This window comes from Bos indicus, chromosome 12 (genome assembly GCF_029378745.1).
Source record: "Bos indicus isolate NIAB-ARS_2022 breed Sahiwal x Tharparkar chromosome 12, NIAB-ARS_B.indTharparkar_mat_pri_1.0, whole genome shotgun sequence".
Classification (NCBI taxonomy): domain Eukaryota; kingdom Metazoa; phylum Chordata; class Mammalia; order Artiodactyla; family Bovidae; genus Bos; species Bos indicus.
In genome coordinates, this window is record NC_091771.1 from 29,675,216 (window position 1) to 29,747,304 (window position 72,089).

Sequence of the window (72,089 nt, forward strand, 5' to 3'; positions counted from 1 at the left end):
GGGAAGCCTGGCAGTCCATGGGGTAGCAAAGAGTTGGACACTACTGAACTGAACTGAACAGTGGCTCAAATGGTAAAAAATCTGTCTGTGATGCGGGAGACCCAAGTTTGATCCCTAGGCTGGGAGATCTGGAAAAGGAAATGGTGACCCACTCCAGTGTTCTTGCCTGGAGCATTCCATGCACAGAGGAGCCTAACTGACTACAGTCCATGGGGTTGCAAAGAGTTGGACACGACTCAGTGACTAACGTACACACACACTGGATGGTAAAGTAAGTGTTTGTGTGGCTTTTTCATCAAGCACTCGTTGCTTTATGTTCTGGCTCCACTTTTTACACTCAGCACGGCCTTGGCGTTGGTTTTCCCAGGGCAGTTTCCTCTGTGAGATGGGTTTGTCTCTCTGTGAAGTGGTTGTGAGGATTAAAGGAGAAAAGTGTTTGGTGATGTTCAGTTCAGTTCAATTGCTCAGTCGTGTCTGACTCTTTGTGACCCCATGGATTGCAGCATGCCAGGCTTCCCTGTCCATCACTAACTCCTGGAGCCTGCTCAAACTCATGCCCATTGAGTCAATGATGCCATCCAACCATCTCATCCTCTGTTGTCCTCTTCTCCTCCTGCCTTCAATCTTTCCCAGCATCAGGGTCTTTTCCAATGAGTCAGCTCTTTGCATCAGGTGGCGAAAGTCTTGGAGTTTCAGCTTCAGCATCAGTCCTTCCAATGAATATTCAGGACTGATTTCCTTTAGGATTGACTGGTTTGATCTCCTTCCTCTCCAAGGGACTCTCAAGAGTCTTCTCCAACACCACAGTTCAAAAGCATCAATTCTTCTGCTCTCAGCTTTCTTTATGATCCAACTCTCACATCCATACATGACTACTGGAGAAACCATAGCTTTGACTAGACGGACCGTTGTAGGTCAAGTAATGTCTCTGCTTTTTAATATGCTGTCTAGGTTGGTCATAACTTTTCTTCCAAGGAGCCAGCGTCTTTTAATTGGTGATGTTGACGCAGGGCAGACACCCGGTGAAGGTTACCATAGCCATGACCGGAGGGCTCTGTCTTCTGTCTGGCCCTTGCTAGTTTTCTTTTCCACTGTCAGTGTATATCCTGTTTACTCCTCACCTCCCACCACTGCACACACACACAAACACACCAGTTTTTAAAAAAATTCTTCCCTTTAATGTTTTCTGTGGAAAGTGTGGCTTTTTAAATGACACAGGCAGTCAGCTCATGCCTTTCTTCCTGCTCGGTGAACCAACCAGCCACTCACTATGGATTTAGTGGAAACGCAGCATCTGCTTTCACTGCCCAGGGCTACCTCTCTGCTAACCACTTCCAGGCCAAGGAATGTTCGGAAAGCCAGATGGGGGGTCACAGATGTCTCTGGGGAATCTCGCCGACTTGACAGTCCATAAACAGGGGACAATATCTTCCCAGTTCCAAAGATGTGGTGATTGTCAGAATTGGTGGATTGTCTATTAACATAAAAACCTTCTCTGCAAGAGTCGCTTTGATAATCTTCTTTTCCTTTCAAATGATAACAGTCCCAGAGTAGCATTCTTTTTTTTTTTTAATGCTCCACCTTTTAATTTAGAGAAGTTGAAAGCTTAGTGCACTGAACCCAGGACCAGTCACTGCAAGACTCACCCAACATCTTCACCACAAAGCTTCTTAGCATAGGGACCTCGTCTTCCCAGCAAGTCTGGTTTCAAGTCTGAGGACCCTCTTGTGGGCATGATAGTATTATCAGGTTCAATGTCCCCCAAATGTCCTCTACAACTATTTTTTTGGATTCCAGATACAATCAAGGATTATATGCTTCATTTGGTTGTCATAATCTGCTCAACACTTTTTAAAAATGAAACCAGTCTTGTTTCAGAATTTGGGGCATTTTATAGCAATACTATAGGTGACTCAGTGGTAAAGAATCTGCCTGCTGAGCAGAAGATGCAGGTTTGGAGGAAATGGCAACCCGCACTAGTATTCATGCCTGGGAAATCCAGTGGACAGAGGAGCCTTGCAGGGTACAGGCCAAGGGGTTGCAAAGAGTTGGACACGACTTAGCAACTAAACAACAGCAAAAATAGCAGTACTAGATGTAAACGTTTTGCCTAAAGGATAGCTTTATTAGAAGAACTAGCAGATGGTCTTTATCAAATAATTTTTGTTAGTACTTGTATCCACTTAAATAGACAAAAGCAGCATTACATGTGGCTCATCAACCAAAAGGTTCATATAAAATCTGTAGAATGTACTTGTTAAATTACATCTTTATAAAAGCCACTGGGTTGATCCAGTGATAAGGTCATAAACTTTCTTCCACTAGGACGCAATATATGACCAGGCATAAACAGTCCCAATGCTTAACAGCCACAAAAATAAGATCTAGGCCAACAAGGACTTATCGTATAGCACAGGGAACTCTGCTCAGTGTTCTATAATAACCTATATGGGAAAAGAATTTGAAAAAGGATAGATACTTGTATATGCATAACTGAATCCCTCTGCTGTACGCCTGAAACAGACACAACATTGCTAACCAACTATACTCCATATAACATAACAATTTTAATTATTTAAAAACTAGAATAGAAGATCTCTGCTTGACAATTGCTACTGTTTTAATGGAACATAGGTGTGTGTCCTGCACATAACTGGTCTGCACACTTCCCACGAACAGCTAATGTGTTCTGGTCACGCTCACCAGGAGTGCTTGTCTTCCTGGAATTTCTCTCTGCCCGGCAGCCCTGGGCCCTCTGGAGGGGCCGTTGCCTTCACGACACTAAGCAGGCCTCCAGGTTTATGGTGCATCATTAAAGAGCTTGCGAAACACAGAACACAAAGCCCCTGCCCTTCCCCACTGTGCTTGCTGAAGTCTTGCTTCCTCGGTGGGACGGGAAGCCCCCAGCAGACACACCTCCCTGTCTCAAAGAGTCCAGAGAACATTTGTGATGGGGACCCTCCTGGGGACCAAATATGCTCAGGGGTGGGCTCTATAAGAGCTCGGCCACTGCCCTGCAAGCGGTGGGTGGGGTGGAGGGGAGGTCACTTCTCAGAACAGGGGGCTGCAGCTCCCAGAAGAGGAAACACACACACACACACCCCACTGGCCCCACCTCCCACAGCCAGACCCCTTTACTCCCTCCCTAGACCTCTCTCTCCCCAGGAATCCTGGCCAAACCTCCTGCCAACATCCCTTAACTCTCCCTGGGGAACTCCCTTTGTGTCTGCTCCTGACTCAATGGGCATGAATCTGAGCAAACTCCAGGAGATAGTGAAGGACAAAGGAGTCTAGCTGGTGTGCTCAGTCCATGGGGCTACAAAGAGTCAGGAATGACTGAGCAACTAAACAATAGCAACAACAGTGATCCCTTTACATTTCTCTCTCCCAGTGCACTATGGACTCCTAAGACAGGAAGAGAGTTTCTTATACTATCCATGTCCTCCAGAGCTTAGGGTACAGCCTGATGCATAGGTGAAATGTTAACTAAAGGAATAAATGAAATAACAGGTGCTGGCCAGATACCACATTCTTTGCCTTCTTTTTTATTAAAAAATATATATTTATTTGGCTGTGCCAGGTCTTAGTTGCAGCACACAGGATTTTTTGTTTGTTTGTTTTTTAGTTACGGCATGTGGGATCTAGTTCCCCAACCAGGATTGAACCCCAGCTCCCTGCATCGGGAGCATGGAGTTTTAGCCACTGGACCGCCAGGGCTTCTCACATTCTTGAGAAGGAAAACCATGTTCCATTCTAGAAACCTTGGAGTCTGTATTCATTTCTGAGGCTGGCGTAACCAGTAAACACAAACTGTGTGGCTTAGAACAATAGAGATTTATTCTCCTACAGATCTGGAAGCCTGAAGTCTCAAATCAAGTTGTTGGTAGGCCCCGGTTCCCTCCAAGGGCAGAATTTCCCTTTCCTCCTCCAGCCTCTGGTGGCTCCAGGCATTCCCTGGCTTGTGTTCCCTCTCTTCCTCTGTTTCTCCCTCACCTTTTCCCTTTTGTGTCCCTGCCATCTCCCTTTGCCTCTCATAAGGACCCTGGCAATGGCCTTGGGGACCCACCTGGAAAATCCTTAGTAAAATCATCCCATGAGCCTGAATTAAACACACGTGCACAGACTTATTTCCCAATAGGGTCACATTCACAGCTTCCAGGAATTGGAACTTGTTATCTGTGGCTGGCCATGATTCAGTTCATACAGTGCTCCACCGTGAAAGAAAAAAATATTGCCTGTATCTTTCTTGCAATGTTTTCCTGCCTGTGCTTCACCAGAGAGACATCTCCCAGATGCAGTGTGCTTGCTTTGGTTTTGTCTAGGAAAATTAAGCTAGTAACATCTCTGATTGTCATAAAGATGCACACAGATGGCATCATTCTTCGTGAGAGTCCACAAATAGGAGGTAGAAGGAAGAAGGGAGGCTGATGGGTGAGTTTTAGGATGGGAGGTCCAGGAAGGTGTGATAAGCTACAAAATATTCTCTTGGGGTTCTTGAAACCGAGGGGAGGGTGGGCCCAGGTTTCACCTGAGCTCAGCAAGGGCGGGGGTGGGGGTAATGTGTGAGGGATGGAGGGAAGATGATGATGGTCCCTGGAAGGGGCCCCCAAGCAGTCAGGTTTCAGGAAACACAGAGTGGCCTCCAGGATCTAGAAGAATGATCCTGGCCCCATCCTGAATCTCAGAGGGACCGGACCACGCTTTCAGGAACTGTAGCCAGGCTCCCCTTGAGCATCTGGAGTGGAAAAAAGACCACAGTCCCTCCTTGATGGGCCCCTGTTTTCATTCTTTTTGGCCGCACCATGCAGCGGTGCAGGACTTTAGTCTCCCAACCAGGGATCAAACCCGCGCCCCCTGCAGTGGAAGCTCCAAGTGCTAATCACTTGACCTCCCGCAAGTCCTGATGGGGCCCTATTTTCTACCAAGTAGGGGTGGAAAAAACAAACAGCTTGTGTCCTGAGGCTTAGCCAAGAAGTGCTCCTTTGGGTTGTCCAGACAGGAGGAGAGAAGACAGTCTAATCCTATGGTACCACTGATTAGCGACCAGGATCCTGCCTAGCCTTCATCACTGATGGCAGGTCACTCACACCAGGACTGTCAGGCTCACAAACTTGGGGTCAGATCTGGGGAGGAGGAGGCAATTCCCCACTCAGGAACCAGGACAGACAAAGGTCAGATGTTCACTCCTTTGTTTCATGACTTTGCCCTGTTTTCTTCCAACAAGGCCAGACCAATTGGAAGCGGCATCTGGAATCCTGTTCGGCTTGATTTATAAGATAGGTTTCGCTCTGAACACCGCTGACTTTGTATAATGGTGTTATTTCCTCATGGGATTAGTTAACAGAGGCAACACAGCCCTCAGCGAAACAACGCTGAGCTCTCAGTTGAAAACAGTACCAGGCAGGCAGGCTAGGACCCTGAGGATTAAACTCTAAATGCTCTGGTTCAAAAATCAAGGATTAAAAATGAATATTTCATTAAAATAGAAATCCAGTTTAAAGGTTTATGAAAAGTAGGGTGGAAAAAGAGGTCTGGACAAGTTAGTCTGATTGCTCAAAGATCTAGAAACAGAGTAGGGAAACCTGTCTGCTCCCCCACTGCCTTTTTAACAGCTGAAGAAATTAAGGCAGAAGGATGAAGTCATAATTTGCTCTGGCCCATTAGCAAGTTGATGCCAGAGCTGGGACTGGGTCCCCTCTGTGCCTCTGGAGCCTGGATTCAGTGTGAAGGAGAAAACTCAGAATTCAAACCCAGGTTAGGAAGGAAGGAAGGAAAAGCAGACCGAGGGGGATGGGGAGGGAAGGGGTAGGCAGACAGAAACAGTCTCATAGTCCGAGACAATGCAACTTGATCATAGACATTAAGGGACATGCAGAGGACTGTCTGTGCACCCAATGTCCTCTTCTTTTCTTTCTGGGTAACAGTGACCGCAGGGCCTTTTCATCCCCATGGCTCTATTTTTTTTTTTTTTTTAATTTTAATTTTTTGGCCCAGTGGCATGTGGGATCTTAATTCCCTGATCAGGGATCAAACCCTTGTCTCCTGCATTGGAAGCTCAAAGTCTTAATTGCTGAACCATCGGGGCAGCCCCAGAAGAGCCATTCTAAAGGAACCAGCCCCAGACTTCAGTTGGCTAGGCTGAAGTAAGTGCAGACCTGGGGATCTGCCAGCGAGTGCCTTTGCTAGGAACCTGGGACTTGGAACCTGAGAGAACTCGAAGTCCGTCTCTCTATGAAGCTAAGGCTGCAGATTAAACCTGGAGATTGTTGCGGCCCTGTTTCCTGCAACGTGGAGGGAACTGGTGTGCAGAGAGAAGACAGGCAGCACGGCAGGGGCGAGAGCTGAAAGGACAGTCCTGATGGGGTTTTTAAATTCCTAGTCATAGTTTTTCCCGAAGTTCTAGGAGTCTATATATATATATATATTTTGGCCTAAGTTTGTTTAGCTTGGATTTCCTTGTGGGTAAGTCCTCACTGATGTGAAGGTTCTCCATAAGCACGAGCTGCAGGGGCCCAGGTCTGGATTCCTGGCTGATTGGGTCAGAAAGATCCTGGGGGAAATCAGACAATTTAACTTGGTAGCAGAGCAGCTGGCAATTCAGACACATGTGAACTGTCAGTCATGGTGGGGGTGGAGGCAGGGCTGGGATTCCTAAAAAGTGCCCAGTGAGGATCCAGTAGTCTTGGCAAGGATGGTCTGTCAAGGGGGATTGAAGTCCCCAAGTTTTTGAGGTGTGGGGTTAGAGGAGTCCGATAAATGAACAGGAAGTCAGGGCAATCTCGCCCCTAGTATTTGGGGGATCCAGGACAAGAGTACAGATGGAGACCTAGTTTTTAAACATTAAGTGTCAAGTTAACAAACTGTTAAATAAAATATTTAACACATGGTGAGTGTTCGGTCTTTCTACCTTGGCCATTCTGTGATGCCCCAGAAGGCCAGTTTGGACGTAGAATTCTTGGGGTCCTCATAGTTCCATGGCGGATATGGCAACGCACGGACAGTCGGCCCCTGGGTCCCAGCCCTTGGCTGGCCCTCCTTATCCCTGCACTGTGAGGACCTCAGCATGAATATGCAGGCACTCCCCAGCCAGAATGTCCAATATCTGTCTGCACCCAGCAAACACCGTCCCTCAGCCACCTTGAGAGCCTGGGACCGAGTAGTACTCTGTGGATGGACAGGTCCTGGGGAAGCTGCTCAGGCTCCGAACGTGGACTTGGGGTCACCTGGGCATGAGATCTCAAATTCCCGAGATCTGCAGCATGGTCTAAAAGTAGGTATAAGCTCTGGGGGGACGCTTCTCCTTGGTCCTGTAGAGCCCATGTCTAGTGAAATGGGCCTGGCTAGGACAGCACCGTCCTGCCCCTCTGAGAAGGGTAAGGTCATGGGCTGACCCAAGGCAGGTGAGTTGGTCCTAGAACATGCTGGACTTGGGGAGGCGGGCAGGAGGCTACCCAGCTGTGCTGTTGTGGGCTCTCTTTGCTACAAGGTCTTTGTAAAATGATGGCTCTGAGTCAGAGTAGAGATTAATAATCCACTGCTTGGGGCCAAACTTAGGTTTGAATTTTGAGGGCTTTTATCCCTTTGCTGTGTGATTTTGGGCAAAGTGTTTAATTTCTCTGAGGACTGATTTTCTCATCTGTAAAGTGCAGACATACCCTCTCCAGGCGGCTTTGAGGATTAAATGATGTCCATGAAGAGATCAGCGCTCTGTAACCGACAGCAGCGGTGTTGTTATTCTTTTCCTACTATTGTTGAGATGGCTCACAGCTCTGAAGTGACTGCTCTAAGGCCATGCTTGGAAAGGAGAGACCCACTGGCCCTCCGATGTTATTCCCTCTTCTCCGAGAGTCACTGCTGTTGATAGTCAGGGGCCTGGGCTCTGATTTCCTTGTATCATTTACTTGACTGTGAACCACTGGCAAATCACTTTGCTTCCTGGAGTCTCAGTGTCCCTGTTGGAATAATGGGACAATAACAGCATCCGTTCCTGACGGTGCTATTAGGAGTGAGCGAGATGATCCATCTAAGATCTTAACCAAGGTTTGCCTGGCACAAAGCAGGCTTTCAAAGCTGTTATTTACTTTTCAACACCTCCCTTCTCTCTCCTGCTGTCCTCGGCCCAGCCGTGGGCAGCTGCTGTTGTGATATTCAGGGTTCTAGGGGAGCTGTTTCAGGACCCATTTGTCCTGGACAATCTTCACTCCATGGAATAATGGCTTCTGAGGAAGGAAGACCTTGAATCTGATTTGTTTGCTCAAGTCCAAGCTCTAATTGCTTTGGGAAAAGGCCCGTGTTGGCTGAAATCATTTCTTGTTTTGTTCTTTTTAGGCCCCTGTCGGGCAAAGCTTAATCTCAGTCAGACTTCTTGATTAACCGGGGAAGAAGAATTTGCCAAGGAAAGAAAACAGCAGGCTGGTTTCTTCAGAACTCAAATGAGGAAACTGCTATGTGATCAGTACGCTTTCTGGGCAGCTTCACTTCCTTCTTTTTCTTGTGTAAGAAAATCTAAGTTAAACGTATCTGCGCCAAGGATGGACAAATCCAGCTTCTCTGGGAGCACTGATAGGCAGGGGACCTGGTGGCACCGGAGGCTCTGGTAGATGCTGGGGGTCCCCGGCGCAGGTGTGCCCCGGGGAGGCTTGCTCTGCTCCAAGGGTGGCCTGGAGGAAAGGAAGCAGGTGAGTGCAGATTCCTCAGGCACCTGGGGGCTCACTGCTGCCCCCTGCTTCCACGTAAGCCCTGGGTCGAGCACTGTGGGCCCCATCATCAAAGCATGTTGTCCACTTGCAAAGACATGTAAACACTGATTCTTTCTACTTGACCGCCCATCACCAGGTCTTTCCTCCTGTTGATCTCTGAACACATTGAAAAGCCATCTACTTCCACTTCTCAAACACCTTCCTTTCATGTCCAGGTCTCTACCACCGTCACCTTTGCCCAGTTCTGTGCCAACCCAGCTCAGAGCTCCCAGAAGCTCCCCTTTCTGCCTTGCCTGGGGCCATGCTCTGCCTTTATTTCTCTCTCTCTCTTTAATTTTTAATTGGGGTAAAATATGCTTCCCTGGTGGTTCAGATAGTAAAAAATTCTACCTCCAATGCAGGAGACCTGGATCCAATCCCTAGGGTGGGAAGATACCCTGAAGAAGGGAATGGCAACCCACTCCAGTATTCTTGCCTGGAGAATCCATGGACAGAGAAGCCTGGTGGGCCACAGTCCATGGGGTTGCAGAGTTGGACATGACTGAGCGACTAACACAACGCAGAACATAAAATTTACCATCTTGGCCGCCTTAAGTGCACAGCTCTGTGGCGTTAAGTGCTTTCACATGGTCGTGCAACCATCACCACTGTCCATCTCTGAAACACTTGTCATCTTGCAAAACTGAAACTCTGTACTCAGTAAAAAAGAATTTGCCCTTCTCCTCCCCACTAGCCCCTGGCAATCACCATTCCACTTTTTAACTTTCTGTGAGTTTGACCACTCTAGAAACCTTGTGTAAGTGGAATCACACAGCATTTGTCCTTCTATAACTGGCTTATCTCCCTGAACACAATGTCCTCATGGCCCACCTGTGTTGTAGCAGCTCTTCCTTCTCTTAGGGTTTCCTTTGGAATGGCTGCATCCTACCCGTCTTCAGGGTCTGAGTGTGAACTCCTTTCTTCCAGGAGGCCTCCTCGACCCCTGCCACTGGTGCTCCCACAATGCTCTGCACACGCCTTCAGGGAGATCCAGGCAGAGTAGGGGCGGAGCCCAGAGACCCCTCTGCCTTCCCGAGCACAGATCCTCAGAGCACAGGCTCCTCTGCTTTCCTGGCTATATCCCAGGGTCCCATCACAGGCCCATGCCCGGCAGAGCAGAGTGGAGCACAGCAAACAGTGCAGAGTGAATGCTGAACACACTTTTCCTAAAATATTCACTGACAGTTTCTAGTGACAATTTCTCACAAACCTTGAGACCAAATTAGCACATACTTGGCCCATCGGGGCCCGGGGAATCTTAACCAGCACAGGGTTTGTCTCTAAGGCACAACTCTCCATCCGATCACTGATTCTCTGGCCTTTCCCTCCACCCTGCTCTGTTAGCACCCACAGCTTCTTGGGGAGCCCAGCGGTGTCTCCAGCCCTGAGTTCCAGGCGCAGTCCTCGTCACCCACTCGCCTCCTGGTGTGTGTTTTGGAGGTGGTCTCCCCGTCTGTCTCTCCTGGCCTCACTTCACCCTGCACAGCCTGGAAAGTGCCTACTCCTGGCCACCTCTCTACCCCTGTTCACTCCAGGAACCCTGGCCCTGGTGTGTCTCAGCAAGTAACACTGACGCCATCACGCAGGCCTGCCCTCTGGGGAGGAGTCCTCATTCCACAGTAATCTGCCCACTGCCAACAGCTTCTACTTCCTTCTTTCCTATGCTCATACAGAAGCCCTTCTCCAAGGCCTGATCCTTTCACTGTGGGGGAGTGGACAGACGGTGGGGCCATGTTCCTGCCTTCCCATTGACCAGTGGTTTAACTTTAGGCAAATCACAATTCATCCCTAAGGCTTGGTTTCCTCATCGTAGGTGAAGATAACAAGGAGTATGTACCACACAGACTTCGAGAATGATCTTACGATTACTGAGGGGAAGGATGGGAGGAAGGGATAGTTAGGTAGTTTGGGATGGACATGTACACACTGCTGTATTTAAAATGGATAACCAGGGGCTTCCTTGGTGGTTCAGTGTAAAGCATCTGTCTGCCAATGCAGGAGACATGGGTTCAATCCCTGATCCAGGAAGATGTCACATGTCATGGAGCAGTTAATTCTATGAGCCACAACTATTGAGCCGGTGCTCTAGAGCCTGGGAGCCGCAACTCCTGAGCCCACATGTCACAGTTACTGAAGCCTGTACACCCTAGAGCCCGTGCTCTGCAATAAAAGAAGCCACCACAGTGAGAAGCCCACGCACCATTAGGGAGTAGCCCTGACTCGCCACAACTAGAAAAAAGCCCATGCGTAACAACAAAGACCCAGCACAGCCAAAAATAAATAAAAATTAAAAACTAAAATGAAGTGAAATAAAATGGGTAATCAATAAGGATCGACTGTATACACAAGGAACTCTGCTCAATGTTATGTGGCATTCCGGATGGGAGGGGAGTTTAGGGGAGAATGGATACCTGTATGACCCAGTCCCTTTGCTGTTTGCTTGAAACTATCACAACACTGTTTGTTAATTGGCTAAACTCCAATACAAAATAAAATTAAAGATAAAAAGGAGTGCGTCCCCAGAAGCCTGTGAGGATGAAGCCAAGTCATGGAGCAGTTCCCCACCTTGCTGTCAGGTATGGGCCTGGTGGAAGACTCTGGACAGGGGTTGACCCTGGAGGAGGCCGGTGCTGTTGGAGGAGGTCGGGCTGCATGGAGGTGGAGCTGGGCAGGTGAGGTAACGCTAACCTGGGAGACTAAGCATGAAGACACCACCTGCCTCCTCCCACGTTTTCCCTCCCTGGCCTCCGTGCTGTGGCCAAGCTCTCCACGGAAAGCATCCATCTGATTTCTAGGGACTCCTTGCTGCTCAGGGGATCACGTGTGGTGGACACTCTGCTGACTGAACTGATGGCCTGACTGACTCTGTAAACACCCTGCGAAATGCCCACAGAATGCTCTAGACACTCACGTCTGCTAGATGGTACTTCTGCTCCCAAAGGCTGGGGGTTGAGTCATGTACTTAACAAGAATCAGCTGTGTTTGCTCCCAAACTTGTGAATGCCAGTTGTACATTTTATTGTGATCATAAACGTATTTAAACAAAATGAAAATTGATGAGATTAGTGTGAAAGAACTTTGTGAAAACTAAGATGAATACTTGGAAAAGACTAGATGAAGGGTCATGTTGAATTGAGGATAGATGAGACAACTGTTAAAGCTTGAGGGAAATTATAAAGATAAAAAACTAGAAGTCTAGTGCTCTCTCATTGCTTTGCAAATATCTTTAAGTTCTAGCTCTACTTTAAAAAAAGCAGAAACTGAAAACGATAAATAATGCATTTATGGCAGACTGTGCTGAACTTGCCTCTTACGCGAAGAAAAAGCCTTGGCCCTACATCAAAAGATTGGGGATGACTGTACGTTCTACTCTTGCAAATCGAAGTAAAATGTTTACAGGATGTACATATCATGTTTTAATGGCCCCTTGCTTTAAAATCTGTATTTTTAAATTAACCCGACAAGCACTGGTATTGATCCAGCTGGGTGAGAGGGTTTCTGCCGTTCAGCCTCCTGTTTGGGGCCCTCCAAGCAGCCCCATTCTGGCCTCACTCACTGCATACATCTCCCACTTTCCCTTCCACTCATTTAGCCCCTCACTGAAGATTGACTGAGAATCAGAACCAGCTCTGAGTTCAGAGCCGACTTCTCTTGCTGTCTCTACCTGGAAAGGGTGGAAGCAAGAGAGTGTAAGAGTGTGCCTGGCCCCTCCTGCTGCGTGGGAGCTGCTTGTCTATGGTGTTGTGGAGTCTTTCCCCACCTGACAGCCCACCGCACTTTCAGTGCTTTGGATAGAATTGGGTCCCAGCCCGAATTCACATGTTAAAGCCCTATCCCCCAATGAGATGGTATTTGGAGGTGCGGGGCCTTTGGGAGGTAATTAGAGTTGATGGGGTCATGAGGCTGGGGCCCTTCTGATAGAATTAGTGGCTTCACAGGAGGAGGAGGGGATAGAGGTTGCTCTGTCTCCACCCTGTGAGGACACAGAGAAAGTGCCAGCCTGCCAGCTAGGAAGAAGGCCCTCCTGCGCCTTGAACGGAATTGGTGGTGACCATGAACTTGGCCTTCCAGCTTCCAGGACTGTGAGAAGTAAATGTCTGTTTCTTGAGCCGCCTAGTCTCTGGTATCTTGTCACAGCAGCCAGGGCAGGCTAACACTCTGAGGCCCCTAAGACCACAGCAGGTCCTGGGGAGGTATATAGAGGATGTCTATGATCCTGCTGCCACCATCAAGGAAGATGCTGTCGGTGATGCCACACCCTCAAACCCCTGAGGGTCCCCCTTCCGTCCCAGTCTCAGACTCCAATACACCGGCAACACTCACCATCTCATGAGACCACAGACCCACTGGGAGATCTGCAGATGTACATTCAGGGAGTTGATTGTACAATCAGGGAGTCTCACCTGAGGTCACACTGTTTTCAAAGACACACCTGTGACTGTAACCAAAGCCCATGACACATTCTGATAGGTCAAGTGGTTTCCCAAATAAAACTTTAAATTCACGACTCTGTTGTGAAATGCATGATGAATCATGTTTCTATGTATGATACCCTCTGACTCTGATGGCATCCAGAGCATTTAACTATTTGACCTCCCAGAACAGAGATTTCTAGTTATCTACCCTAATCCTCTCCTGCCTTCCTCCTTAGTTACAGAACTCCCAGCCTCTCCTGCAGGGAGATGTGGCCATGTGACTAAGTTCTGGCCACCAAGACATGAGCAGAAGTGTTCAGGACATCCTGGAAAAGTCAGTAAAGGGGGTTGATCCGACTGGAACATGCACCCTCTCTGTCGTGGACCCCTGATTTGCATGCCATTTCTTCCCGCTGCCTGGAGTGTGGGTGGAAGCAGGAGGCCCCAACAGCTGTCTGGACCATACAGTACTGTGAACCTGGAAGCCAGAGCTGAGAGGGGGCAGAAGCATATAGAAGGGGCCTGGGCTCATGACCACGGAGCCGCTGCACCGAGAAAGTGGGAACGTTGGGGTGGGGGGCAGGCGTCATCCCTCATGCAGGTGCACGACCTTAATCTTAGCCCCGTGATGAGAGGAGTGGCAGGGAACACTGAAGGGATCATTTCTATAGTTGCCTTGGTGATGGGCCCTCAAGAAGCCGGGTGTGGGGCCTGGGGAACTGGAGTGAGTTGTTATTCACTCCCCTTACTTCTCTTTAGAAACCAGGCTCCAGTTTGGGGAGAAGGTGGTGCCCCAGGTTCTCCCAGCTTTGGAAGCCCAGGCCCAGACCCCCCACCCTCTCAGGGGTTGCACGGAGCTCCCAAGGAAGGAACAGTGAGATGGTCCAGCCTCACACAGCCTGGTAGGCAGTTAACGATAGCCACAAAGCTCAAGACAAAACCCTGTGAGGTAGCCCTTGACTGCACGTGATGGCCAGACAACACAGGGACTTCTGAGAGTGTCCTGAGCTGAGCAGGCAGGACATCAAACTGGTGAGATTTGAGTTGTGACCTTGCTGTACTCACAGGCTGTGGGGCTTAGGGACAGATGACTCATGATGATGACAGAGTGGCCTGGATCCCTCAGCCAGGAAAGGCTGCCTTTTATTTCACCTTCAGCCTGGCTCACCTGTCACTGCCGAATCCATCCCCGCCGCAGGAGTCTTCCTTCACTTCAAGGACGCAGTCTCCTGGAAAGCGAGGATCAGAGGTCTTTTCAGGCTAGAAGGAGACGGAGCAGATTTGGGAAGAGGAACCCAGGACCACACTGTGACGGGGAGCAAGTTTAACTCCAGTTACATGGAGTTTCTGTGTTAGAACAAGACCCTGGCTGGCTGAATCCATGAGATAACAAGAACATTTTCCCCTGAGCTTTCACTCAACTCTCAAAATCATTTGTGATGTTTTCCAGGTAAATTGTTTTCTGCATTCAGTCAACTTATTTTAGTTTGTGGTTGTGTTTAATAGGCTGGTATGCTGGGAAAAATCACTCCAGACATCCAGAATCCAATAAAAATAGATGTGCAGAGAAACATGTGTTTAGGGCTGAAATGAAACTGGAAAATCAGCCAACCCCACTCCTCATTTTACAAATCAGTGGAAGTGATTCCTGGAGCTCACAGAGCTAATGAAGTTGAACTTCAGAGCAGACCTTAGTTAACCCTAACTCATAAACAGCGCTTCAAACACTTTGCTTCTTGGGTTTTTTTTTTTTGGGGGGGGGGCTTTGTTTTTTGTTTGACTGTGCCTCGAGGCATGGGGGATCTTAGTTTCCTGATCAGACCAGGGATCAAACCAATGCCCCCTGCAGTGGAAGTGTGGAGTCTTAACCTCTGGACTGCCCGGGACATCCCCTCCAGATATACTATGTAAGAGCTCCTCAGGTTCTTTGTGTGTGTGTGTGTGTGTGTGTGTGTGTGTGTGTGTGTGTTCATTTTTCTTGTAAAGAATTTACAGAGTGTTTCCTGAGGCATTTGGAGTCAAGCTGGACAGAACTACAAACGTTGAAGCAGCTTTCCCTACACAAGATCAAGGTCACTCGTGAAGTCTGTTGCTTGACCCTCTTTCCCATCATAGGAGTTGGGCGTTTGGATTGTGCTGAACTGAGTATCCTTCCTCTCCTCCGCCTCCCCTTCTCCTGCTTCCTCCTCCTCCTCCATCCCCGCTCTCTCCTTCTGCCTGATGCTTCCTGCATCACAGTCTGATTTTCTCCAGGTTTGCTGTGCTGTATAGCATGGACCCTGGATTTTGTGGTGATCAGCATATTTCCCTCATTTGCTTCTTCCTTCCTCTCTTCCCACCCCTTTCTGCGCTTTTAGTTTCCAAATTGTGGGCCTATCTAAATTAATGAACTCATTTTTTTCCCTCTATATCAAATGCACAGCAAAATGACTGTATTTCTAAACAGGCCAATAGTACCATGTAGACGCACTCTGAGCCTCCCTGGAGCTATGAAAGCACCATGTTAAGCTCATGAGAACAACATGGGGAAATGAGGGAGCCCTTGTCAAGGCAGAAGGCTTTCTTGATCAATGCATGCTTGGTCCCTCTATTCCCCACGTTGAGTGTGTCTCTACGAAGAAGTCAGTGATGAGGATCCATTGTGTGATCAGTATTCCAAGAGGCTGCAGATACAAAATCCTAGACACATTATTTTGTGGGCAAAGCAGGTGTTCTGCCTTGAGTTGTAACATAACCAGTGAGCAATAGTTCATGAAATGACCTTTTTTTCAGTTTATTAAAGGGCAAGCATTTCCTGGAAATTCGTGTATTTCACTGAGCTCTAAATCAAGACTGCATCTACCAGGGTCTTTTCACCATCTCTTGCTCTGACATTGACTTTCATGGACCCAGGCACTGAACCCATTATTCCTTCCTTTCACTCAGGAAGCCCTGTGTTAAAATGTTTTTCCTAATGGGGACTGTGTGCTGCTGCAGTTTCAGCGTCTGTCTCTCTGATGTGACAGGGGATTGAGCATGGTGCTGAGTCTGTCTGTGTTCCAAGGCCACAGACAACAACCTTTTTGCTGGTGAGAAAGAGGGACAGTCAAGTGATGCTGGGAGATCAGCTCCAACTGCCCCCAGATGAACCAGTAAGCCCCCTGGCCCTGGTCAGTAGAAGGATCTTGGGATATGCTTTTATTCCTGAGTTGACTTGGTTCTCTGGGTCATGCGTTGACCCTTTCAGGGTGCAGTTTATAACCGGTGCCAATCTGCCTGGAGCTATGAGCAAGCCCAGGTGAACTGTATGTGCCAGGACCAACCTCAGCACTGGCCTTGCCCTCCACCACCTTGTCTTGCTCTTCTCCTCTGCACGTGGCAGGAACAGCTCCTTCTAGCACTGGGTGAGCAGGCATGCTCTGGGGATCTGTCAGGACTTCATGGGGCACTCTAGGGTGGCTCCAGGAGGCAGGAGTGAAAATATCCCAGGGGCTGCTCTGCCCAAAGGTCCCTGGAAAAGTAAATTGGCAAACAGTAAGCATAAGATGGGAGGTAACCTGTCTTCTTTTAACTCTTGCGTAACTCTCTTCCCTTCCCCAGGGGATCTTCCCAACCCAGGGATCGAACCCAGGTCTCCTGCATTGCAGGTGGATTCTTTCTTTACCAGCTGAGCCACCAGAGAAGCCCAAGAATACTGGAGTGGGTAGCCTATCCCTTCTCCAGCGGATCTTCCTGACTCAGAAATCGAAGTGAGGTCTCGTGCATTGCAGGTGGATTATTTACCAACTGAGCTATCAGGGAAGCCCCCGGGCCATAAAAAGACTCAGCAAAAGGTGTCCATAAAAGGAGCTCATCTGCAAACCAGGAAAAGCCCCCTAAGCAGCACCTGACCATGCTGGGACCCTGATCTCAGACTTCCAGTCTCCAGGGTAGCACACACGTGACAAACAAAATTCTGTGGCTTAAGTGGCCCGGTCTATGGTGGTTATTTCATCATGTTAGCCTAATCTGACCAACACCCTAGACCTCAGAGAATTCACGACCCAATGGAGACTTCAACTGAGGCCCCAGCCAGGTGGACGGTCCTTACCGATGAACGCCCCGTCCCTGCTCCACAGGCGCACGGTGTGGTCCAGAGAGGATGAGAGCAGAAGCTCTTCTTCTTCTATCAGCTCCAAAGTAATGAGATGAAAGGGCAAGGGAGATGCACTGAGGCTGCCCCAGCAAGAAACGCTCAACGCGTCAATACCCCATTATTTACAGCTGGAATATAGAAGCCAGGTTCATCTCCTGGATTATTCTCGGTACCATACTCTCCCTGCCTCCTACCATGCCACACCCCCTTCAGATGCCCCAACTCCAGTCCCAAGATAGCAGACAAGATATACTGGAAGCATTTCATGGACTGTGGGAACTGATGGGTCTGTGGGAACACTAACGGGTTGGAAGAAACTTCTGACCAGGGTCCAGGCCCCATGGCAGCACTGACTTCTTTTAACTCCAGTGAAAAAAATCTTAAACATACTAAGCATCTACACTTACACTAAAATAGTGGATCAATTCAAGGAAAACAATCATCATTTATAAGAAAAATGACTTCAGATCTCTTCCTTTACTCTGTGTAGGGAACATAAACATCCAGTTCTCACAGCAGCAGAATTATAGCACTGCCCTTGTCTTCTGGTTAATTCAGAAGGCTTCTGAGAGAATCCATTTACTCAAAGCTGGGAAAAGTATTTTGACTCTGTTATACATTCGTAAACTCTAAAATAGATGGTACTCACGATGTCACCATGCTGACATGGGCCCGCCAGAATGTCACATCTAAAGCAGAGGAAAGAACACAGCTGAGTGCGGTGGGAGAGGTCCACTCTGATGGTAGATGCTGGGCAACAGTCACTGCAGGCTGGGGTCGGAGCTGGGTGAACGTCCAGCAGGGAGAGAGGCCCACCCTGATGCTAAATGCTGCGCAACAGTCGCTGCAGGCTGGGGTGGGAGCTGGGTGAGCGTCCAGCAGGGAGAAGCCCACCCTGATGCTAGATGCTGGGCAACAGCCACTGCAGGCTGGGGTCGGAGCTGGATGAGTGTCCAGCAAGGAGAGAGGTACTGGTGTGACAAGTCGCTGGTCTTGCTACATTAATTTGATACAAGTTTATCAAGCATCTACTATGTGCAAGACCCTATGCCAGCTCCAAAGATATATAAAATGGGGCCTGTTCAAGGTCCTCACCCGATAGTTTCCTTTAGCACTTAGGGTTTGGTAAGCCTGCAGGAGTGGGAAAGTAATAAAAAATAATTTTTAATACAGCCTGGTGAAAGCTATGTTCCCAGTACTCAGAGTAAAGACCAATGCAAGGCCAATCACTCTTACTTCTAAATTCCAATTTCTCACACTTAAGCATTTAAACTTCTCCTGTGGTGGAACAGGAAAAAGTGAATAAGGGGAGGTAGGTGAATATTTGCCTCTAAATTGGCTTTACAGAAATATATTTAATGAAATATTATATAGCCATTCAAATATGCTAAGAAAAACCCCTAAATATGCTTATATGTAAAGCTGGCTAAGATACAAAGGAAAAGATGAGTCCTGAAAGTATGTATCGTGGGTGTGTGTGTATGTGCTCCTGTATATATTTTATATATATAGACATGCATAGAAACTTTCTGGAAGGAAATTGAAATTCATTAATAGTGTTGCTAGGATGCAGAAAAGTCAGGCTGGGTGATGGAGGAGGTCAGAGAAACAACTACTGCTTTTCATTTTATATTCTATCATGCTTCTTGAATTTTTTTTCTAAACATGAGCATTTCTACAACTGTATGAAAGGCTTTTAACACTTTAAACATATTCTGTTATTACCAAAGCATTATATCTCCAGAAAAATTAGAAAAGACATATTTTTAAAAAGAAGATAACCCTGTATGCAAGACAGCAAAAGAGACGCAGATGTATAGAACAGTCTTTTGGACTCTGTGGGAGAGGGAGGAGGGGATGATTTGGGAGAATGGCATGGAAACATGTATATTATCATATGTGAAACGAATCACCAGTCCAAGTTCAATGCATGATACAGGGTGCTCCGGGCTGGTGCACTGGGATGACCCAGAGGGATGATACGGGGAAGGAGGTGGGAGGGGGGTTCAGGATGGGGAACACATGTACACCCATGGTGGATTCATGTCAATGTATGGCAAAACCAATACAATATTGTAAAGTAATTAGCCTCCAATTAAAATAAATAAATTTATATTAAAAAAATAGAAAAGAAAAGCATAACTAAAACCTCAATATGGGCTTCCCTTGTGGCTCAGCTGGTAAATAATCTGCCTGTGGGAGACCTGGGTACAATCCCTGGGTTGGGAATATTCCCTGGAGAAGGGAAAAGCTACCCACTCCAGTATTCCTGCCTGGAGAATTCTGTGGACTGTATAGTCCATGGGGTCGCAAAGCGTTGAACATGACTGAGTGACTTTCACTTTTCAAAACCTCATGTACAAAGAGGTAAGGATTTGTTACATCCTTGATGTATATTTTTCCAGACTTTCAATCTTCCGTATATGTCTTCGTTTTAACAAGGGTTGCATTATTGTTTTGTGACCTAATTTTTCACTGAACAATTTTGTCACGAATAGTCTCCCTATAAATACATTTTCATATATGGCATCCTTACACAATAACTCAATGATATTTCAATGTGTTATATTCTGTACCATCACATATTTAATTACTCCCCTAACACTGGACAGTTTGGTTCCTCTATTTTCTTCTGCCTCTCTTATAAACAATATGCTGATTCACAACCTTATAACTAAGTCTTTGTTTATGCTTCTTACTCTTTTTTTTTGGCCAAATCCTTAGAAGTAGAATTGCTGGTTCAAAGCTTTAATGCACATTGTCAACTTGCCCTTCGCGCCCTTCGGACAGTATATACCAACTCACCCTCCATCCAAGAGCGTGAGTGCCATTTTCCTCTCACCTTGCCAATATTGAATACTTTCATGAAAATGTTTTTCTCTAGAAAAACATTAAATTTTATTTAATCTAATATTTAACTAAAACTGAAGCAATGCTCATCATAACATCTCACGTGGAGAGCTCATGCCTACTCGTGGGAGGCTGCAGCTCCTGTCCCTGCAGGCTGTACTCTTCGATGTCATAGACGTGCACAAAGCCACGCTGGTCAGCCACGTAAGCACAGGCATCTCCCGCTGTCACCACCATGCTGCTGACCCGGGCTTTGTCTCTGGACTGAAGACACGTACACACAGGGATCATTACACACACGCACACAGGGTCCATCAGAGACAGACACACAGATACATGCACACACACACATAGAGGGCCCATTACATACACACACATGCACACACACGGAGTCCACCACATATGCACACAGACACACACAAGGTCCATCACAGACAGACAGACACACATGTCCATCAATGGTAAAGCTTACCTGTCAGACAATGGCAAGTGAAATACATTCTCCTTAATGAGAGAGACACTAGTTTTTCGACACAGGCTAGTGTCAAAAATGGCAACCCACACCAGTATTCTTGCCTGGAGAATCCCATGGATGGAGAAGCCTGGTGAGCTACAGTCCATGGGGTCGCAAAGAGTTGGACATGACTGAGCAAGCGACTTAAGTGTCTAAAAACAAGTCAACCCAAACATAAGGTATGGAACTTATTTCCAACCCACTACCCAACTTACAGGAGTGAAGTTTGCAATGGGACGGGCCCAACCAAACAGCCTCCAGAAGGTGACAGAACCTGGGAGTAGGGAAGCAGAAGGGAGGGCCTTTGGGTGTTGGTGCTTTGCAGTTCTGGAGCTTCTGGTCAGAGTCTGGGAGTCTCTGTTGAGAGGCACTGCAGTCTCAGGACTCTAGGGTGGTGCCTGGGTTGCTTGGCTTAATCTGACCAGCTAAATGATCAATCTGTGTGTATCTGGGGAAGGAGCTCCTCTTGGAGGCTTTGGATTAAATGTCTCAATAGCCTCTCGCTTCTCCATTATTCCAGGCAGCCTTCCTGACAGAGGAGGCTTCCTTGGGCTGTGGAGGTAAGATATGGACATTTGTGCTATGGCAACAATTAATGTGTGTGCATATGTGTGCACACAGGCACTTGTGTGTGTAGGCATATCTTTTAAACACACTGTGGGACTTGCCTAGTCGAAGGAATTCTCTGGGACCTCTTTTGGCCTAACAGTCACAATTCTTGAGTGCTTTGCCGGTGGGTGTTCACAGCAAGCCTGTGCATACCTCTTTGTCTCAGGAGCTCCCTAAATCACAGACTGTGGGATCCTCCTCTTCTCTTAGGGGAGGGGGTCCTGTGCTGCTGACAGGTAAAGCAGAAGCAAGGGATGCCCAGGGTGGAGGGCGCCTGGTGCCAACAGGCCAGAAGATTCGGGGCTGGGCCAAGGTCAGGCATCGGGAGGAGGCGGTCCCCTTGAGAGTGGCAGCCGAGTGGGGAGGCAGTCTCCTTCTCTAGTGAGGAGACTACAAACAACCGAATGCCCTGGGACCTGGGCTCTTGCAATCAGAATAACACAGGTGGCTGCTTCTAACTTACTGTTTAAAATAAAATTCCTGTGCTTTGGAGCAGGACACTGGCTCACTCCTTACAGTTCACCGAAGCCAGAGGTCCTGTCATCTATGTGACATCACCAAGCTAGTTAGTGGTGGAAGTGGCCTCAGGAAACGTCCTCTACCCCAGGAGTCCCCAGCCTCCGGGATCTAATGCCTGATGGAGCTGATGTAACAATAATAGAAGTAAACTGCACAATAAATCATCCTGAAACCATCTCCTACCTCCCAGTCTATGGAAAAACTGTCTTCAACAAAACTGGTCCCTGGTGCCAAAACAGGCTGGGTATGACTGCATCCCTGCAGGCTGACCCCCATCACATGACTCTCAGCTCTTTTCTCAGGCCTCCCGTGGGTGCTGTGGCAGTCTGCCCCTCCCTGGCTAAATAAACATTTGATGTTTATTTAACCTCACTAAATGACATCCTGTGAACCCTATGTCCCTGCAGGAATCACCAGGGACCTCTGGGGAGGCAGCAGGCAGGGAGACTCGACTGGGAGGAAGCTGCCGTCCCCCAGCTGGAAGGCTAGGCTGAGTCGGCCAGGGAGTGCCTGGCGAGTCCTGAATGCCTGGGAGGTCCTTCCTCTTGGAACCCGGGCCTGCAGTGGCCGCTTCTTAGAGACGAGCCGACGGCCAGTGTGGGCTCCATTCTCACCTTGGGGACCGTTGGCCATCAGCGAAGCAGAGGCTGATTCCAAGTTGGCTGCCTGAGTCTTGAGGAAGGCGAGGCAGGAGACACTTCTGTCTGGGCCTGGAGACAAGGAGAGGGCTTTGGTTGTGCTCCTCACGCAGCTCCCAGCTCTCCTCTCGTCCTCTCTGGTGATTGCCCCGGGGCCCCAGAGTCTCAGATCTGCCCCTGGACCTGGGTTGAAGCGGTCGAGGCATACACAAGAGCACAGTTGGCCTCGCTGGTTGAGAAGCAGCCCAGCCTGGCTGGGGGGTAAAGTCAGATGTGAAGGCAATCCAGGGCACCCTGCATTGCCCCAGGACCCTAGGGCTTTTAGAGAGTCAAGGATGGGGAACTTGGTTAGGGCTTGAGGGAGGGGCTGAGAGAGATGGTAGGGCAGTCGGGGGCTTTGCCTGGAGCTCTATGGGTATTTCCTAGGAGGTTCCCACTCTCTAGAATTCCTGGATGGGAATTAGTTGCTGTTCAGTTGCTTAATCATGTCCGACTCTTTGTGGCCCCCATGGACTGCAGCACACCAGGCTCCTCTGTCCTCCACTGTCTCTCAGGGTGTTGGAATAACTTCTAAACCCACCTCCCTGCTTCCTTACCATCCACTCCTCCTGCTGGACTTGAAGCACCATCAACACAGGGCTCACATTTGTCTTTTTCCCCACTTATCTCCAATGTCTCCAAGAGCTTAGCACATAGAACTCAAAATTTGCTCTTGCATAAAAGTCCTGCAGACCTACTTAGATGCAAACCTCCAAGAACCACAAGAGACACAGCTGTTTGGGTGTTAGGAGATGGGTAGGGAGCTTCTTCATCTCACCTCCTTGCGTCTGTGGGCTCTGGGGTGACTTGCCTTGACTGGAGGTGAAAGGAAAGTTCTCATGTAAACAATGGAGTAGGTGCTGGAGTGAAATAAAGAGCTGCTGCTCCCTTGTCTCGGAGAAGGCAATGGCACCCCACTCCAGTACTCTTGCCTGGAAAATCCCATGGATGGAGGAGCCTGGTAGGCTGCAGTCCATGGGGTCGCTAAGAGTCGGACACAACTGAGCGACTTCACTTTCACTTTTCACTTTCACTTTTCGCTTTCACTTTTCACTTTCATGCATTGGAGAAGGAAATGGCAGCCCACTCCAGTGTTCTTGCCTGGAGAATCCCAGGGACGGGGGAGCCTGGTGGGCTGCCGTCTATGGGGTCGCACAGAGTTGGACATGACTGAAGTGACTTAGCAGCAGCAGCTTCCTTGTCTAGCGCCATAGGACACCCACGACCCAGGCTAGTCATTGTTCAACAGTTTGTTCGGGCCTGACTCTGAGCTCAGCGCTGCATTGTGCATTTGGGAAGCCACAGTGGACATGGCAGACTCAGGCCTGCCTCGGGTGGACCACGGTCACAAGTCGGATTACCCACCTAGAACACATCCCGTGCCAGGCCTGGAACTAAGCACGTCTCAGCACCACCGTATTCAGCGATCACAACAATCCTAGTTAGACGTAGTCTCTTGATTTTACCAAGCAGTGAGAGTGTGGTTTTGAAAGAACCGCATTGCCTGAGGTCATACAGCGGAGGGGCTGACATTCAAACCCAGATGTGTTTGTATCCAAAGCCCATGCCCTTGATATTGGGTTCTGTGTTTGTCCTTAGGGGGCTGAGGGATGTCCTTGAGGGACTGAAGGTTGTCCCTGGGGGAGCTAAAGGTTCTCAGAGGCAGATGGAGGGCCACCTACATGGTGTCCTCCCTGCCTGGGACACAGTCAGTGATTGGGCTAAGGATCACCTTACACTCAGGTTATCCAGCTCTTGGGGAATTGACTTCCGGGGTGGCGGGAGGGAACATGATGAGTAGGGGGAGGGGCAGCAAGGATAACCCCCCTAACTTGCCCACTTCATCTTGGGTGGGAGGCTGCAGAGTCCTGGGAAATGGGCATATGTACAGCCTCCCCACTTAACCATGTGTGGGCTCGGGGAGCGTTTCACTTCCCTAAACCTGTTTTCTTCACCTGTGATAGGGAGACAATACTTCCTGTTTCACAGAGTTTCAGTGAAGATTAAATTAGAGACTCTATGGGAATTGTGCTCCATGGCTTTGCAGTGGAGGCTGAATGGAGATACTGAAACTAAGGTACTCAGAACACAGGGACAGTCAGCAAATGGTAACGGTTATAATGGCTGTTAGTTAAGTCTCTAGCCTCAGTTTCCTCATCTGTGAAAATGGGTCCAAGAACACCTATCTCTCTGGATCAATGTGAGCACTAAGTGAGATAAAACATTAAAAGCACTCAGGAAAATGACATATAAAATCAAACATGTCATTTATGTAATTATTAACATATTGTTATTATGTTCATTATAATTCTATTATTAAACACTATTTAAATATTTTATTAAAATTACATTAAATGTTGTTTCATTATAATAAATATTATTACTTACAAATGAAGTAAATATTATTAGTTTCCCTAAGTAAGAAACCTTAGTCTCTTAGAACCAATAAATGAATTCCTCAGAGAAGCAGGATACAAAGTCAACACACAAAAAATCAGTTGCATTTGTATACATGACCAAGGAATAATCTGAAAAGTAAATAAGGAAAAAAATTCCATTTTCAACAGCATTAAGAATAACACACTTAGGAGTTTACCTAGGAGGTGAAATACTTGTATAATGAAAACTACAAGACACTGTCGAAAGAAATTAAGACATAAATAAATGGAGACACATCCCACATTCATAAATTGGAAGAAAATATTGTTAAAATGAGAGTACGACACCAAATGATCTACAGATTCAGTGCAATTTCTATCAAATCCCAAAGACGTTTTTGGCAGAAATAGAAAAACTCATTTTAAAATTTACATGGAATTTCAAGGGACCTCCAAATAGCCAAAATGATCTTGAAAAAGAAGAATAAAACTGGGGGCTCTCATACTTCCTGATTTCAAAACTGACTGTACAAAACGTACAGTCATCAAAACAGGGTGGTACTGGTATACAGACAGATGGTAGAAAAATGGAATAGAACAGACAGCCCCAAAATAACCCCCATGTTTTTGGTCAAATGATTTTTGACAAGGGTGTCAAGATCCTTTTCAGTGGAGGAAGGACAGTCTTTTCACTAATGGTGCCAAGAAAACTGGATATCCACCTGCAAAATAACAAGTCTGGACCCTTAGCTAATGCCCTGTGTGAAAATTAGCTCAAAATGGATGAAGGACATAAAGGGAAGACCTACAACAAGATAATTCTTAGAAGAAAACAAAGGAGAAAAGCTTCATGACATTGAACATGGCAATAATTTTTTGGATATGACACCAAAAACCATAGGTAACAAAAGAAAAATATAGACAGAGTGGACTTCATGAAAACTGATCTTTTTCTGCATCAAAAGACACCATCTGTAGAGTAAAAAGACAGCCTGCAGAATGGGAGAGAATATCTGCAGATCATTTGTCTGGTGATGAACTAATATTCTTAGAAGAAGACTTCTAAGAAGCAACGACAAGAAAATCAGATTCAAAAATGGGCAGGGGGTGGTTTCCCTGGTGGTCTGCTGATTAAGAATTTGCCTTGCAATGCAGGGGACGTGGGTTCAAGCCCTGGTTGGAGAACTAAGATCCCACGTGCCTTGGAGCAACTAAGCCAGCACACGCTGTAAATACTGAAGTCTATGCACTCTGGAGCCCGTCTGCCACAACTAGAGAGTCTGTGTGCTGCAATGAAAGATCATGCATGACAAAACTAAGACCCAAAGCGGCCAAATAAATTAAATATATATTTTTTAAAAAGGGCAAAAAAACTTGAACAGACATCTTTCCAAAAAAAGATATAAAATAGCCATAAACAGGTGAAAGGACGAGACCACAATGAGATGCCACCCCACATCCATTAGGATGACTATTATCGAAGAAACAGAAAACAAGTGTTGGTCAGGATGTGGAGAAATTGGAGCCCTGTACACTGTGGGTGGGAATGTGGAATGGCAGGGCCAGTGTGGGGAAACAGTGTGGTGGTTCCTCAGAATATCAAAATAGAATTACCATGTGATCCAGCAGTTCAGTTTCAAGTTTTCCGCCTGCAATGCGGGAGACCTGGATTTGATCCCTGGGTGGGAAGATCCCCTGGAAAAGGGAACAGCTAGCTACCCGCTACAGTATTCTGGTCTGGAGAATTCCATGGACTGTATAGTTCATGGGGTCGCAAAGAGTCGGACATGACTGAGCATCTTTCACTTCACTTCACTTTTCCCCCAGCAATTCTACTTCAGTGTATATACCCCAGAAAACTGAAAGCAGAATCTTGAAGAGATATTTGTACAACTATATTCACAGCAATGTTATTCACAATAGCTAAAATGTAGAAGCGACCCAACTATCCATCAATGGATGAATGGACAAGCAAACTGTGGCATATATAAATGGTGGAATATTATTTAGTCTTTAAAAGCAAGGAAACAGCAATATGCTACAATGGATGAACTTTGAGGTCATTATGCTAAGGAAAATAAGCCAGTCACAAAAAGACAAATACTGTATGATTCTATTTTCATGAGTAATCAAAATCATAAAGACAGAAAGTATAACAGTAGCTGCCAGGGGTTGAAGAGAAGGGAGAAGGGAGAGGCATTATTTGATAGATAAAGACCTTTAGTTTCAAGAAAATTTATGGGGAAGGATGGAGAGTATGATTGCATGACAATATGAATGTATTTAAAACCATTGAACTGTACACTTAAAAATAGTTAAGATGGTATATATTGTATTATGTATATTCTTCGTGTGTGCTCAGTCACTTCAGTTGTGTCCAACTCTTTGTGACCCCATGGACTATAGCCTGCCAGGCTCGTCGGGCAGGGATTCTCCAGGCAAGAATACTGGAGTGGGTTGCCAGGCCCTCTTTCAGGGGATCTTACCCATGTCTCTTAAATCTCCTGCATTGGTAGGCAGGTTCCTTACCACTAACACCACTTAGGAAGCCCATGTGTATTCTACTACAATAAGAAAAAGAGAAGAAAAAGCCTTCCAGAGAGCTCACAAATTTCCTGGATTTTAGCCTGGTTGAAATCTCTTGCTCTCTCTCTTTCACTCTCAAATTCTTTCTCTTTGATGTGGGAGAAGACATAACAGTTCTCAAAGGGGAGAATGAAGCTAAAATGTAGAAAAGTTGGCAGAAAGAATGTATTTTCAGCTCATCAGCTTTGCTCACACAATTGCCTTTCTCTCTTAGCTCCCCTTTCCACTGAGAATGACTTCAGAAGACTTGTCCAGATGGTTTTCCAAATAAGACGGCAGTCTCTTAACCAACCCCATGTGAAAAGGACCACCGTGCTTTGTTTTGACCTTCGGGCCGAGCCAGTGCTGCTCTTTTCTGGAAGGCCACAGGAACTTTCACATCCTTCCACCTAATTTGTGCATTTTTTTGCACTGTTGAAATGTGAATAATTAGGAACTAGGGCTGGCTTTTGCATTTTTGGAGAGAAGAGGAGTTTTTCAAAAACCAATGGCCACATAACTTGAAGCAATAAATGTTGCTGCAAAGAGGGTTTTAAATTAGAACTGCTGGCTGAAAGGTCAACATTGCATTCTTGGCCAGTGACTTAATTCTCAATTTAATGCAATGAAAATAAACCTTTAGAAGGAAATGCCACCACTTTTTCCCCAAAGATTTTTTAAACTCTTAGGCACTCTCAGAAACAGCTTCACAGAAGGGTCTTTTTTTTTTATATGCAGCAAAGGGGCTAGAAATAGACAGGATCATAAATCTACAGGTAAGAATTTCTTTTTAATCTCACGGCGTCCAAAGGTTTCGGTTTCTAACCACTGCCCTCCGGAGCGCCTCTCAAGCACAGCAGGCTGACTGCATCGCTTTATCCTCATTTAACCTGTTGAGCATCACATCTTGTGCCTGAATTTAGACTGTGAGTCCCTCGGTGTGTACAGCACCAGGTCTCACATCTCTCTCTAGCCTCTGGCACACAACTCCTATGGGCTCCCTTGTGAGCCGTGGGAGCGGCTCACACATATTTTCTGATCCAAGGAGTCACTGGAGATTTTCCTTGGCTACTAAGTCATCACATGTCTAAAGCAGGGATCGTAGTCTGAAGGTCATGGCTCTCTAAGGGTGGGCTGGTTTGGCTTCTGGAGATGCAGGAACTCCCCAGTTTTATGCAAAAATTCCCAGCACTTCTGTCTGTGTGTCCCCTGCTGGGGCCCATGGGTGTGAGGAGTGGGACCTCTGGCTGTTGGCTGATGAGCATCTGCAGATGGCCACTTCGGAAGGATGAAGCTGGACTCTGGACATGGGGATACAGCAGTGGTAAGAAGCTGCCTGTGTGGCTCTGGGTTCCTGCCACTTTTACAGTCCAGCAGCACCAGCAGTGGAACTGATAGATAAGTGGATCTCCCCACGTGTGTTTTCCACATGGCTCAGGACTCCTGGGGAGAGAGGGTTGCGATTATCAGCCCAAGACCTAGCACTAGGCCTGGCACATAGCAGGAACTTGTCTGTATTCTTTGAATGAATAAGTGAGTGAATGGACCCGTGATCACATTAGCAGACAACAAAGAGAGAGCCTTGAAGAACTAGGACCAGTGCAGAAGAATTGGGAAGAGTGCAGTGGGACAGTGGGGAGTTTTGTAGTATAAAGTAATGGGGCTTCTCAGATGGCGCTAGTGGGAAAGAACCTACCTGCCAATGCAGGAGACATAAGAGACGCCCATTCGATCCCTGGGTTGGGAAGATCTGGAGGAGGGCATGGCAACCCACTCCAGTATTCTTGCCTGGAGAATCCCATGGACAGAGGTGATTGGTGGGCTACCGTCCACGGGGTCACAAAGAGTCGGACATGACTGAAGCACACAAACACGTAATTGACTTACAATGCTATGTTAGTTTCAGGTGTGTGTGAGATGGGCTCTGAGGGACAGGTGCCTGGGGATGTGTACTGAGCTAGCTGAACTCTCAAGCTCCTCCCCACCGCTCCTGCCTTCCCCAGCTCTGAAAATCTCCATCTCACAAGTTAAGACCTGAAACCAGGCCACTCCCTTATAACTGGGAAGCATTCCAGAGATGAGCTCCCTTTAGACAACTTGCCAGGAGCCTGAGCCTGCCGGGTCCACGCAGAGTGGCCATGGAGGCCACCCCTACCTTCCCTATCTTCTGTGCCATCAGAGGAGCTGGGGGAATTCAGCTTGCAGAACACATGGCCTGAGATGACATTCCAGATGATAATCCCCCCATCATAACTGGAGGTGGCGAGGAGAGAAGGTGGACAATGAGCCACACAGAGGATGCCTTCCTTGTGCCCATGGTTCTAGGAAAGAGAGAAGGGGACAAAGTGAGAAACCCAATCCCCAGTCACCCACAGCTCACTTGCCTGCATTTGACGCCTGGACAGAGGAGGAAGAGGCGCTCCTCCTGCGGTTACCCCTGGAACCTGGTGGTCCAGCCCACATCAGCCAGAGAGGAGCTGCATCCTCCTGTGTCAGTTTCATCACCTTCCCCGGGGAAGTGCTACATCTATCAGCTTCCTTACCACCCCCAGTGCTAGCAAGGAGGCTCTTTGCAAGGAGCCCTCTTTGGGGCTGACGTTGATGGAAACGTGACAATGGAACCCAAGCACTGGCCAAGGGGGTCTGGCCTCCCATGAGCCCCAGGTCTAAATTCCAGGGTGTGGAGTCCCTCAGCTCAGTTCCTCCAGGGCTCCCCTCTGCCCCCCAGTGTGGCCTACAAGTGCCCTTAGGAACTGGAATTACCCATTCTCCTTGAAAGGAAGATTTGGGTATCTGCGTGCTTAAGAAAGACAAGAAACACAACAAAAATGCTTTTGTTTTTCAGACCAGAGCTGCAGAGCTCCAAGAGTGCCTGACTATTCTCCAGTTGAAGGTTGAAAGTTAAAACTTTCTCCCTGGAGTGCAGTTCCCCTGTGAAGACAACTTCTCCTGGGGCTGTAAATGATATTCTTTCTCCCTTGTCTTCACGTGCTTCCTGCAGAGTGTCCCTTGAGGACCTGTCTGTTATCGGCTAAGATGTTCCTTCTGCCTGAAAGCAGCTGGGAAGGTGATGGGAAGGACACATGGAGAGAAAGTCAATGACTTTCTCCTCCCGACAGTCTGCTTCCAAATCTCACCTCCTTCTCAGGTCTGTGAGCACTGGTGTCTGGAGATTCTCCCTCCACGGTCCCCACTACTTGTGGAATGCAGTTTCATGCCTTGGATGGCTTTCAGACTCTGGTTTAACTTCCAGCTTCATTTCCCTCCTGTACCTGAATCTCCAGCCCGTCAGACTATTCATAGTCCTTCCAGACAACATGCTTCTCCTGCTTCCAGACAGGCCTCTCCTCATCTCCCCCATCCAGACTGCCTTTTCCTACTTGGCCTCCCAGAAAAATCCTAGTAATCTTTTAATATCCTCCATGATGTTAAAGCAAAATTGGTAGTTCCCATCTCTGGGTTTCTCTAGTATTTCATACATTATTACATCATCTGTCACATCGTATAATGATTACTTCCTTAGTTTATCTCCTTTCCAGTCTGTGAGACCCTGGGCTGGGAATCACACTTAATTCATGTTTGTATCCTGTGTGCCTACCCACAAAGGACGGCACTATATCCGTGCTTGATAAGTAGGGGTTGAAAGAATTGATAACTGAATGAATAAATATTTGGATGAACTAATACTTCCCTGACTCCTGCATGATTTCTGCCCTTACAGTGGCTGTGGCTTTCCTAGGGACATTTTATGCAAACTCTGTTCTTTCACTTAATAATCATTCACCTGCAAACTTCATAAAGGCAGGGACCATGTGACGACCACTTTGCTCATCATTGCAATCTCAGTGACCAGCACAGGCTGGGCGCATGTTTGACACATGTTGGTTGAATGAAAGCCTATTAATATAAGCTAGGCACTGAGCTACACCGTGGGAATACAATGGAGAAAGCAGATGAGGTCTGTCTTCATGACTTTGTATTCTAGTGACTTGTGGCTTTTGGAATATTTGCAGGGCATAAGGTGGGGTTGGCTGATGGGAAGTGCTTGTGCACAGTGACCTTCCTTTCTTAATACTTGTCTTAGTGGCTTGACATCCAGACATTTTGTTAAATTTATTTTTGATTGGAGGATAACTGTTTTACAATGTTGTATCCATCTTTGCTGTACTACAACAATGTGAATCCAGACAGTTTTGAGGGAGATCATTTGGCTCTGGGAAGCTGCAGAAGGTTGGGGGCAGTTTAAGTGCTAATAAGAATTATAAGACGTTCCCTGGTTCTGGGCCCCTAACAAGCCATGGGGCAGCAGGAACGTCATTGCTTAGGTTCCCTGGCCAGCCAAGGATGGCATGGTGAATGCTTGTGGTTTTGCACTGGAGCAGAAGCAGGAAGTGGATGCTTCCTTGAAGAAAGTCATCCCCAGCAGGTCCTGGCCTGCCACTCTTGCACAATAGGACTCCAGGCTGAATTCAAGTAGAGCTGTGCAGACTTGCTCCTGGGCCTCATGCCCCAAACAGCAAAGGCCATCCCTCCTGTGGAGCAGAAGCAGCTGCTTGGAGCTCAGGGCTCCTGGCTCTACCTGGACCCAATCACGAGTCCCACCACACCGGAGGCTCTTGAGATGCTGTGACCACCCTGGGCAGGCCCAGAGGACTCAGGGTGAGCCTCTGGAGGGAATGACATCCCCATCAAGTGCCACTGTTTGGGTTTAGAGTCGGACAGTGGACCAGGGCTCTCCAAGTCATCTTGCCAGTGTGGCTGTGGCTTCCGGAAGTGATGAAAGCCACACGGTGTGTCCTGCATCCAAAGCCAAATAGGAGACGACCGGCAATAAAATGAGCTGCCAACACACTCACAGCTTCAGAGAGAGGTGCTGGCACATTTTACAACCCTACCCCTCACTCCACCAGTGATGTAGATTTTCGAAATGTCAAAGCAAATTCCCCTAGTGCTAGTGGGAATAAAAAGCAATCCACTCCTGACGTTTGGGTGATTGCATTTCAGCAAATCATATGCCAACTGACAAGCTCTCCTTGGATGGTCTGCATAGCTTCACCTCCATAATAAGAACCATAGCTATTGCATGAGCTAAAACAAAAGCCATCAGCCCAGGAATCTATAATACCAAAGGGCGAATTCAATGCCAAGACCTCTCAGGTAGTCATGTTGCAGATCATCTGAGGATGCTGGGCTTAGGCTGTGAAATACAGCATACTTTCAAATGAATAAAGAACTTATAATGTTTAAAAACTTTGGAAATTCAGGACCATCAACATAGCAAGCAAGGGAAATAAAATGCCGCAGGTAGATTTAAAATGCAGTTTTAAGTCAGAATTTTCATCTTCCCCTGTCTCTTAATTCCCTTTCCCAACTGTAAGTCATAAAAAAGAATTTTTTTCCCACAGAGATGCTTGGAGATGGCATTTATTTCCTCTTCTCATTTAGAGACGGACTGGGGCACAAAGAAAGAAATGATAACCCCCTCCAGCATTCTTGCCTGGAGAATTCCATGGACAGAGGAGCCTGGCAGGATACAGTCCATGGGGTTGCAAAGAGTCAGACACGATTGACTTACTAACACTTTCACAGGGAATAAAGACAAGATGGGAGAGAGAAGGAAGAATTTAAAGAGCCAGAGAGTTGACAGTCTGGTTAAACCTTCAGTTAGGGGTGAGGGTATCAGAGATGAAGCTGGAAGCCCCTGCAGGGAGAGGGGAGCACAGCCACCTGCACAGAGGGTGAGGAGACCCGCAGGGTGCGAGGAGCTGCAGCTGTGGGGGCTAGCCTGGTTTGGATCCCCGGAGATGCCCTCTCTGCTCCCAAGAGCTTTTATACCCAGGACTTTGTGATATCGTGATTTATAATAAGAACTATCTGTTTGGGCTTTGTCCACATTCTGGCACAGAGTTGCTAAAACCTTGCAGTTTCTTGAGTGATGAGACCAGGGAGGCTCCTTGCCCTTTCCCATACCTCACTGTCTGATCTCTTTCATCTGACTGTCCCAGAGTTATATCCGTTTGTAGTAAAATGATAATCCATTAAACAAAGTATTTCTCTAAATTCTGTGTAATGCTCGAGAAAACGAAAATAATCCAAGGAGAGGGTTGTTGGACCTTCTAGTCTATAGGCAGTTGGACAGGACTTGCAGACGGTGTCTGAAGTGGAGGGGCGGGAGTCTTGTGTCTTGGAAGAGGGAACTCTGCCCCATGGAAGCCGATGCTCTCCCCAGGCAGACAGGGTCAGAACTGTAGGGTACCAGCTGGTACCAGAATGGCTTGCTGGGAAAACCCCCACACATAGAACTGGATGTGGTGTCATACTTCTTCCCATAAAAAAGAACTAAAGAAACCGAAGGAGAAAAACTCAAGTTTTTTAAAGGGAAGAAGGGAGGAAAAATGGGGAGAAAAAGGGGAGAGAAGGAAGGAGGAAACACTTTTTTTCTGTATCACTGCTTGGCTTATACCAGATAGAGGTATAAAGAATTTCTCCAAAATCTGTTTTTAGAGAGAAAAGATTCAGCAGGGGGTGGGGGTGGGGAGATGCATATCGGTTTGAAGCAGGGTTTTGAAAACATCATAATTCTGTACATTTCACTTACAAAGTACACATCTATTCTTCTCTCCCATCCAACTGCTCTGATACACCTAGAACAATAACAGATGGCTATATTTTGATACTTAAGCTTATCATTTGCTTAATTTTTGCATGGAATCAGCACTGTGGCTTGATTTTGCCATGTTCATGTGACAAATGAGGAGAGCAAGAAAGTCACCTCTTCTGTTTTTTTATGAAGAGCAAGATAAAACATGATTTGGTAAATGAGGGTCAGTTTTTTAACTGGCTCCTAAAGGATTAGGAACAGAAACAGGATACTCTGTTGTTCCCAAGGTCTGTTCCATGAGCAGCTGCCTTTCTGAGGATTACTCGGTCCCGAGAGCCTGGCTGAACCATGGAGGCAAGGACGCAAATAGAAATGGATCAAGTACTGCTTTTTAACACTTTCATGTTCAGGAGGGAATTTATTGGATTTTTATTCTTTGACTTATGGCTGCTGAATTTAGCTACTCTAGTTTGTGATTTATTCCTTGATAAAGCATTTGGTGGAAGACGCACTGTTTCCTATCTCTACCTCTAGACTATTATCAAAATGTGAAGAGAATTGTTTCCAATATTCTGGAAGAGACAAGTTGCCTAAATTGCTATCAGGGAGCAACCACAGTTTGGGGAATTCTTTGACACATTTCCTTCTGGAAAATTCCCTTTACTATCTTTAGTATCCTTCCCTAGGACAAAGTTTGTGTCAAAAAGGATACCCAACCAAATATTCAAAGTTGTCTCTCTTATATTCAAGCTGAATGTAACTCACTTATTTTGGTTCACTTCCAAGTAGGTGCAATCACAGACTTTACCTTGGTCTCCATCTAGAAAGATAATATTATCAACTAAGAATCCAAGTACATAAGAGTATAAATGAAGTCCAAGTAAATAAGATAAAATTTTTTTTCTATATTAGCTCTTGAATCAGTTTACACATGTTGGCTCAATCCAACTGATGACTGGGGAAAATTCAACACTTACTTTCTGGTTTTCAGACCACAGTTAGGTGTCTGTGGGGAGCCGGCGGGAGGACCGCCACCCGTGGCAAAGGTCATGAGGAAGGAGGCTCGACATACGCAAAGGCGGGATCGAGCCTCAGCAGTCCCCCTGGAAATTCTCGAGCATCTACCCCCATAACCAGAGCCTGCCTACTTTACTACTTTGTGCTCTCACCTACACCTCTGACTTTATGGGGGGCTGTCCCCCACCGCCTCTTTCGGAGAAGGAGTTAACTTAGAGCTCCAGTTAATAATAATTCCTGGGCGTGATAGGAGTGTTTCAACCTACAAACTCCTCTGAAGGTTCTCTAGCCTGCCTGACAGGCTTGTCCAGCCACATGTGATTGCTCACAGCCTCCCAACCGTGAGAGGCACGAGATGCTTTAAACCTTCTAAAAACAGGTTCTTTAGAGAAGTTAGAAAACTATTAGTATAAGTATAGTGGGCTGATTAGCAATTTTATTGGTGAAGGGTTTTTCATTTGTTGAGCCAATGTTTACTGCTAAGTCTCCACATCCCCTGCCCTTACACACATTAATGAATATATAGAAGAAATAAGTATTAACCTTTGATATAAATCATGTTAGACCTTAGGCTAAGTAAATTCTTTCCTTAACTAAAACCCACTACACCCTCACCCTATAGGAATGTAACTTTATCTGGTACCTTTGGAAGGTGGCGTCTGTTTCAAAAATAATCACCCCTGGAGAAATAAGTGTTCTGGTTGACTGACCGCTGTCACAAGGAGAGGGTCATAAACTGTCAGCAGGCCCCTCTGGCCAGAAGATGATATAACACCCCTAAGACCTCTGTATAAATCTGTATGAAGCACCTGACTTTAATAAAAGTCAGGACTGCTGTCCCCGCGTGACTTGTGTATACCATCTCAGTGTATAAAAATAGATCCTGGAAAATAAAGAATGGGATGAGTTCCTCGAAATACTGGTCTCCCCATGTTGTTCTCTCTCTCAAACTGTGGCTGAGTTTCCATCTGGAGCGCAGAGCCCGCCATGCTTACTAATTATGCCTGGGCTTCTAAGATCCGACCGGGGAGGCCTCAGTGTCTCCTCTCCTTTGGGAGAACGGAAGGACGCCTACGGCCTACGTAAGTGGTACAAGCTTCTTGTCTTGAAGTTTTATTGGTTTCCCGCGTAAACCAAGCTACTCAGCCTCTTTTCTCCACTGAATTTTCCTACTGAGCTATCCTTATTCTATTACTCTTTATATCTCTAATTAATATCTAATTAAAGCCAGTGTATTCACCAACGCCGTCTCCCCTTCGAACTCCCTGGATCAGCCGGGGCTGGACCTCGGCAGGTGTCTTTCCAAGCCATCAAAACACAGCTGATGCTGCTCTCACTGCCCTAAAAGGTTGATTCAGCCCTGGCTCAGCTGCGGGAAGAGGCTCACCTTCTCCTGCAGAGTGCCTGACACTTATCGACAGTGAACCAGCAACAAATTCACGAAGTCAAAGGCAAAACTAGGGACCACACACACGTGGCACTGAGCAGTTTCTATCTTGTTTACTTGGACTTTGTTTATATCCTCCGATAGTTGAAGAACATTTGCCTCTGATCTTCCTCATAGCTTCACAGGCCAGAATTGTGGAAATTTTACCAGGAATAGACCTAGCACGTGAACAAAGGGAATAAGCAAACTTGAAAAAAAGATCACAATGACACATAAAAAAGACTTGCTTTTTGTTCATCTAAGTTCATCTAGACTTTGTGATGTTTGACTTATGTGATATTTAAAATGTTTAGAAAAATTAAATATTTTAAAGATTTTTGGGGGGGCGGGGAAGGGGGGTTGCTTTTCTCGTAGCTCATGGATAAAGAATCTGCCTGCAATGCAGGAGACCTGGGTTCAATTCCTGGGTTGGGAAGATCCCCTGGAGAAGGGAATGACAACCCATTCCAGTATGCTTCCCTGGGAAATCCCATAGACAGGGGAGCCTGGCTGTTTTTAAAGCATTTGTTGAATTTGTTACAATATTGCTTCTGTTTCATATTTTGGGTTTTTGGTTATGAGGCATGTGGGATCTTAGCCCCCTGACAAGTGATTGAAACCTACATGCCCTGCGATGGAAGGCAAACTCTTAACCACTAGACGACCAGGGAAGTTCCAGGTTAAACTTTTTAAAGAATTCAGGTCTATACCAGGCAGTGAGGGAACAAATGCACAGGCTATAGATGGGAACACAAACATATATGTGAAGTATGTCCCTCCTGCCCAGTAGTTTAGAGTCAGTGGCAACGAAATACCAGAGAGAAAGGATAGAACATTGTTCCATGCATCCTAGACTCTGTCTCATTTGATTTCTCCTGTATGTGCCCCAAATGCCTAACGTGTGTCGTTATTTCATGGGGACCCTTGGTAGGAGGTGACTCAGCGTGTTTCAGTGTGCAGACAATGTCCACTGTTGTTGTTCCGTATTTTCAGACAGCCGTCTCTGCCCCCAGTAACCAGCCTAAAAAGCAGAACCCTGCATCAGGACGGAAGTCAGGGGTCATCCTGCCTAACAGTAGAAGATTCTGACGAAAGCACATACCTTCTTCCACTGGAGTCGAAGGTCAGACAGGTGATTCCAGCATTGCCATGAGCCCCAGTAATTTCAGACAACAGTCTTCCCGTTTCAAAGTCCCATACTTTCACCACCTGTAATAGGAAGTTTAAAAAAGCAGCTGGAGACAGGCTATCAAATTAGAGAGAATTTACATTTAGAGGTTTAGTGTCATAGATATGAAAGATATGCGTTTACTCTGAAGGTTTCTGTACTTTTATTAATACAAGTTGGCTCACCTGAGTGTGTTCGTTAGCTGCTGCTGCTAAGTCACTTCAGTTGTGTCTGACTCTGTGTGACCCCATAGACAGCAGCCACCAGGCTCCCCCATCCCTGGGATTCTCCAGGCAAGAACACTGGAGTGGGTTGCCATTTCCTTCTCCAGTTCGTTAGCTAGGGCTGCCATAACAAAATACTGTAGACTGGGGCTATAAACAGCAGACGCATTTTCTCACAGTCCAAGATCAAGTTGCCAGCAGGGTTTGGTCTCTTTCGAGGCCTGTCTCCTTGGCTTGTGGATGGCCACCTTCTCACTGAGTCCTCACGTGGTCTTTCCTCTGTGCCTCTGCACCCCAGTATCTCTTTATGTGTACAAATTTCCTCTCGTTATAAGAACACCAGTCAGATTGGATTAGGGAGGGCCCACCCTCACAGCCTCAGTTTAACATGATGACCTCTCTAAAGACTGTCTCTGAATACAACCATATTCTGAGGTACCGAGCATTAGGACTTCAACACATGCATTTGAGGGGAACACAATTCAGTCCATAGTACTGACTGAGAAGATCAGAAAATTTAGAAGCATTGGATAAAAATCTCCTGACCATATAACTCAGAGAAGAGAGGTGTGAATTGAATTTTGAGCAGCCAAATTCATTTACCACCAAAGCAAAGCTGAAGAGAAAAGATGACACATTTTCTGGGAAGGATATATAAACCCTCAGCTTTAAAGCTTTGCTCAGTCCAGCTTGTTCCAGTCTTGCAGTTACTTTCTTTTTGCCTCATCTCTTGAGCACTCTTTGAATGAAAATAATCTTTAAAATTTTTTAAAATATTTTTTGACTGCCATGGCACAGTGGGATCTTATTTCCCAGACCACAGATTAAACCTGTGCCCCCTGCAGTGGAAGCAGGGTCCTAACCAATGGACCGCCAAGGAAGTCCCCAAAGTTGTTATTCTGATAAACTTTGGTATTACATGTAACTATGCATGTGTTAAGTTACAGTTCATAAGTAATATATTGTAAACATTTAATTGAACTCTATTAATCTTCATTGTACAGCTTATAAGCATTTCAAAGGCATCAAAATTTGGTGGTCCCTAGTGCTCAGTTTATACAAATGAATGAATACAATGTGATATAGTGGTATTCATAAATTCAGGCCTTATCAAGATCTTGGGCAATGGAGTCTAGATGTCATGGATTGTGATGATGGGCATGACTATGCTACAAAGACCACACAGCAACAGATTTGCAAGGTGAGCAAATACTTAAATGAATAATTTAACTCAGTAAGTATAGGGGTGTTTATTACTGCAAGGCGGAGATGGCAATGGCACCCCACTCCAGTACTCTTGCCTGGAAAATCCCATGGATGGAGGAGCCTGGTGGGCTACAGTCCATGGGGTCGCTAAGAGTCGGACACAACTGAGTGACTTCACTTTCACTTTTCACTTTCATGCATTGGAGAAGGAAATGGCAACCCACTCCAGTGTTCTTGCCTGGAGAATCCCAGGGACAGAGGAGTCTGGTGGGCTGCCGTCTATGGGGTCGCACAGAGTCGGACACGACTGAAGTGACTTAGCAGCAGCAGCAGCATTACTACAAGGAGATCCAACCAGTCTGTCCTAAAGGAGATCAGTCCTGGGTGTTCATTGGAAGGACCCTTGTTGAAGCTGAAACTCCAATACTTTGGCCACCTGATTCGAAGAGCTGACTCACTGGAAAAGACCCTGATGCTGGGAAAGATTGAGGGCAGGAGGAGAAGGAGACGACAGAGGGTGGGATGGTTGGATGGCATCACTGACTCAATGGACATGAGTTTGGGACTCTGGGAGTTGGTGATGGACAGGGAGGTCTGGCATGCTGTGGTTCATGGGGTTGCAATGAGTCGGACACGACTCAGTGACTGAATTGATTAATTGATTGATTCAGTTCAGTTCAGTAGCTCAGTCATGTCCGACTCTTTGGGACCCCATGAATCGCAGCACGCCAGGCCTCCCTGTCCATCACCAACTCCCGGAGTTCACTCAGACTCACGTCCATCGAGTCAGTGATGCCATCCAGCCATCTCATCCTCTGTCGTCCCCTTCTCCTCCTGCCCCCAATCCCTCCCAGCGTCAGAGTCTTTTCCAATGAATCAACTCTTCTCATGAGGTACTGGAGTTTCGGCTTTAGCATCATTCCCTCCAAAGAAATCCCAGGGCTGATCTCCTTCAGAATGGACTGGTTGGATCTCCTTGCAGTCCAAGGGACTCTCAAGAGTCTTCTCCAACACCACAGCTCAAAAGCATCAATTCTTCAGCGCTCAGCTTTCTTCACAGTCCAACTCTCACATCCATACATGACCACAGGAAAAACCATAGCCTTGACTAGACGGACCTTTGTTGGCAAAGTAATGTCTCTGCTTTTGAATATGCTATCTAGATTGGTCATAACTTTTCTTCCAAGGAGTAAGCGTCTTTTAATTTCATGGCTGCAGTCACCATCTGCAGTGATTTTGGAGCCCAGAAAAATAAAGTCTGACACTGTTTCCACTGTTTCCCCATCTATTTCCCATTAAGTGATGGACCAGATGCCATGATCTTCGTTTTCTGAATGTTGAGTTTTAAGCCAACTTTTTCACTCTCCTCCTTCACCTTCATCAAGAGGCTTTTTAGTTCCTCTTCACTTTCTGCCGTAAGGGTGGTGTCATCTGTATATCTGAGGTTATTGATATTTCTCCTGGCAATCTTGATTCCAGCTTGTGCTTCTTCCAGTCCAGCGTTTCTCATGATTGATTGATTAGCATATGCCTAATACATACAGTTATAATTGTAGAGTATTTATATCTCAACTTAACCTCTACTTACCACCCACCACTGGGGGAGACTTGCATATCAATATAATGCCATTGAGGGAGGCAGACTGTGTTAGCATAGAATTAGGAGCCCAAACACTAATGGAGCCATTCATTCTGCCTGGATGTGGGAGGGGATCTAGGACTGTTACAGGGGCTGGTGTCTGAGTTGTGCCTTAAAGAATAAGAAGGTTTTTGACAGATTAAGAAGGAAAGAAGAGGGAAACATAGGTGCTCTGATTCCTGCCCTCAAACACCTGAAGAAATTGTTTAGAGGTGAGGCTCACACACATGAAACAGAGCAGAACACCGTACAGAAGGCTCAGGGAGTGATCAGGAAGAGGGAGGTGCCCACACAAGTCAGGGTGGAGAAGGCAAATTTTCCCTGGTGGAGACAGGACTTGAGTTGGACCTTGAAGGGTTGCTTAGGTGCGCGTAGGAAAAGAGCAGGAAGAAGGAAATTCCAGGGTGGGGATGGGAAAAGTTTGCACAGACCCAGGGGCAGGAATGTGCAGAACGCTGAGAAGGGTGATAAGACTGACTTCCTTGGAGTCAAATCTGAAGGATAAATGCTTCTCTGTAAGTTTGAACCCAAACTATGCAGGAACCCAACTATGCAGGAACCCAATTTCTTTGAGATGAACTGAGACTGAGTCATCATAAAAATTTTTTGACCAAGAGATCAGGTAATTTACTTCTTTTGGTACTTAATAAGACCATGGTGACCATTAATCTCTGGAGCAGAAGCTTATCAAGAAGAGATGCTGGGAGTGCAGCTGAAGTGAATGTGAATAGGAAGAGGACGTGTCCGGGCTGTGATGCTCCTGATGCTGTAAATCCTAAAGACAGGGTGCACCAGGCTCTGGCAGGAATGAGGGAAGAGGTCACAGCCACACTGCCAGGGACACTCACTTGCAATGTTAGAGCCTAGGTCAGTAATAAAGTAAGTGATTGAACTAATATTAGAAGATTTCAGAACATTTCAGCAGCACCAGTGTACTTGGGATGTGCCCTCCCATTGCCTCAAGGACAGAAAAACATAAGTTGTGGGATGTCCGTGTTTCCGTGCTCTAGTTCCTTGTTCAAGGAGCAATGATTGCTGATTATGGCCCCTCCTGTGGGCCAGCCACTGTTCAGGTCCTCCAGGATGGGGCCAGTGGGGTCCTCACGAGTTCTGGTGAGAGGGGAAGTAGACGGCAAGTTGTGAACCCTCATTCCCAGACTAGAGTTGCAGGGGGTTAGGGGTACACTGATCATCCACACAAGAGCATTGCCATGAAGTCTTAACCATTCCATAGGACCAGACAGACTGTCCTTCCAAATAGCTCACACTGCAAGCCCTGCAGAATCTGTAGGCTCTTCCATCCCTGTGAGCATTCACAGAAGAGTGTCCAAACACTACAGGTGGTCAGCAGAGCAGACCTGAACCTCTCATTTTTCACTTCTAGAGACAGATTGCCCCGTGAAGGTGAGGACAGTGGGGCTGCGCTTGCAAGCACATCATTGCTAAAGAGACTAACGCTTGATACTTACAGATGCTTCTGAACAGCTGACCACCTGCCTGAATGTGGGGTTGTACCGGCAGCATACCACGGGCTCCTTGTGGGAAACCACTGGGTGAGGCTCATGGGGAGAACTTGTTCATGAAAAACAGAGAGAAAGAGGATGAAAACTTGAACCGAGGGCACAACATGCATACCCGGGACGAAATGTCGATTACTTTGATTAAGAGGATGGTCCTGAGCTCAAATGATGGGTCTGTGACCTTGGGCAAGTCACTTAGCTGCTCAGAACTCTACTTTTATGATCTATTAAATAGGAATAATGGTATCTACTTTAAAGCATTGTTTTGAGGATTAAATGAGAAGCCATATATACAGTCATCCCTCAGTATCTTAGGGGGGGATTGGTTTGAGGACCCCCAAGAAGACCAAAATCCACAGGTTCTCGAGTCCCTTATGTAAAATGGCATAATATTTGCATATAACCCATGCACATTCTTTTATATACTTTAAAACATCCCCAAATTACTTATAAAAACCAATGCAATTTAAATGTTACATATATAGTTGCCATATGTGGCAAATTCAACTTTGGGGGTCCTTTTGCTTTTTGGAAACTTCTGGAATTGAAATAATTTTTTTCTTCCATCTCCAGTTGGTTGAATGTCTGATGCAGCACCCATGGACAAAGAGGGCCGACGTGACGTCCTTAGCCCAGGACCTCACATAACCTGACGGGTCTGCAATGAGGAGCAGCCACTAACCGTGAGAACTGATGCCATGTCTCCTTGATGGGGCAACAAGGAGTGTGACTTCATGAAACTGCAAGGTGGACCTCCTTCCCTATTAACGCACATCTTCCCACAAACAAACTGTATCATCCCGTTCTGAGTCCCCAAGCCTGAATGGCAGTGCTTTCCCCTCACAGCAGGGACAAGGCCAGGCCAGATCCTGGGAGGCCCTGCAGAGTGCCTCCCACTGGCACCCAGGGGCATAGGGCTCACCCGCGTCCTTGGACTTCGCCTCTTAAGCCACCCAATCCCTTTACACTCATCGCCTCATCTGTAAAATGGAATCCTTTATAGAAACTTTGTGAGGAAAAAGAGCGGGGAAGGAGGTAAAAGGCTGGCATGCAGTGGACACTGAAGAACCGAACGTTGGTCACCAGCCGTCACTCTCCTTAGTGCCCTGCGATGGTCAGCCCCAAGCCTGGGCCACTGACAGAGATTTGGGGGACCCGCAACCTCAGATTTAGTGCTGGAAGAGTCTCAGTGTGGGCAAAGCAGGGCTTGGCATAAGGACGATTAGAACTTTGGGGAGCAGGGTCTCCACACGTCACAGATGAGACCGCAGGAGGCTTTTGGCTGACCTGGTCAACATCACAAGCTCCCCAGAGATGGAGCGGGGACTGGCAGACAGTATCTGGCATTCAAGTGTTGGTGCTAGAGAAGAGGCTATTTTTGCCGTGAGGTGGAATTTCAGACACTTTGCTCTAAAAAAATCAACCCGACAGGCTGTTTGTTCTGCACAGTGATACCATGTAGAACAAACAGCAGTTTGACTCAGAGATGCTCCCATTTTTCAGCTGGTTGTTTTGGCCTCTTGAGTGAAGAGCCTGCCTTCCAGGCCTGGCTGGAGTGATGACCTGGCAGTGCCCGCTGTGTCCTAGAGAGGCTGCCCTGCTTGAGGGACAGGGGTTTCAGGTATGGGCACTGCTGGACGGTGGGACTACAAGTAGGCCGATGCCTTAGGACTGAGTAAGCAGCCCCGGGCTTTGTAGGACAGTTTCCTATGGGGGTGGGCTGGTGGGTGGAACAGGCTCAAGGGGTGGATCTCAGTCTTCAGGATGATATAGGGAGGTGGTGTCAGAGTTACCAGCGGGCATGTTAGGGAGAGCTCACCAGATGTACACTGTGCTCTAGGGTGTGGGGCGTATAGCCGGGGGCTCCCACAGAGTCCTTAGCTCTGAATTGTTAGGTAGAAGGTCCTAGGCAGCTGCACTGAGCTCTGCAGGACCTTCTGGAGAGCTGACTGCCAGGGCCCAGAGGACACCCTCCTACCTCAGCCTCAGGTGCAGAAGTGCTAGGATACCAGCGGCCACATACAGGGCTCTGGGACCGGGGAGACAGAGGCAGGCCCCGGGCTCACCCCGAATGCTGCTGGCTTTGGAGGAGGCAGTGAACAAGCAGCTGTTGGTCTCCAGATCCCAGATCTGAGGAGGCAGTGAGAAAAAAGTGATCAGAGCTCTTGACTAGCCTGTTTTGCTGGGTTTCCAAAGCCATCAACTGTGGGGGGATCTCTTAGGCTTATGCAAAGTTCACGCATTGTCCCTCCTCTCACTCCCCCAAAGGAAGAGTAGTTGTCTAAGGAGAAGGAAATGGCAGCCCACTCCAGTATTCTTGCCTGGAGAATCCCATGGACAGAGGAGCCTGGCGGGCTACAGTCCATGGGGTCACAAAGAGTCGGACACGACTGAGTGACTAACACACACACACACACACACACAAGGAAGCATGAAGTGGGGACCAAAGTCCTGAGCCCTTCTGCCAGGATGAAGCTGCCCGGCAACTGCAGCTAAACTCCCCAGAGTTCTGCTCTACTTTCCCACCAGGAGATGCTTCTCTTCCATAGACACAGTTTCCTCGGTGGGGGCTCACAGTATGGGTCTGATCTGTGGCTCAGAGCTACTGCTGCCCCCAAGATATGCCCCCATTTCTTCCTATTGATCCTTAAAACCCATCCCTGGAGGACACAGGCAAGAAACCTCAGGGTGACTACTGGAGGAGAGCGTAACCCCCCGTCCCTGGGTTGGAATCCCAGCTGTACTGCCTAATCACTGTGTGGTGTTGGGCAAATAACTACATTTTCTTTGCCTCAGTTTCTTCATCTGTAAAATGGGGAGAATAATAGTAGCATTTGCCTTATAGATTTGTGTTAAGGAATCTAAACATTTAATAAAAGATGGAGTGCTAGAAGATGGTATAATATGGCTAGAATAATGCTATTATTGTTCATCACTAATTTTTTTTTTTTGCCTGCACTGTGTGACTCACGGGATCTTGCTTCCCTGACTAAGGATTGAACTATCATCTCCTGCAATGGAAACACAGAGTCTTAATGGCTGGACTGCCAGCAAGGTCCTGACTGCTCTGTTCTTGAAGGGAGAAAAAGTGCTCCTCACCAGAAGCGCTGGTGCTGGATTTTTACAACAGACAGAAATTAATTTACATTGTTTCAACCTATGGAAAAAAGGGGTTTATCTGTTACAGTGGCAAGCCTTACCTTAACTGACACACCATGCTATCTTCCTTCCAAGAAATAGCTTTCTTTCCACCCTAATTCTTGTTGACATAAAACAGCTTTGTTTGTGGTGTGCAATATTAAATGCACAAAAAATAACAAGTGAAAATGGAAATCTGAATCAATCACTTTGCTCTTCTTTAGAGAATGCCAGAAACTAGCAGACTCTTGAAACATTTTGTGGGTCCCCATGATTTACAGACATGAAATATTTGGGCTAAAAAAAAATCAACCAAAGAATGAAGACTATCTGATCAGGCATGCTAGAAATTTAGCTGTTTGCTTCCTAGTTGATTAGTTTTTATTTGATAGGAATAATATATTCTGAAATAAATTACACACCCTATTTCCAAGATAGGATTTCAACATATTTTAAACACACTTTGGGAAGTGATTCAATATGCCTGAATCATCACAGGCAAGATGCTAATCTTGTCATCATGAGTTTAGATTGGAAGAAAATGGAGAGGCACTAGGAAAAAAAATAGGATAGAAGACGTGTCCTCACATACAGAATTATGATTATCTGATGGTGGCAAGTTTTGAAAAAAAAAAAAAGTGAATTAAAAATATGAAATCTCCAACTTTGTGGCCCTGGAGAATGCCTTTGGATGAATTTGATTTTCAAAATAAAAAACTAAAGTCCATAAATCTCACCATTTTAATCAGTTTTTCTTGGAGGACTGAATTGAGTTTGGGTCCTGGTTGTATCCCTGACTGTGATCTCAACACCTAATTTTATATAAATATGTTCTTCATTGCCATGAGATGGACTCTAAGCTCACTACACAGGAGCAATGCTGGACCCCACAAACAGGAAAATCCCAGAGTGTCACAGGGCCCCTGTTCTCAGTCTTTAGAGCTTTTCTCTCTTTTGCCCACTTTGGCTCCCTTTATGAGACTTCCCCGATGGTTCAGCAGGTAAAAAATTTGCCCGCAGTGTAGGAGATGCAGGAGATTCGGGTTTGATCCCCGGGCCAGAAGATCCTCTGGGGAAGGAAATGGCAACCCACTCCAGTACTCTTGCCTGAAAAATCCCATGGACAGAGGAGCCTGGCAGGCTGTAGTCCAAACAGTCACCAAGAGTTGGATGCAACTAAGCAGGAAAGCATGCTCCCTTTATGATCTCATCTACTCCACAGCTTAAAATTCCATCTAAATGCTGATTCCCAAATTTGTATCTCCAGCTCTTGCATCTCCCCTCTCTCAGGACGACTCTCTCCAGCACATCCGCAACAGGGCTCCTGACATTATACTCCTCTCACCCACCACCTTCCTTATCACAGACCTAAAATCTTGGTGTCATCCTTGACTCCTCACTCGCTCTCTTCTTTAAAAACAAAACAAAACAAAACACAGCTTTATTGACATTTAATCCACATACTACAAAATTTGCATTTTAAAGCATACAGTTCAATGGTTTTTAGCATATTCACAGAGTTGTGCAACCATCGCCACTACTTTCAAAAAATTTTCCTTCCTCCAAAAGGAAACCCCATGCCCATTAATTGCTACCCCCTATTCCCAGCTCACCCCACCCCCTGACAAGCACTAAGCTCATTTCTGTGTCTGAATTTGCCTACTCTGGACATTTCATATAAATGGAATTATACGGTACACAGCCCTTTGTGACTGGCTTTCACGTAACACTTAGAGCTTCTCATGTTTTCTGTGCTGTCCCCTATAATAGTGCTTCATTTCCATTTTTTGTTGCTGAATAATATTCCATTGTATGGCTGATCGGATTTTGTTTATCCATTCCTCGGTTCATGGACATTTGGTTTATTTCTACTTTTTGGCTGTCATGAATGCTGCTATGAATATCCATATGTAATTATTTTTATGAACAGATGTTTTCAATTCTCTTGGGTATAAATCCAGGAGTGGAAATGCTAGGTCATATATTACCTTTCTGGTTAACATTGAAAGAACTACCAAAATGTTTTCCAAAGTGGCTGTACCATTTAAATTCCCACCAACAATCCACAAGGGTTCCAATTTCTCTACTTCTTTGCCAACATTTGTTATCATCTATCTTTTAATGTTAGCCATCCTAATGGGCGTGGTTTGAATTTTCATAGTGATTAATGATGTTGAGCATCTTGTCCTGTGTTTACTGGCCGTTTGAATATTTTCTTTAAAGGACTTTCTGTCCAAGTCCTTTGCCCATTTCAAAATAAGCTATCTGTGCTTTTATTGCTGAGCACTGAGTTCTTTGTATTCTAGGTACAAGTCCCTCATCAGATATATGGTTTGCAGGTATTTTGTCTCATCCTGTAGGTTGTCTAATCACTCTCTTAATATTGTCCTTTAAAGCACGAGTTTTTATTTTTGAGGAAATCAACTCACTTTTTCCTTTAGTCTCTTATGCTTTTGATGCCATATCTAAGAAATCATTGCCTAGACCGAGGTCATGAAGATTTGCTCCCATGTTTTCTTCTAAGAGTTTGGTAGGTGTAGCTCTTTTTACAGTTAGGTCTATGATCCATTTTGAGTTAACCTTTTTGTACAGCGTGAAGTAAGAGATTTAAGTCCAAAATCAAGGCATGGAAAGATATGGACTCTTCAGTGACCTTTCTCCTGGGCTTGCAGAAGACCATCTTCCTGCTGTGTCCTTATAAGGTTGCCTCTCAATCTGAGTGTCCTGATTTCCTCTTTTTGTAAGGACATCAGTCATACTAGATTAGGGCCCACCAATATGACCTAATTTAACCTTCAGTATTTCTTTATAGGGGCTTCCCTGGTGGCTCAGTGGTCAGGAATCTGCCTGCCAATGCAGGGTATGCAAGAGACTTGGGTTCAATCCCTGGGTTGGAGAAGGAAATGGTGACCCACTCCAGTATTCTTGCCTGATAAATCCCGTAGACAGAGGAGCCTGGCAGGCTACAGTCCATGGGGTTTCAAAGAGTTGGTCATTACTTAGCAAAAGAGTTGGACATGACTTAGTGACTAAGCAAAAACCCAGCAATTTCTTTATAGGCCCTATCTGTAAATACAACCATATTCTAAAGTACTGGGGGTTAACACTTTGACATATGATTTTGAAGAGACACAATTCAGCTCAGCGTCTATCAATCATTTATTATGTGAGGGGTCAGTGAGCTGGTTTATGTATCTGCAGTGAATATGATCTCTGTCCTGAGGTTCCAGCAACTCACATTGCTCCAAACACCCATCCTCTGGCCCTGTGACAGTCCAGAAAAGAAGGTGGATGAGCCATGGAAACTTGTCATATTCACTGGAAAAGCATATGAGGTGATGGATGAAACAAATCAGTGAGGTTTTTCTTCTTTTTTAATTTATAAAACTGTGTATTCCAGAGATAACAGAGTGACTGGGCTTTAGAGGCAGACAGGACCCTGGGTATAAAAAGAGGTATGAAGGCAAACAAAATGAAGGTAGGGATGTTGCTACCTCTGCCAGGGCCAGAAAGGTTTAAATTCTAAGCCTTAGAGAGAGCATTTCAGAAAGGGCCCACTTGCTCTATGTGTCCTGCAAGACAAGAAGATCACCTCTAGAGGCAAAGGACTGCTGACTCCTTCTGTCCCCATCTGTCCCCAGCTCCCCCTCTCCATCCCCAACCTGCATTCTCACAAGGAATCTCTGAATGGAGTGTAAGCAGAGGGCTCAGTGCTATAACGTTTACTCATCCCAACAAAACAGCAGGTATAGAAAGTTCTCGGAGAGCCTGCCCTTCCCCTGCTTGCCTATTCTCCCTTTCAAAAGCAGATCCATGGAAGGAAATGCCATCTGAGCATCTTCTAATCAGAGGCCCCAAAGGCTCCAGAGAGAGGAATGAAAACATGAAAGGAACACCTTCTCTGTCTGAAACCGCATTGGATAACACATCAAAACATAACAGGGCAAAGACCTTAATAGTGTTGTCAATAGACATGGAAAATATCTTGTTATCCTCAGCAGACACATGGATGTAAATCACTGGAGCTGTGTGGCTTCTCAGCATACCTGTTGGTTTTCTAGAATGGAAAAAGAACAGATGAACACCAGGCAGTTCTAGCTGAGGCTTCTAAATAAAAATGCAAGACTAAACTTGGCCCGGATCTGGCAGCTCTATTCAGCCTGAGGAGGGTTATGTCTCCCTCTGAAACGACGTGCGTATATATCTTGTGTGATAAAAGGAGTGAAGCAGATAATATGCAGTTATAGCAACACAACTCGGTGTGAGATGAAGCCCTGGGCTTTGTTTCTCCCAGGGCTGACAATACCGCTATAAAAGGAATAAGCTTGGAAGAGCGCAGGGTGGGGTTGGAAGAGACTCCACGCAGGTTGTTGCTTTATGCAGGATTCAGATCTGGCGTGAATGTCTTTCTAATAAGAGTTTATTTTAAGGAGTTCTGAGGGATCGCAGGGCCCTGAAGGGTGCAGGGCTGCGTGTGCTGTGGGAGGGTGAGGGGTAAGGAGAAGGGATGCTGGGCTGAGGTTGACGGGAGAGAACAGTGTCTTTTTATAACCATGTCACTGGGAAGTAAGCAAATTTTTCTCAGTCTTCTGACAAACAGGAGGCTAAGGTAATAGAAGTGGGTAGAAAAATCATGTTTCTTTTTTCCTTCCTTCCTCCTCCCTTCCTTCCTTCCATTTCTTTCCTTCTTATTAGGCATCAGACATGGCACTGAGTGCTCTATACGGATGGTCTCATTTGCGATCTGTACTGCTAATCTACAGAAGACTCCCAAGAGTCCCATGGGCAGCAAGGAGATCAAACCAGTCAATCCTAAAGGAAATCAACCCTGAATATTCACTGGAAGGACTGATGCTGAAGCTCCAATACTTTGGCCACTTGATGTGAAGAGCTGACTCATTGGAAAAGACCTTGATGCTGGGAAAGACAAAGGGCAGGAGCAGAAGGGGACGACAAAAGAGGAGATGGTTAGATGGCATCACCAACTCAATGGACATGGGTTTGAGCAAATTCTGGGAGACAGTGTAGGGCAGGGAAGCCTAGTGGGCAACAGTCCATGGGATTGCAGTCCATACGACTTAGCTGACTGAACAACAAATACTACTACTACTCATCCAGGAGTGGATATTCTTGTTATTTCCAAAGAGGGACTGGAGGCTGCAGCCCTTGCTCAGGATCATTCAGCCAGAAAGGGACTGAGGCGGGACAGAGGCTGGACCCGTGAGCTCACCGCCTTGGAGCACTGCCCAGCAGCTGAGGGGGCGGGGGTCACCTGGCAGGCCTCACTGGTGTCTGTGCAGAGGCTCAGCAACAACCTGGGCTTTCTGTAGGTGACTGGTTCTTACTCCAAACCCCATATCAACTCCCGTTTTCCTCCTCTCCTTCCTTCTTCAATACTTGTCAACAGAAATGACATAGCTTTTAGCAACCAAGTTGCATTTGAATCCTGATTCTGCCATTAGTACCCCAAAATTACTCAGCTCCTCTGAGCTTCAGTTTCTTCCTTGGTAAATGGAGTTGACGTGAGGATTAGAGAGAATGAATATGGGGCACAGTGCCTGGTACCAAGTAGGTGCTCAGTAAAGTGACAGTTTCTGTTATTTTCAAGAAAGCATTTCTGAGACTCGTTCTGCAGGGACCCACATGAAGGTTGGAGGGGCACTCTCAGGAGTATGATAATTACACACTGAAGGGGCGATGGCAACAGGCTGCTCTTCTGATTAAACAGTTTGCTACCCTGGCTACCCCAGTGCCAGGCTTTCCAGAAGAATCCCTGTTTTCTTAAGGTCAATTCTGCTATATTTCAGGGGTGGTGGAGTCCTTAAATTAGATGGGGCTACACAACTCCCGCAGAGAAGTGAGGGTAAGCTTAGGGCCATCTGAGTGAGGTGCACAGAAAGGACACTGATTGGAGACCAAAATCCCTAATTGTTCTCTACAACTGATCATCATTCATTGTAGGGAAGACAGCAATCTGATCAAAGAAAATCCTTCCAGTTATGAGTGAATGATGGTTCTACACGATCTCTGTGTCTTTGCAAGATATTTTCATTTTAAATAAGTTGCTTATTAACCCCCCAAAATGACTTTGTAATAGCCACAAGCAGAGATTTCCTGGGTTGCGTGTCTGGGAGATCAGTTTTGGACAGGGGCTGTTAAATTAAAGGGGAATTTTAGTGATCCTCAATCCTGCTCTCCTGTACTTATGAGGTCAAGGGCACCCTTGGTTGGAGAGAGAATGAAAACTTACCCAGGCAGATAAGGATTCCAGACTAATTATCCGATCCATTCCACCTGTCAACAGCAAGTTCTTTCCCTTGCAGAATGTAAATGCCTTGACTCCTTTGTGGATGCAGAAAACCGTTTGATCACATTCTGCTCGCCTTTGGGGCAAACCGAGGAATGCTTGGTCTTTTCCTGCTTTGACATTTCCCCCAACATCCTTTATTTCTTTCATCTTTTGCTTGACATTTGTTGTTCCCATAGTGCACCCTAAAAATATTCACAGAAAAGCAAAACAGTTTCTCAACATGATCAGTCAATTTTTGGACAAGTTACTAATTTTGAAAGATCTCAGGCTCATTTTCAGTGATGACAGTGTTTTCTTCATTTTTACCCCAGGTGTTAAACTATAGATAGTCTGAAGAATGAAAATGATATTGTAAGAAACGCAAGGTTTCCCCAAATCTCTACTGAGTGCCAGGCATTGGGCCAGAGCCTCCCCATACATGATCTTGTTTGAGCCTCAAAGAAACTCAGTGGGGTAAGCACCTTTACTGCTGCCTTACAGGTGAGGAAACTCACACATAGAGAGGTTAAACACTTGTCATCAAGAACACATTGGAGCCAAGGAAGCACCATCTGACTCCTAGATCAGGGCCTCCAGGTTTCATTAACTAATCAGCCAATTTCATTTACAACTATTCTGACAGATATTCGAGTCAAATTACTCAAATGACTTTTGGGCTTATGAATCCACAGAATAGAATAAAATAGTAGCATCACACAGAAGTGTCACACAGAAATGATCAAGGGCCTTCCTGCAGGCTTTAGACATTGATTTTGAGACAGGCCGGGACCTAGGACCCTTGACTAGAGTTCTTGCATCTAGATAAAAGTCTCCTCGGGCAACAAAAATACAAGAAACTATAAGGGGCTAAAAATAACTTACGTGTGTGTGTGCTAAGTCAGTGCATGTGTGCTAAGTCACTTCAGTTGTATCTGACTCTTTTCGATCCCATGGACTGTAGCCCACCAGGTTCCTATGTCCATGGGGTTCTCCATGCAAGAATACTGGAGTGGGTTGCCATGCCCTCCAAGGGATCTTCCCAACCCAGGGATTGAATCCACGTCTCCTGCGGCTTCTGCATTGCAGGCGGATTTTTTACCACTGAGCCACCAGGAAAGCCCAAAATAACTACGTGAAAGCCCAATCGGGGCAATTATGAATTATAAGATACAAAAAGGCCACAAACCAACCACTGTTTCTGAGGTGGGGAGAGCAAAAGTAGGGTACTGTGCATGATCCTTGCACACAGCACTACCAGGGGGGTGGGCAGGCCACCTAGGGCACCCTTCCTGCCCGACCTGCCCATCTGCCCCCACCCTCACCATGTTTAAGGAACCAGCTTGCCCCCTCCTGGGGAGCAAGCAAGGCACCTGTGACTTCTTTTTGCTTCCTCCTGCTGTAGCACAAATCCCAATACAGCCTTGCCTGTATTCCTCATCTGGCTTCTTCTCATCAACTCCTATTGATTAAAGAGTCTTAGGACCCGAGGGGGTAAATAGTCTCACCAGAAGATGATCATGAAGGAAATCCGAAATACACTCACCAGTGCCTCTCCCGTCCACCTGCCTGACTTCCCCCTTGACCTCTGCCTTGTCCAAGGAGCCTGAAGGACCTTGGAGGACGAAGGTGGGAGACTAACTGTCTTCACCCATCTCCCCAACCCCCTCCCGATCCCTCTACCCCCAAGTAAGAATCCTCTTTCATCATCTGTGACTTCAGCAACTGGCTGAAGGATTATCGGTTTGGTCTGGGTCTTGTACCTGCTAGCACAAATTACAACTCAGCTTTCTTCCAGGATTCAGGGAGAACATGCTACTCAGGAAAGTTCCCTCAAGGCGACTGGAGGCTTCCACCTCCTGGGCGTGGTGCTACTGCAGCTCAGAGGACCCCCGTGAGGCAGCCCTGCCCATTTTCCCACAGAAGTGGGAAATCTCCATTTTTCACTGGATATCGCCAGAACTTTACTTGTTGGTGACCAGTTTTAAAACACGCTTTAGCTCGGTCTGTGGCTGTTTCTCAGGGCCTCTGGGTTAGGGCGTGTTGTGCAAGGGAGGACGGGCAGGTGTCACAGTTGGGGGAAGGGAGCCCCCCTCTTTCCACTTCAGAGCTTCTCTGCTTCAGAGTCCCGTGGCTGTTCTCCTTTCCCTGAATTCCAACAGGGAAGCAGAGTCATTTCTGAACAGGGGTCTCTGACATCCCCATTATTTGAGGCTATATAACCCGAGTCCAGAGTCAGCCCTGGCTGGTTTGTGGACAGTGAGTTGAGGTGAAGACGCTGCCCTCCATGGCTCCTCCCCACAGTGGCCAATGGCTGGGTCGGGTGGTCCCTCTGGCCCCATCCTTCCTTTCTGCTGTAGCATGCAGCAGGGAAGGTACACAGCCTTGAACTTGCAGCTCTTTCATCTGCCAGGCAGAGGGGAGGGGAGGACAAGTGCTGAGTGTACATAATTACTTCAGATGACAGCGTGAGCCTGCGTTATCTGAGCACTTGAAATGTCAAAGCAATGCAGCAAACCCTCCACAAACACCAGTTCAACACTTTCACCCCTCTTGTTGTGAGCAGAGATCTGAAACATCTAAGCAGGTGTATCACTTTATTTTTAATTTTTTTAAGCGAAGGGAGAGCAGCCAGTTCATTTGCATGATCTCTAGCAGTTCTTTTCCAACCAAGCCAGAAAGAGATACATGTTTAAGTGGTTGTCATGGAAACCAGAGAGCATTGCTCTCCCCCAAGGTCTGAAAGAAGGAAGATGAAAAGTTTAAGCAGTCACCATGGAAACTGAGAGCAGATTCAAGGAGGGCTCAGATCTCAGCACACTAAGTAGCAGCTAAGTCTTGAGGTGCTGGGGTCCTGGTGAATTCTGTCTGTCACTGCAGCTGCTAGTGTCAGGGCTGACCCACAGGCCACTTTCATGGTCACGGGCTTAGCGCATCCCAGGGGGTCAGCACTGAGGTGAGTGTGTCCTCTGCAGAGCTCAGATCCTTATTCTTCCTGTTCTGAGGTGGCCTCTCCTGCTTATCCCTCCCTGTACTTCCTTCCCTTCACTCCATCTGTTTCTTCAGTGTGGCAGGAGCCCACAGATCGGCCGTCACTAGGTGGAACCTAATGCTGCTCAGGTTTGGGTTCGAGGCCCAGCCTGGTCTGTCTATGGCCTTGACCAAGACATGTCCCCTTTCATGTTCATGAATGATGAAAACAAGCAAGCAATTCCTGCCTTCCTTCACTGCAAGGGACCAAACGCACTTGAAAGCACTTCCTTTGCCTCACGCAGAGCCTCTGTGCCATGTTGGTCTCTCCTGTTAAGGTTTTTCCCTCTTGCTGGAGGTGATCCTGTCTGGGGACAGATGGCTGACCTGAAGCTGAGTTTTGAAGTTCAGGAGTATGTAAAGGGCGGTCCCTTAGGGGCTGCGGAAGGGGACAGACCAGAAATAGAAGCTAGAATTGATTTGAAGGGGACTGTGGGCTGGTGTGAACCATCTACTTTCTTCCTGATGGGATTACTGTCTCTAGGGACCATTTAGGGGTGGGGTGGGGTGAGTCCTATAGCACAGTGGAAGAGTGTGTGTGTGAGTGTGTGGGACACATACATATCCAACTGAGCAGTGACACAGGTGTAGGACACTGTGGGGGTGTGTAGGGGGTGGGTGGGTGGGGAGAGGGCGGAGAGGGCACAGGAGGAAACACTCGACAAGCTTGTCACTACAGAATCTTAGCTTTCCTGCTGTGTGTGGCCTTGAGCACTGCTTTGGGAGAGAGATGGATTTGTTATGTACTCTGACTTCACAAAGAAATCCATTAAATAAATATTTATTGAGCACATACTTATGTGCCATGTGCTATTCTAAGTGTGAACAAAACAATGACTAACACAGACAAAACTCCTGCCTTCAAGGCTCTTGTCTTCTGATGAAGACAGACCACAAGCAACAAACATAATAGATAAATCATATACTATATTAGGAGGTGATTAAATGCATGGAATTAATCAAGGGCAGAACAAGGTAAGAAAAATAGGGAATGCTGAGGGCAGCACCTGGGCTGTTCCATTATAAAATAACGTGGACAAGATGGCCTCACTGAGAAGTTTGAGCAAAGACCTCGAAGAGCTGAGGGAGTGAGCAATGCAGGCATTTGAGGGGGAATTTTCTAGGTGCAGAGAAGAAGCAGTGAAAAGATCCTAAATAAATTCAAGGAGATTGTATGACTAGCACAGAGAGACTGAGGGAAGGAAGTAGGAGACCGAGCCAGAGATGTAAGGGTTGGGCTGACACACGGGGCTCAGGAGGACCTGGCTTTGACTGAGGGAGTCGAGCGCCCACTGCAGGATTTGCACAGATCAGACCTCTCGTTTTACAGGATATCTCTGGCTGATGCGTGGAGTCTGCAGGGGCAGGATGGAAACAGTGGCCCAGGGAAGAGAAGGCAGTGACTTTCACGAGATGGTAGTAGTTGGGCTGGGACAAGCAGCCAAATTCCGAGTGTATAATGAAGGTGGGATCAACAGGTCAGGATGGGTTGTGTGTGTGTGAGAGAGAGAGAAAGAGAGAGAGAAGAGTCAAGGGTGACTACTAGATTCTGGCCAAGCAACTGAAGGGATGAATTTAGAGCCAACTGAGATGAGCTAGACAGCCTGAGGGAGATGATCTAGATTCAGGTTTGGGCTTAACTTTGATGTCTATGAGATACCCTAGTTGGAGAGATCCTTTAGACATAGGTCCAAGGCAGCGGGAAATACCACACTGAAATTCAGGGGGATGTGCATTTGGGATTTGATAACATCATCAAGAGAGTGATGCAGATGTGAAAGAGAAGAGAACTGAGGATCAAATTCTGGGTCTTGGACATTATATCATGGAGGGAGCAACTAAGGGAGTCAGAGAAGTCATCCAGCAAAGAGCTGGGTGGAAGGGAAACCAAGAGAGGCTGGATCTCTCAAGCCAAAACACCAGGGGATTTCCCTGGTGGTACAGTGGCTATGACTCCACACTCCCAATGCAGAGGGCCTGGGTTCAATCCCCTGTCAGGGAACTAATCCCACATGCTTGCAACTAAGAGCTGGTGCAGCCAAATAAATAAATATATTTTTTAAAGGCATACAGGAAGGAAGCTGAGTGACCTGCAGCTTCAAGTGTTGAGAGAACAAGTGGGATGAGGACGGGTCACTGACTCAGCAACAAGAGGGGCATTTGGTGGCCCTTACAAAGGTGCTTTTGGTGGCATGGCAGGGACAAAGCCAGGCTGGAGTGGGTTTTAGAAATACTGGAAGGACAGGGAAAAGAGAGGGCAAGTAGAAACAACCCTTCCCAGGAATTTTACTCCAAAGGTTCGCCCACATTATCATCCTAGTCCCATCCCAGGCACATCATAAATGCCTAACACACACAGAAACTCTGACAATGTGGACAGGGGATTGAGGTGAAGTAATTCTTTCTGCACTAGTGTTATCTAGGTCTCTAGAGACACTTCACACTGGTTTAGAGCTGTCAGCAACTGCAGTGGCCCCTGCTTTCCATGATGTGAGGAGGAGGAGGGGATGGACAGGGGTCTCACAGGAGAATGAGGATCTTCAGATCTGAGCGGGACAGACCCTCGCATCCAACTTCCTTATTGAACTGGAGAGGGAACCAGGGCCTGAGGCCACAGCTCTGTGAGTAGCAGAGCTGGGGCTGGAACCCAGAGACCCTCCTTCTTTCATTGAATTTTGTTCTGCCATAACAAACACTGAATTCTGAGCAGTTTCTGAAGGCTGACTTTCAGTTTTTTAAGATTCATATCCATTACTGTTCTAGAAAATCATAATTTCCTAGTTCCCAGAAAGTCTAATGAAAATTCCCAAGAAAGTTCTTATAGCACATCTCTTGGTAACACTTTGGTGATTTAAATGTCAGTGAATCAGAAATTGATAAAGGGAGCTTTCCTTGAAAGATAATATGAGTTCCAAGGCTGTGAATCAGAGGTGGATGGAGTTCCTGTCAGATTCCTGTCAAAAAGAAGAAAGAAGGTGTTTCACAGGCGGTGGAGACCTTGGACATGACTCATTACTGATTCTCCAAGATGTTCAGTGGCCACTGAAACAAGATTCTACAGGAAAGGAGGAAAAAAAAAAAAAACCCTAAGATCTCAGTTTTCGCAAAGCTCAGAAATGCTCAGGCACAGCTCAGCTGAAAGGCTTCTTAAAAGAAAGACTCATCATGACGTGGGTGGCTGACTTCTGAATCGCTGAAGACAGTGTTAAATACTGTATTCATTACAAATTCATTGCTTGGTGAAATCAGGCCCTTAAAACCCAGGAGTGGGGCCAGGGACGGATCTAGGAGGAAGAGAGAGAGGGCATTTAGGACGGTCAAGAGGGAAAGGTGAAGATCATTGCAGCAAATGAAAGACGACCTCATGTAGAAATGCTGCTGCTGCTGCCCAGGTGTACAGGGACCCCACCCAGGGATCACAGAGATCAAAGGCAGCCTTTGCCAGCTAACACTTTCTCACCACCCTACGGTGGATGATGAGGATTCAGAGATTTATTTTGCTCCAGGGTCACAGTCTCCTTTGGAAATGTCATTGTTTTTGTTCAGTCACTAAGTCGTGTCCTACTCTTTGTGACCCCATGAACTGCAGCATACCAGGCTTCCCTGTCCTTTTGAAATGAGGCTGTCCCCAAACAAGTCCCAGGACCTGAGGGGCAGGGCCTTACCAGTCCAAGTCTAGGGAATGAAAGGTGGAATACTGGCACTGGGGTCAGAAAAACTGAAGTCGAGGCACAATTCTACCTCTTCCAGCTAAGTGACCTGATAGGCAAACTTCTCTGAACTTATGTATCCTCAAATTGTAAAATGGGAGTGCACACAGGTATACCTTACCTCCTACTGTGAAGATCAAATAATAAATACATGTGAGTGGTTCTCAACCTTGGCTGCAAATTAAAGTCACTGGGAAGTATCTAAAAAATACTGGTGCCTCAGCCACAGTCCTTGGACAGTGCTTTTAATCTTGGCCACGTATTAGAATCACTGGGAGAACTTTTAGAAGTCCCAGTGCCCAGAAACTTCCTGGTGGTCAGGTGGCTAAGAATCCACCTTCCAATGCTTCCCTGATAGCTCAGTTGGTAAAGAATCCGCCTGCAATGCAGGGGACCCCGGTTCAAATCCTGGGTTGGGCAGATCCTCTGGAGAAGGGATAGGCTACTCACTCCAGTATTCTTGAGCTTCCCTTGTGGCTCAGCTGGTAAAGAATCCACCTGCAATGTGGGAGACCAGGGTTCGATTGCTGGGTTGGGAAGATCCCCTGGAGAAGGGAATGGCTACACACTCCAGTATTCTGGCCTGGAGAATTCCATGGACTGTATAGTCCATGGGGTCACAAAGAGTCGGACACGACTGAGTGACTTTCACTTCACTTCCAATGCAGGGGATGTAGGTTTGATCCCTGGTTGTAAAACTAAGATTCCCACGTGCCTCAGAGCAACTAAAGCCTGCATGTTGCGACTGGAGAAGGCTGCGTGTTGCAACTGAGATCAGCAGAATCCACCCCCGCCACAAAAGCCCCAATGCCCAGGCTTCACCCCGGGACCAGTTAAGTCAGAATCTCTGAGGGCAAGACCCAGGTAGTAATCAGATTTGATGAAGTACCCCAGAAGACCCCTAAGGGCAGCCAAGACCGAGAAATGAATGTGAAAATTCTTTATAAATTAGTAAGGGCCAAGCACGTGTAAGGAATCATCACCAGTATCACCTTGACAAATTAAATACGATGACAGTGACACTGAATTAGTGGATAAGGCTTTTCAACATGCTTTCAAGAGCTTCACAAAATAAGAATGCAGTTTAACAAAGTAAGTGTGAAGAATTAAGAAGATTTTCAAGTGCCAAGTTATTAGGAAAAATTATTTCAAATAGAATAAAATAGAAACAAAAAATTAAGTAAAAAAATATACTATTGTGATTAAAGGATACCTCTTGGACTTGACATGTACACAGGTGCCCTGCAGCTCTTTTCAAGGGCAGACAAAAAAAAGAAAAGTCCCTGAACAATATCTGAGGACAAGTTACTTATTCTGTGCTGTAGCTTACTCACCTGTGAGACGAGGCTTGTAGTGGGATCTACTCACAAGGTTACGATAAAGAATCTGCCTGCCAATGCAGGAGATGTAAGAAACTTGGGTTCGATCCCTCTTCGGGAAGATACCCTGGAGGAGGAAATGGCATACCACTCCAGTATTCTTGCCAGGAGAATCCCTTGGACAGAGAAGCCTGGCAGTCTGCAGCCCATGGGGTTGAAAAAAGTCAGACATGACTGAGCATCTGAGCACTAAGCAGCGAGCACATGATGGGGATTAAATAAAAGCAAGCATGGAAGGAGCTTAGTGCGGGGCCTGGCAGTAATTGTTCTAGTTAGAAGGCCCCAGGACCAGTCAGAGGCTGCATCTACGTCAGACCATGAGCTGGTCTCCAGGGAATGGTCCACGTGAAGAGACTGGCTCCCGGGTCAAACCTAAATCAGCCAATCTCCTGGGGTTCATCCAGCACCAGGATATACATCCTCTGGTTGGCCCAGACAAAATGACTCCCATGCGAAGAGCACAGGCTTGTCAGATTCCTACTCCAAAGACCCCAGATCAGTCTGGTCAAGTCCACGCCCAGACTGCTGTGCATCTGGGCCTGGAAAAGGAACAGGTGGATAGGGACTGGGGTTCTCCTTTCTCTGAATTCACTTAATCAAAGGCCAGCTTCCAGAAAAATCCAAAGGCCTTCAAGTTCTGGGTCTTCCTCTTGCCATTGCTGACAGTTGTTATATCAAGTGTGCGTTTTGAATTCTTAAAATATTCCAAATCCTACTTGATACAAATGCCCCCAAGACCACTGTTTTATGTTGATACCACCGTATATTTAATATCATGTAACACCTTAGGGCTGATCAAATGGTATGGCCTGAGATTGCCTAAAGTGGATTTTGCTTTTATTTCAACCCAACAAATACAAATATGGATTGAGCTCTGGGTATGAGCGAAGGCTGGGATAGGCCTGCCCACCCTCCCTCTGCCTCCCCGGCAGCTGAGAGTGAGGCTTATAAAACTCAGCAGTGGGAGGATGTCCCATTTTGAGCTTCACTGGGAGTTATTATCCAAGTGTGGGATGCCTGCTGCAATGTAGAAATTCTAAAGGTGGGAGAAAGTCAAGGGTCTGACACACAAAAAGGGAACACGGGAAACTTAAGAGAAGGGCAAGCAGTACCGATGACTAGAGCAGTGGGCTCGTGGTTGGAGCTTGAAATGACAGCTTTGATAGAATCATAGTAGTTCAGCTAGAAATGAAAAAAAGAAATGTTAATTTGAAGATCACATACCAGGTCAAGTAAGAGTCTATAACAATATCTAAGGTGTTCTTTCAACACACATTTCAAGAGGGAGAAAGGAGCCTCTTGGTCACAGGACAGGTGCGACTTTACAGAACCACATTTGAGTGTGGGCGGCGTGATGGGTGACAAGCTCACAGGGGGCTCACTTGGCTTTATACTCGCTCAAGACTAGTACAGGAGCAAGCAATTCCTGGGTGTCCTGTCTGATAGACTATGCCCAAGTTTCTACTACCTCGTTTAGGTATTTCCAAGAAAATCAGAATGCTCCCTGCACAGCCGCAGGGGTTTCATAAAGATAGCAGTGTGTCCTTCGCCGTAAATCAGATTTGAGTTGGAAGCTATGCTGCGTCATACTGGGAAGGGTAATGACCTCTTTTCCTCAGCCTTTGAAAATGAAGCGCTGGGCTCAGTGGCAGGTGCTCTGGGGATGGGGAGGCAGAGCTTTCAGGCAGGACCCTGAATGGGGGTGGCGGTGGGTGGGGTTGGGGGTGGGGAGGGCAGGGCCACTCTTGGGGGGGCAAGGAAACAGGTTGGGAGGGATTTGAGGAGTTCCTCTCCTCTCAGGCCACCTTCTCCACCTGCAGAAGTCCTAGTAGGGACAAAGTATTAGTCACTCAGTTGTGTTCGACTCTTTACCATCCCATGGACTGTAGCCCTCCAGGCTCCTCTGTCCATGGAATTCTCCAGGCAAGAATACTAGAGTGGGTAGCCATTCCCTTCTTTAGGGGATCTTCCTGACCCAGGGATCGAACCCAGGCCCCCTGAATTGTAGGAACATTCTACACCACTGAGCCCCCAGGGAAGCCCTCAGGTAAACTGTACCTCAAACAAATTGAAGGAAAAAAGAACCTGGTTCCATCTGCTTTCGAGAAATACATTGAATTACACTACAACTTTGCGTGTGCTTGTTCAGTCAGATTACTGTTTTCTTTTTTGTACCTAGCTTTCTTAATTCACATTTCCTTTCTACTGCAGGATGGTGTTCTAGTTTCTTCTCTTTATGTTTGAAACTTTGTTGGTTTAATCTTTTAGACAAGATTTTCCCGGTCTGATTTTTCTTCCCCTTTAATTTTCCTTTTCACTTAGCACATGTTTGATTCTTTTCCATTCACCCAATAACATTCCCGATCTTTCTTTTTTTACATTAATCTTCTTTATTAAACATCTTCACTACCTAGTTTCAACCTGACGTGTTTATAAAGAGACGAGGGATCTTTATTCTCCCCCAGGGGAGGATCCCCATCAATCCCGAAGGACCACTGCTTTCCCTTCTGCATGTCCACTCTGTTTGGCTTCTGGGCTTTTTCTTTGTTTTTCAATTTAAAGTGTATAATTTCACATTTTGTTAGTATATTCAGAGTTGTGCACCATCACCATTTTCAATATTAAAACATTTTCATCGCTTCAAAAAGAAATGCCAGGACTTCCCTGATGGGAAGTGGCTAACAATCTGCCTGCCAATGCAGGGTACCTGGGTTCGACCCCTGCTGGGCAACTAAGCCTGTGTACCACAACTACTGAAGCCCGCACCCTCGAGCCCGTGCTCTACAATGAGAAGCCACCGCAATGAGAAGCCCATGCACCACAATGGAGAGTAGCCCCGTCTGCAGCAACTAGAGGAAGCCTGTGGGCAGCAATGAAGACCCAGGCAAAAAAATTTTTTTAAAAAAGAAAAAGAAACACCCTTAACATTAACAGTCACTCCCTATTTTCCCACTATTTCCTCATCCCTGTTCTTCTGGAGAATCCCACGGACAGAGGAGTCTGGTGGGCGATAGTCTGTGGGGTCGCAAAGAGCTGGACAAGACTGGAGCAACTTAGCAGCAGCAGGCAACCACTAATCTGCTTTTTTGTCCCCATGGATTTTCCTTTTCTGGACATTCCATATAAATGCAATCACATAATTTGGGATCTTTTGTGACTTGATGTAACGTTTGAGTGTCATTCACATTACAGCTTGTATCACGACTTCATTCCTCTTATTGTCAAATAATATTTCCTTGTACAGACATATCAGATTTTGTTTATCTGTTCACCAGTTGATGGACATTTGGATTGTTTCTACTTTTTGACTACTGTGAATAATGCTGCCATGAACGTTCATTCGGGAACAAGTTCTTATGTGGACACATTCTTCATTTTTCTTGGTTAGACTGGGCTGTCTTAACATACAGGACAAAGTCTTGCTTTTTTACACACTAGGGAAATACTAAGTTCTCAGAGCCAGTAGAAATCTCAGGGAACAACTCTCAAGTCTGTAGTCACATTGTGGGTCCTCAGACACGAGTCATCTGAGTGAGTCTCACTCCTACAAGATGGAGGAGAACAATCTACTGTCTTCAGACCCATTGGGTATCTCGGGTGGAAACTCCCAGAACAAACATGCAAGCAAGTTCAGATTAATGATTTTCACTTACTTCTAGAAACCATTCTTTGGGCCATTCTGGGTATATCATGTGACATTTGTTTTTGTGTTTAGCTAAGTTAATAAAGTTACCTCAGGACCAGTGATGACTTGTTAAAGAATACACACACTATTATTTGATTGCTTGTGTGACACCCCTGCAGAAAGACGTAGTGTGGCACATTGCAAGTTACTTTTGCTTCTTCTTTTTACCTGAGTAACCGAGTCCCCGTGCGCTTGCCAGAGGATATAGCTTACGTTTGGAGAGTTCACAGCATTATTAAGGTTAATGTTTGGCACGTTCTCAACTTCAGGCAGCTTCTTCCAAGTTCTAAGGAGAAAACAAAAAATCTCAAAAGAATAGGAATGAATGTTCCCCCTCATTCTTCTATTATGATTTCAAGCAAACGGACCACCCTAGAGCCTCAGCTTCTTCGTATGCAGAATGGGAATCATGAGCATACTCCACACAAAGTTTACACTGTTGAACAAAGTGTGTATAAATAAATTTTAGATCCTTAAAAATATAAAAAGAATGAATATCCCTCCCATGTCCTGCTGACTCCATCCAGGAGCTTTTTCACAGTCTAGCCTTGTGATCAGGAATGACCCTCCTCTCCCTTGCTCATAAATTCTTCTCATTCACTGCAACCTCAATAACTCCTCCATGGGAACCTCTCTCTATGCCAGACCGTTTGATTGCTCCATTTTCTGGACTCCAGGAGAGTTGAGCATGGAACTGATGCTTGATGTGTGCTGCTCTTATTTTCTCATCCGTGTATGTACAACCCAAAGGCCAGGATGCTTCCTTTGGAGCCCCACGAGGCTCAGTAGAGAGCAGGGACTCAATTGGGTACCTCTGTGTGTTCTAGTCAGGATTTGAACAGCCTTTAAGAAGAAGATACTGAGGTCAAGGTCCATCTCCAAAAGAAGTGGGCCTTGATCATCTTCCTATCATATATGGGAAGAACTTAGCAGTGGTAGCAGTGGTCTCATATGTTACAAGAGCTCTGTGATCATTGATTAATTCACACGAATGCTCTGAGGGACACACCATCCTTCCCACAGCCAAAGCAGGAACAAAGCAGCTGGTATAACAGGAATGATTAACTGTGGAGGACCCATGGTTGTCTCCCTAACAGACACTCTCTCCCCTTTTTTCTGCCAACAGAACCACGGCAGAGGGCTTCCTTGGTGGCTCAGTGGTAAAGAATCCACCTGCCAAAGCAGGAGACATGGTTCAATCCCTAGTCTGGGAAGATCCATATGCCGTGGAGTAGCTAAGCCCATGAGCCACAACTCCTGAGCCCATGTGCAGCAACTAATGAAGCCCAAGTACCCTAGATATCATGCTCCACAAGAGAAACCACCACAGTGAGAAGCTCATGCACTGCAGCTAAAGAGTAGATGCAACGAGAGAAAGCCTGCACAGCAATGAAGACCCAGCACAGCCAAGAAAAAAAAAAAAAAAAAAAAGCCAAGACAGAGCTCTTGATTTCAGGGATGTCCTGAGACTCAGTTCTGGCCAATGAGATCAGGTGAAATCAACTGAGGCACTCTGGGAAGATATTTTGCTCCTTCATAAAATGTGAAAATAATGTGAAATAGTCTCTTTTTCTTTCTCACTTTTCCCTCTCCCCTGGATGGTATTGTTCTTTCTGATTTTAAACACAGTTGAGATGTGAGATATTTGGAGCTATGGCAGCCATTCTGAGACCATGAGGCCATGGGCTGAAGGACAAAAAGCCAGCGTATTAAAGATGGTGAAGTGACATGATGGAGATTGGAGGTGAGTGATGACACCATTGATAAGCTAAACCAGTACAGCAATCATCTATATCCTGATATTTCTTTAATGAAAGAAAGAGAATTCCTTTATCATGTTAGTTGTTTTTTATGTTTCTGTAATAGCAAGCATTTATCAGCTGCTTAGTATGTGTTAAGCAGTGTTCTAAGCACTTTATATATATCAACTCATTTACTCCTTAACTTTATGAGATAGGCACTATTACTATTCCCTTTTTAAGGCTCTATTATTATTCTTTCAGAAGGAGGAAACTGAGGCACAGAAAGGTATTAAATAATTTGCCAAAGTTAGTAAGTGGCAGCAACAGGATTCAAGCCTAGGCAGCCTGATTGCAGCTTGAAGCATATTTAGTAGATAACTCTACACAACAGTCTACAATTGATGTTCTCACAGTTTAACAAGCCCCAGAATTGTGGAACTATTTAGAGCTCAGAGGTGTTATTCAGATGACCTTGAAAATATTAAAGTAGATGGAACCTGGGGTGACCTATGTATCACTGAAAACTGTAGGCAAGATGTTTTAATACATACTGCTAGCAATTACAGAAGTGCATTGGCTTTCCCAAAGCAGTCCCAAAACTGTTTTTTTCATCTAGTGTTTTATTATTATTATAGGTTATGTCATAGTAAAGTTCTCTCTGCACTTTTTAATTGCTAGTATGACAGTGCATTTTTTCATTTAAATTGCTCATTACTTTTGAATATTTTCCAAGTATTAAACTTGAAAATTTCAGTATACTCAAAAGCTATATCTTGGACTTCCCTGGTGGTCCCGTGGTAAAGAAATCCACCTACCAGTGCAGGGGACACCGGTCAGATCCCTGGTCTGGGAAGATTGCATGTGCCAAGGGACAACTAAGACCTGTGCCATGACTACTGAGCTGGTGCTGAAGAGCCTGTGAGTCGAAGCCTGCACACTCTAGAATCTGTGCTCCGCAGCAAGAGAATCCACTGCAATGGGAAGCCTGTGTACTGCAACAGAGTAGCCCCCCTCTCCACTGCTGGAGAAAACCTACGGGGAGCAACGAAGACCCAGTGCAGCCAAAAATAAAAATTTAAAAAGCTACTTTTTGGGAATTTTTTACAAATTAGCAGTCCTATCAAAGCAACAGGAGACCCTCTAAATTGGTGATCGCTGAGCACTCCCTCTCAGTTTGGTTATCATGCTTGCTGGACTGCCTCACGCTGTAGAGTGCTCAGGGGCAGTCTACATGAACATTCACTTCCTCTCCAAATGAACTTCTGTCAGGGTTCATTATGAACTTCTTCATGTCTTGGACACACCTTTTCATCTGTCTTGGCCTGATGAAGCTCTTTATTTCTGAGTTTTCTCAAACTTTCCATCCAAGCCCCCTGATCCCCTACACTCTTAAGCCAAGAGTCAGAGAACTATAGACTGAGTAGATTTCAGTCCCCACACTTCAGAACTCCCAAGACCCATTGCCCATCTGTGTTTGCGTTCAGATTACAGGCACTTCAGAAACGAATCCTGAGTACTCGATAATCTCCATTTTGCCCATGGTACTGTCTTTCTAAGATTTCTGTTACAGTTCAGATTCACTTGGCTTCTATAACAAACTCTGATCTCACTGGTTAATGGAACTTCTCTCTTTAAAAAGCAGCTTTCGAGAAGCAGTTAACAAAGTCTGCTATTGTTACTTGAAGAAGTGCCTGCTCTCCAACAGTAAAGTGAATAATAAGTCTCCTCAGCCTGAATGTTTCTTTGTGGTACCTTGAGAATCCTGCAACTAGCTTTTACTGTCAATTAATCTTCTCTTAAATTTCCCTCAGATAAGAACTTTTCTGACCCACTTCCATTAACCGCTCCATAATACCATTCATCATCAATGTTACCTTTCTCTGGATACATTTATTTCTGGGGAGGAATTTTCATGACAGAAAATAGGTCAGAAGAGAAAAATCGGCCAAATTCACAGACTTAGATTAAGGAGATGGTGATGGTACTCAGTAATCAAAGGTAACTGACTTAAAACATGCATTCACACCTCAAGAGATAAAACTTTAGGAAAAATCTTTAAATGCTTAGGAATTACTGCTTAGAAACATGAACTCAGTCTCCTGTGGGTAAATTAACTGATGAGGACAAAGTTTTTAAAACAAGGACTTGATTGTGATTTATTTTTCATTTTGTTAATAGTTTCAGAATTACCCACTAATATTTTCTTAATTTAGACAAAAATCACGTATTTTTAAAAAATCTCCACCAAGCATAAAGCAGATAGATATCCTGGGATACTTACGACACAAGCTGTTCCTTTTTGAAGGCATCTACAGGGGGAGATTTAGATAGTCTTTGCTTTATCAGTTTTTCATCTACTCTGAAATTGGTTTAGTTAGATCAGAGTAACAGTTCTGTGTGGTGCTGCCTTTATGGTTTTGAGTACATTTGTGTCATCGGTCAATTGTTCACCTTGAACTTCATCTTTCAGCTTGTCAAAAAATAATCTAACACTTATCCAAGCACCAGCATGAATTGCCAAAGAAGCCTGGAGGAGGCTGTCATTGCAACTGGAGCCTCAATACTCTTGCCCCCAATCCAGGTCCCCTGAGAAGTGATGAAGTGTGGCACCTCTCCACACTCCACAAGGGCACAGTATCCTGGCTCCATGGCTGTGGAAGGCTTATGACATGTGGGACCCTAATTCCTAGCAGTACTCGTGTGTGTGTGTGGCTGGGGCGGCGGGGCGGGGGGCTCTCTATCCATTATACGGCAAAGCTCCAACAAATTCATTCCCTTTCATCCAAATGCAACTGAGGGATACTATGAACTGTCCTGCTGTGCCTTTTTAGAAGGCATAATTCCTGGAATCATTACCAGTACTTTTTCTTTTCCATGCCTCTCCCAAAAGTGTCTTTGCATTACATCTTTGAGCAAATGAATAAATACCTCTACTCAAAGCAAAGTGCGAGGTAAATGTCAAGTGAATGCCACCCTGGGGAAGGTTTAGTGACTCAGGACCCTGTTCTCACTGTACCAGGTTCAATGATCTTTTCTAAGACTTGGATAAATTCAGAGAAATACTGTTAAATTTATTGATGACACAAAGCTGAGAGAGAGAGAATGCCAATCTACTGGGTGGTATTATCAGTATTTAAAATTATTTTAACCAAATAGAATTAGGAGGCAAAAAAAAAATCAATAAAATGAAATTTAGCAAGAATGAAAGCCTTGGGTTTAGATTTAAACCTCAATTTGTAAAGAAAGGATGAGGAGTGTCTTCCCTGATGTTCCAGTGGCTAAGACACCACGTTTCCAATGGAGGGAGCCCAGTTTAATCCCTGGTCAGGGAACTAGACCCCACAGGCTGCAACTAAGAGTCTGTATGCCACAACTAAGACCAGGTACAGCCAAGTAAATAATAAATGTTAAAAAAAAAGAGAGAGAGAGAAAGGATGAGGAATACATGGCTTGAAAGTGGAAGATAAGATGCCAGTGAGTAGAGTGTTGGTGGGCTGTGTGATGCCTTTCTCCAGAAGAGAGGCCAGGATGACCTGATATCTTGAAGTGAAGTCAGATAAAGGATGGCTGAGAAAAATAGAACAGTTTACCTGAGAGAAGGGAAAATCTAGTCATTTTCAATATTTGAAAATGTGGATTTTGGGGGGAAGTTATGTTTTTATGTTTTGCTTATTTTTCTTTTCCTTTTTTTTTTTTTTTTTAAAAATTACTTTTATTTAAGTTGTATACTCAGTGATAAAGAATCCGCCTGCAATGCAGGAGATGCAGTAAGGGCCAAGGGTTTGATCTCTGGGTTGGAAAGATCCCCTGGAGAAGGAAACGGCAACCTACTCCAGTATCCTTGCCTGGGAAATCCCATGGACAAGAGGAGCCTGGGGGGCTACAGTCCATGGGGTTGCAAAAGAGTCGGACGTGACTTAGCAACTCAACAACAAAGTTATATGCAGTTGTTTGAAGAATCAAATAGTTCTACAAGTTTAAGAAGCCTGACCACTTTCTTCATTTCCATCCCTGAAAACCTCCACATTTCTTTCTTTTAGGTGACTATGTGGTATCTATTCCCTGTCTCTAAATAGCATGCTTGCTGTGCTTCTTCTTGGTTTTTCAGTTTGGGATATTATCTTATGACTCTGGACTTTCATTTGCTTAGACTTCTGAGCACTTAGCATTCGTATTTACCAACCATCTTAATCTTTTCTCAAGATACTTGGCTCCATCAGATAGTCATTCCATTGGTTTCATCTTCTGAGGGGCCCTGGCCACCCTTATGCCTGGGACACAGTTGCAATCTCAGGTCTGGATGGGGAGGAAATGTAATTTTTCTTAAATTCTTCAAGGTTCTTGGCTGGGACCTTCCCTCTAATAGAAGACAGAATAGCAGGAGAAAACCAAACAAGTAAAAGAACATGTATATATGGGAGATAGTCAGGAAAACTGAATAACTCCCCAAAATGGCCTAAGCCATCGCCTTAAACACCATCTTCAGCTAAAGGTAAAGAAGATGTGTGTGAGGGAGCCCGTTATGGGAGATTATCAGGCAAAACACAGTAAGCAATGGTAAGGTCATTAGATTTAAGTCATCATCTTCTCCACTCACACGACTTTCTAGAGATTTGGTCATCCTCCCCTTCAGTGCAGAGAGGTTGTTGTTGTCTGGTCACTAAGTCATGTCTGACTCTTGCAACCCCATGGACTGCAGCATGCCAGGAAGACACCCGTACACATGGAGATTCCCCTTATAAATGTAAAATGCTCTTACAAAAAGGTAACTTCTACTTGGCTTTCAGAGCTCCTCCTGTGCCTGCTGTTTCTTAAAAATAATCAGCCTGAAATAATCCTTATGGCAAAAAGGCATATTTGGGGTGATGTACTCTGCTGCCCTTCAGGTCCTTCCATCAGCATCATCCTGAGGATGCTATTTGCTATTCTGCTTCATTGCATCTCCTGTTTTCCTATCCCACGTCTTCTTTTCAGTTTTCCCCTTCACTTTACAGAGAAAATCCTTCATTGGTTTCCTGAGAAGGATACCTATATGGGAAGTACTTTTTGAAACTTTACATCTTTGCAGATGACTTTATTCTACCCTCAAATTTCAGTAATAGTTTACCAGGATATAGAATACCACACTGGAGACAATTTTCCTTCCATTTTTGAAGGAACTGCTGCTTTGCTTTCTAGCTTCCAGATCTGCTGTGGTGAAGTTCAAATCCATTACTGAGTCCTGATCCTCTGCATGGTGAGCTGACTTGTCTCCTCTGGACACTTCTAAAATCTTCTCTTTGCTCTCAATGTTTTGGAAAATGTTCTTAAACTATTGGATTATTTTCTTCCCTCTCTTTTCTCTTTTTGTGTGCATAGTATTTGAATATTGTACTTCCCAGACTGGTTGTATGGTTTTTGTTAATCTTTTCTCTTTATTTCACTTTTTTCTGTTTTTTTATTGTTGTTGTTGTTGTTGTTCTGCTTCCTGGGAAAATATTATCTTCCAACCATTTTATTAAGTATTTAAAATCACAATTTTAATTTCCAAGAATTCTTTTTTCCCCTCTGGATTTTCCTCTGTACTGGCATCTTCTTATTTAATGGATTCCATCTTGTCTCTCCAAAGATAATAATGGCATTTTATTGTTGTTTCATACCTAGAAGGGAAAAGAACGGCTGTCAGCGATCTAGGAGGCAGTGCTGCTAATTCTTGGGCCTGGGGGGTAAGGATGTGGGTTCTGTCTTATGAAATGAACTGGCTGTCAGTTTTTCCCAGAGTTGATCTCAAGTATTTAGTGTTTTGGGGCTTCCTAAGTCACTTACCATTTGTTTTATCTGCTTTCCAACTTGCAAATTTTATTGCTGCCGTTTCCTCTCATTCACCCCATCCTTGTGGGACTGTGCCTTCAGGACAAAAAAAATCCCTTTTCCATGGTTGAGACCAGTGTTATTTAGGAGGGAATTAAAGTAGGTGCATGAATTCAGCCTACTCTGCTTCCTGGAAGTGTGGAAGGCCTATTTGGAGTCACCTAAGGGACTGCTTTCTAATATCTGGAAATAATCCACAGCTTTAGGGGCTGTCTTGTGAGGCAGGGGCTCCCCTTTCCTGGAAGTTGTTGTCAAAAAGTGGGAAGTTTTGTTGTTCAGTCGTGTATGACTCTTTGCAACCCCGTGGACTGTAGCCCGCCAGGCTCCTGAGTCCATGGGGTTCTCCAGGCAAGAATACTGGAGTGGGTAGCCATTCCCTTCTCTAGGGGATCTTCCTGACCCAGGGATGGAACCCAGGTCTCCTGCATTGCAGGCAGGTTCTTTACCACTGAGCCACCAGGCCAGTTTGGAAGTCTGCCTCTCTGGGATGTGGCAGAGAGGCTTCTGCTTCTCTGGGTGGTCACAAGTCAGATAAGGTGCCTCCCTGGGACCTTCCCACTCATTTAAAACTCTGATTACATTGTGCTTAATCTAGTAATGTTCATATCCAGATATCTCTGAGAAAACGTGCTTTCGTTATTGTTTCATTTTCCAGTGTAGCCCACTGTGTATTTTGTGGAGGGAGAGTTTTGGTGAAGAGGTGACACCTGGGGGAAAGTTTGTCTTCTAGTTCTGTCATCAAAAGATTATAGGTGATGAGAAGTCAGTGTCTAGTCACTGTCAACTGCTTCCTGGACCTCCCTAAAACAGCAGGTGGTGGGGAAGAAATCCACTTCTGCTCTGACACATACAGTCAGCATTTTCCAGCATTTCTCAAGATAAAAATGGAGACCCTAAATCCCAACCCAAACTAGACAGGGCCAACACCAGAAAACAACAGGCGCTGAGAGGTACTTAGGTATGTGGAAAGACCCTCATGTTCTAAAAGGATTCTCCTCCGTATTTGCTAACAGAAGTCAATCATTTTCAGCTGAATGATGTATCTGACAGTGGCTGGCAGGGAAAGATGAGTTAAAGATAAGGAACTTA

General features: G+C 46.0%; 1 protein-coding gene across 1 annotated transcript; it reads right to left on the reverse strand.

Annotated features, from left to right (window-relative positions):
- Window positions 1-16,359: 16,359 nt before the first annotated feature.
- Window positions 16,360-51,802, reverse strand: LOC109567011 (cilia- and flagella-associated protein 337-like). The gene is given in 18 exon segments (XM_070800606.1): window positions 16,360-16,643; window positions 17,223-17,312; window positions 17,918-17,956; window positions 20,240-20,381; window positions 20,847-20,905; window positions 22,374-22,469; window positions 29,535-29,701; window positions 32,118-32,176; window positions 33,978-34,023; window positions 34,746-34,800; window positions 35,857-35,859; window positions 37,368-37,444; window positions 37,526-37,632; window positions 42,130-42,232; window positions 44,159-44,310; window positions 49,270-49,375; window positions 51,569-51,592; window positions 51,594-51,802. Coding segments are annotated over 18 exon segments (1,818 nt in total).
- Between the last annotated feature and the right edge of the window lie 20,287 nt (window positions 51,803-72,089).